Here is a 72089-nt window from a genome sequence, read left to right as displayed (position 1 = left end):
GCAGTTTTAATAACAGCTGTTGTTTTTTATGCTATAAACATTTTTTTTGTTAAAAAAAACTTTTAAATACATTTGCCCCTGTTATGGTGTTGGTCCAGGGCAAAACCAGCAATGATGCCTTAATATTCTGAAGTTTATAGATGACCAAAGAGATGGATGAAAATTTATACTCTTTGGGGCTCAGATTTAACTGACTATACAACTGCTAGAGAATCACTGGCACGTGTCTTCAAACCACTTATATTGTATATAAGGAATACAGACATCTCCTGATGTGAATCCTTGGTGCTAAGAGAGACTACAGTTGCGGTATAGTGAAGATACCAGAGGCAGGTCCCAGTGAGTAGAACTAAACAAAGGCAAAATCATCATGGGACTGCGCCAGAGCCATTAGCTTGCTGAACCCTGGGTTCCAGGCACTTAGCACTCCCATTCCGCATCCATTAACTGCAGTCGGTGGTATTGGTAAGGGGGGGGGGGCACCAGAACATTTAACTGCGACTGCACCATAAAAACATTAGGAGGGTAGGCATTCTCATAGACAGAGGATCATAGGGAGCCCAGCGCAGGGTTAAAGCTGGTGCTGAAAACAAGCAAACTATAGTTCTCTGCAGCTACAGTACAGTATGTATAGCACAGAAAAGATATGATGTACCCAGACGTTCCATTACAATGCGCCATACAACGGAGATCGGTCAGGGTACCCCCTGCAACAAATGTAAGGAAAGTACAAAGTTCCGAATGCTGCTGGACCGCTGAGGAGCCCAGTGCCACTCCCAGTACTCTCACGCACATTTACCTTCCAAGGAGGGATTTCCAGGCTGTGCTGCTGGAGTAAATCCCATGTTTTTGTTGTGAACTGGTTTCCCACCCTGGACATCCTGCTGGAGAGGCTGGCACAAGGCATCTGGCTACTGGAGTTTTCCCATTCGGAAAGTTTAAAAGTACAGCCGCTCCACCACCAGCTGTGAGCTCCACCTGAAACCCTAGCAGGGAGCGATCCTGATTGGTTACTAGGAAGCACGTGAGCGCCACTCTATATTAGGCAATACGATGTAACTAGTCCATAGGAGAAGACCAGGTGAAAGATTGAGGGATCAGCAGGTTCCTCAGCTGTCCGGCCAGAGAATCTCCCTAGAGATGAATTCCTACCTAGAATACACTTCTTGCGGGGATGTTTTAGCTTTTTCACCCAAGTTCTGCCGCAGCGACCAAAGAAACATGACCTTGCAGCCATACCCTGGCAGTGGAGCTGATCATCCCTTTATGCCAGTTGGAGGTGTGCCCGGATCCGTTGCCCACCAGGCTCCACACCAGTCCCCAGCACTTTATGCTCCCTGTAGCCTGGATGTCGCTTATGAGCCTTCTGACTACAGTTTCTTGCATAGCAGCACCGATTACGATTATTATGGATCGAATCACCTTGTGGAAGAGAGTGGGGGGCACACTCCCTATGGTAGTTCAGTATTTCCAGGGAATGGATCTTACATCATCAATGGGCAGCTGAGCTACAGGACTCTTGGAGAAGAAACTCAAATGGCCCAATGTAAGGAACCACTAGAAGTTTATCCTGGGGAAAACCTGCAGAGTATCTCCCCCTCGCCTGGCACTTACCCAAAACCTGCCTCCCCGGCATCTGACACTCATGTCAGCACGTTTGATTGGATGAAAGTTAAAAGGAACCCTCCTAAGAAAAGTAAGTTTTTATTAGCGCGAAATCAGAGCAAGTCTTTCCACAAGCTTAAAACTTCAGTATATCCCCCAATAGCACAACGATTGCAAAAGGGAGTATTTATTAATCAGACGTGCGCAACCGGCGAGGTCATATTGTAACACTTTGCATTTCCTTCTGGAATGCAGTAAGTTAAATTGTAACACTTTTATTTCTTTTCTAGAACCCTCTTAATTTATGTTGTTACATTTAGGGTTTTTTGTTTCCCAGGACCCCAGGTTGCTAATCTGTAGCACTTTGCTTTTATTTTTGGCACTTAAGGCTTTCTGGTGGTAACATTTTACTCCTCTCTCTGGAATCACGGTGTAGTTTCTCTTGTAATACAGAAGCATTAATCGTAAAACCTTAATCCTCTTTTTGTACCCAAACAAGTTAGACCTGTCTATAAATCTATGAATGTAAAACGTGACCAGGTAATTTGGCCGTTAGCTAGAATATCCATGCGTCATGGCGCAGCAGAAAAGCGCAGAAAATGTTTGAGGAGCTAACTATCCTGTATTTCTTTTCCTGCAGGCATACCACCTGAATATGGGGTTGCAAGTCCTCCCTGCACCGTGAGGACAAATTTCACCACCAAACAACTGACTGAACTCGAAAAAGAGTTTCACTTTAACAAGTATCTCACCAGAGCAAGACGAATCGAAATCGCAAACTCTCTCCAGCTTAACGATACTCAGGTTAAGATCTGGTTCCAAAACAGAAGAATGAAACAAAAGAAAAGGGAAAGGGAGGGGACTTTGTCCAATTCTCCCCCGTCAGGACCCGCGTCCAGTTTCTGCGTAAAACCTCCAGTCCAATCTGTAAATGAGACTACGACACTGTCGCCATCCAAGGACGCTTGACTACAGACTCTCAGCTAGAAACCAAATATATGGGATTGTCTCGTAACACAATGCATACTGCTGCACCCCAAGCAGCCATAAACTAAGGGGACTTTGCACTATAGTCCGTTACTTGCTATGTTACCTATTGAATGTAAAGTATGTATGTATGTATATACAGGCTTTAGCAGCTCAATCTTTATCTATGCATTGAATACAAATATAAGGTCTGGATTGTTTAAATAGAGAACAGCATGAAGGGTGGAGATTTACAAGTACTCTCACACATGTCTATATATATATTTCTGGTGAAGTATGTAGGATTACACATGCCACCATGCATGTGCAACAGAACAAAGCAGATCCTGTAGCCAGATACCCATACACTGTACATACTGTATAAATTCAATCAGAACTGACATTACCAAAGATGATAGGAGTTTGACATCTTCTCAGCTTTTTTGACTGAAGTTGCACTACTGGATTTTCTGTTGCTGTTGTTCCCTGTGCCTCAGGTCCATGCAGTTTCTCCTTCTGCAAACCTGACTGAACTCATTCTGGGATGTACATCAGGAAACTATTGCCTTAAGGCGAATTTTATACGATTTTACTGCTGTATATATTTATTTTTTATAAACTAATAAAAATAAAATTTACTATGTAAGAGCACGTATTTTAGTTATTTTTAATAAAAAGGTTAATACTGTATAGAAGCATAATTAACACCCCAACTAGAATTACCGAATACACGACGTGTATATACAGTTGAACCCCCATTTTACGTTTTTCAGGGGACCAGGATAAAATGGTGTAAAATCCAGGAAAATGTAAAATCAGGGAAATGTATTATGCTTAATATATAGGTGGAACCACAAAACAACAATGTAAAATCTACTATCTATCCATGATGTATCTGCCCATTGTAGGCATAGTCTACACAGTACAGTGAAACCTGCAGATTGCCAGACACTAAAGTCAGGAAAAGGAATAATGTTTCAATCTGACTTGTACAGTAGTATAGAGGGAAATGAGAAGGGCAATTAAACACACACACTGGCACATGTCAAAGTTCCAACAATGCCTTTGTACTATTATTGCCACTTTAATACATAGCAATACTGATAACGCATAAGATAGACATGTTCATTCACCATTTGGGTAGACTGTGGGAAGGAGGTCTGACATCAAAATAAAAGGGGAGATGTCCTTAAAATTCATACTCCTGCATTTAAAAAGCAAGTTCCACTTCAAAAGATTCTGGCTGGGACAATGACAAATTCTCACTTTCAAAGTGAGAATCACAAAGAGCCAATTGAATGAAGGGAACTCGTGGCTCTTCCTTTAGGTCATAATCAAAGGGTCACATGGGGCAACTGTATTACAAGGAAAGATCCACCAAGCTGCACAATTGGTACAGTATGAGGGGGTTTAGCTTTGAGAGGTTAATAGGGCTACTATAGTGGATATACTGGTGAAAATGGAGAATAAATGGCTGCATGATATCTGTCACAGTGCCTGTGTTATAAAATCCCATGTCACAAGTGATCAACCCTTCTGCTTATTTATATGTAAGTTTGTTGTCAATATTATTTTTGCATTTGTAGCCATCTGCTCCCAGTTATCTCATGCTAATGCCCCAGTCACTGCAACAACAGAAAATCAAAGGCTTGCACCTCTGTGATGACCTGGGGATGCACCCAGAGGCCTTTGATATTGCAATGTCCCTTCCCTGATAAGCATCAGCATCTACAACAAAAAAGAGTAAGTTTAGGAAACAAATTTTAACACCCAAAGACACAAATGGTTGAAATGTTTTGGCAATTTTGTAAAAGGTGACTTCAGAGGTTCCAAAGGAGAAGAGGCAGCTCCTGGGAACTGCTTACTGTATATTGTGATATTAAATGCCCATTGTGAAGATCAAATGTGGCACATGACAAAAGTGTATTTGTTAAAGGAAGACCCAGTGTACACATTCCCTTTTAAATGTTTATTTCTGTAAAAAGAGGAGTCCTCCTATCAGTGACATTTTGTGACAGCAGTATGGCAGCATTCCCATCCCACTCTGTGCAGGGGGCCTGGGTCAGCCTGAGTTCATACCAAGCCATGGCCCTAAGTCTACCTGTGTCCCAAATCTTCCCCAGCATTGCATTTCCCTCTGTAACCTTCCCAGATATTCCATAACATCATATTACACTTGGCACCAATGTGGGTGTGCCCATCTAATTAATCTTTGTAGACAATATTTCACAAACACAGATGCAGGAGCCTGATATAAACTGCCACAGATGTACCCATTTTTTCTTTGTCCCTCCTCTGGGAAAATATACAGCAACATCTGAGAGCATTTACTTCTCTTACAGGAAGATAATATTGTGTGTTTTTTGTTAACAATAAAGTTATATTTCCATCACATTAATGAGATTATTTTAATCTTATAAAGCTCCCATTAATGGTTTTATTTAAAAAGCATTTTTTTGTCAGATTTTTAGTCTGTATAATATGTGCCCAGTCTATTTTAAATGGGCAAACCATAGAAACCAATGAACATGTCACTTTTGGTGTTCTGCTATTTGAAAGCAAACACCTGAATAGCTGTTACGTTTTACTAGACCTGGCACAAAGGTTGCACATTTTATTACTAAGTCATAGTGTGCATGTAGCCTTAGTTCAAGACTTTATTTTTTTATATAGCGCCAGCAAGTTACACAGCACTTTACATAAATTTAGGTGTCTGCCATGTGGCTAATCTCTGAGAACTCATCTCTATGGTACTGCACCTTGAAACTGCTTCTGCTCCCATAATCATGGAATCAAGACATTCTCTGCATTCACTGTACATACATTTATTGAATTAGTGGCAGCAAATTTAGTGGTACTTTACTTTAATTATATTGCACAAGGGGACCTCCCCTCAACTGGGCTTATAGAATGAAATTGTAACAGTGGAAAGTTCAAGGTATATTTTGTACATTTAGGTACAACCTTTTGTGTTCTATCAATATTTTAGGATGACCAAGATTTTCCTTATATTGGCATATGAACAGATTAGATAGATAGGTAGATATATACTGTCCCAAGACAGTCAGAGGCCCAAGTTATATTGCATTTACATGTATTGTATTTTGATCTAGAGTCCCAAGAATGTGCTGCGTGTGTCACGAGTTATAGTTTCAGCAGTAAAGGAGCATATATACAGTAAGCTCTGTTACAAAGCACTACTCATTTATCATATCATATAGTGCAGTGCTGTCATATATATATATATATATATATATATATATATATAGATTTTAAGGCAATGTACCCATAGGATGTTAGCCTCCATTCCCTGGTGCAGCTGCTACCATCTGCACCATCACACACACAAAGTCACATGTAAAAATAGGGCACACTGAGCTGTACTGCTCTGTACCAGTGGGGACAGAAAAAAAGTGTTCAGAGATTGTAAGCTTTTGCGAATATTTTCTCAGTGCCCAGTTACTCCTGCAGCTATAATAGGAACAAAGGTTCTTACTCTTAAAGATTTTCAGATGAATTTTCCCATTCTGTCAACAATTTGTGAAAATCTTATTTCCCAAAAATGTTTGATTTTTTACTGTTTTAACTGTTTATGGGGGTGTGGCTCCCAAAGTCATCTGGGGGGAACTGTAACAGGGGGAGTAGTATACATTTTTAAAATCTATTATCTATAATAAATAGGATAAAATACTTGGCAAGTAATACACTATACTAGTCTATTCCATGATTTATAAAAATGTAATTTTTGCACAATGATTAGCATTGTAGTGCTGGGTTCATAGGCTTCATTCAACCAGACACAAGTTTCTCCCCATGTGGGACATTCACTTTGATTCGTAGTTGCGCTCAGGGGTAGCGTAAGGTTGCGAAGTTGCGCTAGCGTTAATTCGCCAAGCAAAGCGAAGTTACGCTAGCGATGGTTAATTTGCATACGGCGCCAAATTGAAGTTACAATGGAGGTATATGTAGCATCACTACACAAGCCTGGGAAACCTTCAAAACAGCAAATAAAATTTTTATTTTGCTCTACACATGTGCCCACTGTATAGTTAAGGTGCCATGAGTTAGGAAATGTAGGGGGGAAGGGAGGGAGCCCCAAAAATGTTTTTGATCGTTTTCAGCCTACCACCCATAATAAAGAAAAAACGCCAGCGTTTTTTGGGACTTAGAAAATTTTTTAACTTTTTTTGAAGCAATCCCTATCTACTCTATTGCGCTTCGCCTGGTCTGAGGTGGCGAAGGAAGTCTAGCGTAAAAGGTAGCGTTCAGAACAATGTGCGAGTTAGTGAATTTCCGTAGTTACGTCCATTGCGCAAATTCGCCAGGCGTAAGGGTGCGAAGTAACACTAGCGAAGTTACGCCAGCGTCCGTTAGTGAATCGGCGAGGTAACGAAAATGCCCAATGCTGGCGAATTCACTCTAGCGTTAGGCACTGCGGCGCTTAGTGAATTTACCCCCATGTCTTTATGGGCTTCCTCTAGGTACTCTGGTTTCTTCCTACACTCCAAAATAGTCAGGGAAGTTAATTGGCTTCTGATAAAATTGACCAAAGTGTGTGTGAATGTGATAGGGACATTATATTATTAGCTCCACTGGGGCAGGAAAAAAGGTGAATGATGTATAATCTCTATTAAATTCGCAGACTATGTTGTCACTATATAAATAATACTATTTTGAGAATACAAATCCTGGAGCAGGACTAAGAAGACATAAAATACAACAATTATCTTTCCCATATTGAATAGAATGCTCATTTATTTTATCCACAGACATGTACATATGGAACCTCAATGAACCTAGGGATTTGGAAAGTCAAGATCTCATTAACAGAGGGTAAAGGCACTGATAAAACCCTATTTCCTATTGGTTAGACAGACTCCTGGCTAATCAGAGCCCACTTGAACCTGGGCCTTGTGAGTTAGACATGGATAACATTATACACTCAAGTGGTGTGGTATGTGGGATGTTGCAAAGTGAAGGTTTTGTGATGAATGGCCATTGTGTCCAGCAGCCCAAAAGCAATGTGTGTAAGTGTGGGTGTAGCAACAAAACAGGATTGATGTAATGAGTGGCTTGGGAGATGTAACACTACAAAGCTAAATGTCAGAGTAAAGTAGCGTAGGTGGTAACAAAACATCCATGAAGAGACGTGGTGCTAAAATAGACTTCATGGTACAAAGGGAAATTAATTAACATCATAGAGAGCCAAAGGTTTGTTAAAATACTTGCATGCCTGAGGGGTCTCCAACTCAGCATAATCTGATTTCCTGTTCATATAGATGGTTGAAAAAAAAAAAAAAGGTAATTTCTGGTGAAAAAAATACGTGATATCAAAGAAGTTGCCCATGAGGAAGATAATTGCATCAAAGTGTCTGCAATGATGCCCATAGACATAAGAGATAGATAAATTACAATGGCCATAGTAAAGTACCTGTCATTAATACTAACCACTTAGAAATCCAGCGATCCATAGAAAATAGATTTTAAATTCTGCTGAAACAGAAAACCTTGGCCTTGTGAAAAATCTTGGCTCATAGGCATTTTGGATAACTGATCACATATCTGTATTCATATTTTTAAATAGGGCTACTAATTATATACAGCATAACACGCAGCTCTGTACATATTTTTTTCAGACAAAGACACTGTTACCCATAGAGTTTCCATCCTAGTTTTGAGGCTGGTGAAACAGGGAAATAAAGGGGCAAGTTTACTAAAGGGCAAAGTGACTAACACTGGTGAAAATTTGCCAGGGTGACTTCATTTCGGAAATTAGCCGATTTACTAACGGTCGTTGGTGTAACTTCGCTAGCGAAGGAGATAGACTCTAGTGGTACTTCGCTCCCTAACGCCAGACGAATTTGTGCTCTGGCGAATGGACGTAACTACGCAAATTCACTAAGATGCAGATTTTACTGAACGTTACCTCTTGCACCAGACTTGACTTCGCCACCTCAGACCAGGCGAAGTGCAATAGAGTAGATAGGAGTTCCTCAAAAAATAGTTGAAAATTTTATCAAGTCCCAAAAAACGCTAGCGTCTTTTCCTTTTTTCAGGGAGATAGGCTGGAAAAGAGCGTTACATTTTTTTGGGTAACCAGCTTCCCCCCATACTTTTTCTAACATATGGCACATAAACTATACACTGGGCTCATGTGTAGGGCAATATAACAACTCTATTTTATTTTATTAAGGTTTCCCGGGCTTGTGTAGTGTAATGTATTTGCTGCAACTTATACGTCCATTGAACTTTAACTTCCCGCCGTATACAAATTAAGCAACGCTAGCGCAACTTTGCTTTGCTTGGCGCAGCAACGCTAGCGCAACTTTGCCAGCGTTCATCGCCCTGGATGCAATTTTGGATTTTAGTGAATTATCGTTGTCCTGGCGAATTTATGCCTGGTGAAGTGTTGCGCTGAGAGCGAAGCCGTCGCTGACGAATTTTCAGAGGTTAGTAAATTTGCCCCATTGTGATTATTTACCCAGAACCACAAGAAGCCAACACAGAGTTGATCCTTGCAATTAGAGTCTAGTCACTTAAGTGCTGAGCTGCCTAGTATTAAATTGTATTATACAGTTATGGGGTCTGGCAAGTCTCCTTCCTGATCTCCAAGCTTGGCTTTGATCTTCATGATCATAGCTTTGTGTACCCTTTCAATTATAATCATGACCCCACACTTTGTAAAATATAAATATATCAGAAATCACAAAGAAGTTCCATGAAGCCCTTGAAAGATTAAACAGGTTATGGAATTCTAAGGTGATGTTAAATATCCTCATATTTTACAACAGGGGGAACATTAATTTTTAAAACACACACAACGTGAGTCATGTGACACAAATTAAATTACTAAGCATTGATTATAATTGACGACATCAATAAGCACCGTTTATAAGGACATATATTGCAGGCAAGTGATGCCTCTTGTGTATTATAAATATATAATACACAAAAGCCATGACTATCTTGTAAATTATATCCTTATAAACGGTGAGTTCTGATGTCATCAGTTATAAACGGTGAGTTCTGATGTCATTTCTGTCACATGACTACTGAAACTTGTGTATTATAATAAATAAAGTACCCCCAGTTGCAAAATATGAGGATATTAGAAGTTACCTCGGAGTTCCATGACCTGTATAAAAACACTCGGCCTTCGGCCTCGTGTTTTTATATGGTCATGAAACTCCTCGGTACTTATAATATCCTTATATTTTACAAAAGGGGGTACTTTATTCACTATATAATTTACAGGTCATTCTTGGCTCTGTGAATTACAGAAATATGCATTACTGGGCAGACTCAACCATTGAAAGTGTACCCATAACATATAAAAAGATTTCATGTATACCCAAAGTTTTATGTTTTTTCGGTATTCACATTTGTTGATTTGGTACTAAGGGAATAATTTTGTGACAATATGTAAAGTGTCACATAAAATATCCCATACATCCTTATTAGCTGCCAAGGCCTAAGCACAAAATAATTAAATGCTGCTTTCCATTGGCAAAGTTCATATTTGCGAGCAATTTGCCTCTCATTCAGCAAAGTATCCCATGAGAATGAAATTTTGCTGCTCATGGCCAAAGCCATTAATAATTTAATGCACTGACTAGGTATACATTCGCTGATGAGAACATCCATGAAGCAATTGGTGTGTAATGCATGTTTTCCTTTTGGGACTGTTATAAAATATTACTGACAATGTAAATAATACAGCAATTGCCTTGCTGGGATCATCCTACTCCAGAGATATATTTCAATATATTTTCCAAATTGGATAAGTATGGTAAAACCTACATTCTTTTAGTAAGTGTGCCTAGCATGGACAGAAAGATTTCACTGCTAAACTCAGGCACCCTTGCAGAAGTACAACTATGGGATCTGTTATCTGGAAACCTGTTATTCAGAAAGCTCTAAACTACAGGAAGACCATCTCCCATAGACTCCATTTTAATCAAATAATTGAAAATTTTAAAATTTCCCTGCAATAGAAAAACAGTACCATGTATTTGTTCCCAACTTAAATACAATTAATCCTTATTGGAGGCAAAACCATCCTATTAATTTTATTTAATGTTTATATGGTTTTTCAGTAGACTTAAAGGTCCCATACCTTTGTTACTACTTCGGAGAATATACTGTAGCTTTGTGGGTTCTGGCAAATGCCAGAGGGGCTGCTGTATAGTTCAATAGAAAGATACCATATAGTGGGCTGGTAGGGGGCTGTTTGGGCCTCTGTGTACTTGGAATGGCAGGGCCTATTTTGACTCCCAGTCCAGGCCTGATTATTACTAATATTAAATATGTGTGCTAATAATTAACACATAGACAATTCAATTGAATGATGGATAATGACATGTTTAAATCTCTAACTTTGCATTACTCTTGTTTTCAGTACAGCCATATTTCAAAACAAGTATAGAGAGGCTGAGTTATTAGACCCATATGTTGCTTGTAAGTACAGGTTATCCAGTATTCTTGGGACCTGGGCTTTTCTGGATAAGGGATCTTTCCGTAATTTGGATCTCCATACCTTTAGTCAGCTAAAAATCATTTAAACATTAAAAAAAAAACAAAAGGCTTGTTTTATCACCAATGAGGATAATTATTATCTTAGATATGTTATTATTACAGAGAGAAAGGAAATATGTTTTAAAATTTTGGAGACTACGGTTGATGACCTGCTTAAAATTCAGAGCTTTCTGGATAAGGGGTTTTTGAAAATCGGATCCTATACTTGTACCACATTTTCTAGATACTTCTACATTTCTTACTATGGGACTGCCAAAAGTGGAGTATGTGTGCATTGTATGTTCCATATCCTACAGTATATAAAAACAGGTCATGGAACTCCTCGATAACTTATAATATCCTTATATTTTACAAGTGGGGTTATTTTATTCACTATCTAAGAGTCGACTGAATAAATGTTGAGCTACAAAGAGGAGCTTGATTTGGTGCATCCCTACTGTGGAATCCACAATGAAAAGTTGCAAGTAACAAAAAAGGGGTATGGACTGATGTCTCTATAAGAATGCCAAGAACGCTGTGTGTGAGCGCAGATAGGCTGATGGGATTCAAATAAAAATCAGTGATCCCCAACCAGTGGCTCTTGAGCAACATGTTCCTCACTGACCCCTTGGATGTTGCTCCCAGTGGCCTCAAAGCAGGTGCTTATTTTTGAATTTTTGCCTTAAAGGCAAGGTTTAGTTGCATAAAAACCATGCCTACTGCCAAACAGAACCTCTAGTAGGCTGCACATCCACATAGGAGCTGCCAATACCCATTCACAGCCCTTATCTGGACATTTTGCATGCTTATGTTGCTCTCCAAAATTATTTTACACTTGAATGTGGCTTACAGGTAAAAAAGGTTGGGGACCTCTGAAATAAATGGAGCAGGGCCGCAGAGCAGATCTGCTTCTCTCAGCCTGCTACAATGTGTGACAAGAGGCTGTGTGCCCATAGCCTTAGATTTGTAAATCAAAGCTGATAAGCTCTCTTTGCGGTAGACAATTCAGTGACAAAGCAAATATTGCGTGTGATGGATTTGGAAAAGATGAAATGTCCTGACATATGATACCTGCTCTGCTAAGTGTGCTCCTAAAGATATAAGGAACCAGCCTCTGTGCTATCAATCACATAACATTGTTGCATTACAGATAACATCTCACCTAAAGGTCTACCTGAATGTGTAGCTTTAGGGAACAACAAATCAGCAAAAGCTTAAAATAGGATGGCCTTGTGTTACCCGGGAGTTGAAAGTACAACGTAATACAACAGTATACCTCTTCCTCTAATATTCAGACATTTCGTCAGTTTATTGTATGTAGGTGAAATATGTCTCCATTATTCTAGGTTTTGTGCTATCTGGGAATGCACAATAAATCAGCTGTATGAATTTATGGTCTACCATTCCAATAGATTCATTGTAAGCACTGTGCTTAGATGAATGGTTTATTGGGAGTACAGAGGTGGGCAGTCTGTATGGCTTTCCCAACACAAATTCATCATATTCAGTAAGTTACAGATTGATTGTTCTTTTTACTTTACATATACATTAGTATTGCCAGAGTTTTACATTTACAATACATGTTGTATAGCATGGATATGAATGCCCTGCAACTGGTGAGGCCCATATGATGACTATTTTAATATATGTCTGCAAACATGACCTCCTTCTTGCATGCTTTGCTGTAGGGCCTAAAGTTACCAAAGTATGTAAAAGCTCATTTGTGACAAGGGCGGCAGAAAAACTAGAACAAATGTTCAACAACTCAAGGTAAGCAGGCATAAGTTTCATGACATATTTACCCAATACAAGTTTTCTAGTACTATCTCGAATCTAGAACAGTGATGGAAATGTTCAGGTTCCTATTGCATGCTATTAGTAATCCTCAGAAGGAAAAGAAACATTAATACCTGAATTTTAAAAAAATGCCAAATATACCTGTAGAGTGTTTAAGGAGGAAGTGAATGGCAGGACACAACATAATGCAGACTTATGAACTATAATGGGACCAAAGGTGAAATAGAACACAAAACACCTGTTGTATAGAAAAAAAATATGTCACATGCATCACTTGCAGTGTAAGTGCCTACTTACTAAAAATCATCAGCAGGAATATCAAAACAAAACCTGAGGCTCAAGCATCAACAAACTTGATCTCCTCAGGCCTCCTATGCTACTAAGCAAGTGCCAAACTGAATTGGCATATGCTGTTTATTTATAATATTAAAGAATTATATTCACAAACAGAAGTGGAAAATAGGCATGTTTCAAAATGAATGCAGTTACTGTAAAAGCTCAACGATTTTCAGGACACAGCACTCGCTTGTCCTCAGGAGCCCATAATAAGTTGTCCCTCTATTGCAATATTATTAATGAAGGAAAAAAATGTTAAATATATATATAGCCCTAAGCCCCTAACATATTTGTTTCTTACAAAGGGACTCTGGTAGGAGTGCCCATACCAGAGTAGGCAGTTTATTGGACAGTGTATTGGACCCTTCAATCAGCCTACTTTACCAATATCTGCCCAGAAATCTTGTTGGACAAGGACCACATCAGTGGATAGATGCTGTCTTTTCCCATAAGGCCCCAATTATGTTCTGATCATTGGACAAATGATGCAGAATTTGGTCCAGAATTTTGATGGCTAAAACTGACTAAGATCAGCTCATTTAGCAAGCTTGCCAAATGATGTTAAAGCTTGCAACCAACTTAACTGTTGAACGAACTGAACAGGGCCAATTTCTCTTCTAGCTGGCCATTAATATACCTATTTGTACCCAGCTTGTTGTTGTTCAACTTACTGTAATTAGATCATAATAAATATGTTAATGCTTTTGAAAACACAGCGTGGTAAAAAAGTTTGTTTCTCTGTCAAATACATATTAAGGCTCTACATTCAACCTTTCTATTTAGATTTGATTTTCATAATAATCAATGATCAGACTGCCTTGTATATTGTGGACCATAACCGTCCTTAATATTTGGTACACTGATGCTCTTGTTTGTTAAAGTTTAAGTGAGAGGTAATACAAACCGGGTGGATTTCCCAGTCAGTTTCTCCTATTTAGCATATCTGTTTTTTTAAAATCAGATTTCTTCTACCTGGTATAACCTTGCATTGACACCTCATAAAAAATGTATGAAATTGCCAACACAGCATAAATATAAACTCAGTGATGCACTTTTAGGAAGCTTGATGAACAGTAATTTATGGGATCGTTTGGCAGCCTGATTGAAGATCCCTTTAAAGTACAGTATGGTTTTCTCAGGGATTATAGTCACAAAAAAGATAACAGGCCCCTATTATGATATGATAATTGGCCCAAGGCCAAACGATAGTGTCAAACCAATTAGGTCCAAAATGTTGATGGTAATGACCTTACCAATACGTGGTTCATGCAGTTCATAGCCACCTTAAAGGAGAACTAAAGCTTAACTAAAAAGTAGGCTAGAAATGATGCACACTATGTTTTGATTGTCTGAACCAGCTCAAGGCAACAACAGGCCTTTAGCACTAAAGTTTTCTGTCTCCAAAGATGCCCCAGTAGCTCCCCATCTTCTTTTCTGCGGATTCACTGCACATGCTCTGAGTGACTGTGCTTAGCGACTGACGCATAATATACTGTATATACAGAATAGAAATGCCACAATATGAGGCTGATTAGTAATCAATACAGATAATTACTATGTGGCAGCTCAGAAACCAATGCAACTAGCATCAGAATTGAATAATCAGCGCTGTAGCATTAGCTTATATTACAGGCCAACCTAATTTTCATCTTGATAATTTGTGACGACCCTTAAGCTTAGCAGCAGCTGCTCAGAGCACACTGAGCATGTGAGTGTCGCAGACACTTTCTAAGATGGTGACCCCCTGTAACAAGTTTGAAGTCCTGGATCATTGCTGCTATTGAGAAACTGAAACTTTAGGCTGGCGTAATAAGTTCAGTATGTAAAATATGGCATTTGTAACCATATTAATTTTTAGGGTTTAGTTCTCCGTTAAGCAGAATACCTAGACATCAGTTTAGAAAAAGGTTGTTACACAAGAAAGGTGCATGTAAGATCTGGACTGGAATTCAAAATAGGCGCTTGCATTCCAAGTACTCAGTGATCCAAACAGTGCCCCCCACAGCCAAATTAATAATGCCTGTCTATAGCATCTTACAGCAGGCTCTCTGGCATTTGCCAAAGATTGCAAGTCTGGGTCTTCATGTAACTATGTATAAAGGGAGAGGGGCATTCAGTGTATTGGACAAGAACCAAAGAAATAGTTATAAACAACAGAAGCAGACCTGCTCTCAAATTTATTATGGGTCATATATCTCTTTGTTGATACCAGTTTGAGCATTTTAGTCCATCAACAGCTGAATGACAATGCATTTAGTATCCTTGATTTTTTTTAGATGAACCTTAATAATGCATTCCCTAATATAAATTATGAGGGCACCATATAGCATAACAGCCATGTCGGACAAACATGGCAATTGTACAAGCAGCTGGAGGACTGCATATTAAAGATATACCTAATATTCTTGATGTTTTACTTGAGTGCAGATTAATTTTTTGATGCAATCTACTATCCATCTGTAGATTCTTCAGTTAAAGGAAGTATTTTAGTTATTTCAGCAGCAGGTCTTCGGGGTTTACAACTATACTATATAAATATAAGATTGAATGGGTATCATTCTTTATAATACATGAGTGGTGTGTTTACTGTATTATAACATTATTAGTATAGTCACGCTCCAATGATAAAGATAATATTGTACAGTAGAACTAATGAAAAGAATCAAGACATCACCTTGGCAGCTGCTGGCACAATGAACCTGGAGCCCTCCTAATCTTTGTCAACTTTTATCTAAAAAGCTGATATACATTTGCAGCACTGCTGGCTTGTAAATATTTGATAGTATAGATTAAATTAGGAGTCTGAAAGAGACAAATAAAGAATGTTGGGGCAGTGTAAATAACATTTTTTATTCATTTATTTAAAAAGTTTAGTCCAATGGCATAAGGATTTGTCCTATGGGAAAATCTTAGGGAATCCCAACCATGAAATAATCGTCATGTGAGCCATAGACTTCATACTTTCTGTTGACAATAATGCAGCTGTGCCCCTGGCAGTTAGATCATCGTAACCCTCCTTCAGTGATTCAGCAGCCCCCTGAGAAAATATAACATGCCAATAAAAAATATGTTCTCATAAAACATAGGGTGATTATATACTGATGCACTTTCCTTACACTAGTCAAACAAAGCAACCTTGCTAATTAGGCTTGAAATATTCTTATATTTTTTGTTTGTTGCTATAACAGCTTCAGCCAAATACACACTTGGCTATGAAGCAATTATTCCTATTAAGTTGCTGTTATGGAAGCATCAGACCATATACAGTATAATGTGGCCCATCTCATTGTCAGGAACAAAGTTATTGTAGTAATTTAAATCAGTGAGCCTGTGATTTGGGAATATATCAACATACGTGCACTTATGTATAATACATGTTTATAAACGTAATTAAATATTATATTGAAATTATATCAACCAAAAAAAGTACCCAGTTCATGTGACTAGTGCTTAGTGGCCTAGTATGTGTAATTCATTAATATATTTTGAGTAGAATGAAGCTCATATCCTGGACACAGGCCACAGAACTTTTCAATCATTTTGTCAGACAGAGAGATATGATCAGCAGCAATTCCAGGTGTACTTACTCAGCACGCATCAAGAGAGCTGACTTGCATCCTCTGAGAATGCAGTTCAAAATGCCCTTCCTCGCAACTAATTTTAAAGTAATGCTATGCCATCAAAAGACAGAACAGGCAGTCTTTAAACCATTAAAAAAATACAGCTTACTATTTAAAGCAAATCATGCAAAGCCTAGAGGACTACAAGTACAGTACCTCTCTAGGGCAGGCCTAGGGACCTACATCAGAAATTAAAATAAGTTTTGCATTAGAAATGAATAGTTTTTTCTCACAAAGCAGCTATTCTGATATTGCTAATATTTTTGCTGTTTATGACAAAACATTCTGACCACAGCACCCCAAACCCTTTCTTAAAATGTGCCATTTACATCACTTTAGGATTCTGAATAAGAAAAGCTTCAAAATTCTACCTTCTTCTGTTGTAGAAATCAAGAACTGCTGTTTGCTATACAGTATCAAACTGAAGATGTAAGGGCAATTACAGTATAATCCCTAGAATTAGGTTGTCGGTCATTTGAAAAACCAAGAACACGCCAAATAACTGCAATACATGCAACTGCTGCACTAGACTGTTTGGTTTTACATTTTATAGAAGCATCCCATTTTTTTCATAATTTGGTAACATTATCCTAGTGCCTAAAATGTCAGCTGTACTCAACATATTTACTGCAGAAGGGGGGGGGCTGGTAAGATCCCACTCCCTCTTTGCATCAAATCGGATGGCTAGTGCACAAAAACGAGCAAGGGCACAGAGCTCTTGGCTGTAGGCGACCCCCATTTGCGGCTGGTAGGTTGCCCTGGACCTCCAGGAGTCTGGTGACTCTGAATTATGCTCCTGGGCCTGTTCCTATGAATAAACAACAAGAACAAGCAACTGTATGGGATTGGGTGTATACATGTCCATGTGTAAGGGACCTTATGGAGTTAGTTTGCAAATTTACCTCCAATTTGTTGGCTCTGACAGAAAATGAATGTATTCATTTGAAATGTCATCCAAACTGCCATGTCACCTCCAGAAGGACCTGTCATACAGTCCTGACATAGTGCTTAACAAGTCCAGCCACCAGCAGGGTTTCTGTGGCAAGAGGATAAGAGAAGGTGAAATGAAAGAGGTATGAGAAATAAAAATGAGACAATAAAAGTAAACTAACAGGCTGTAAGGTATTGCTGAAAGGGTTTTATTTGGGACTAGGGTTACCACCTTTTCAGGAAAAAAATACCTGCCTTCCTATATATTTATCTTTTTTCCCTATTAATAACATTGGGATCAACCATCACTTTTACCAGCCAGGTGGCAACCCTGTTCGGGACACAATATCAATCTGTATTTCTATTAATTAGGGGTCCGATAGCTGTACTATAAACTTAGCTGCAACGATTTGAACAGGACTGCAGGCAGCACACGGTTCTTTAAGGGGTAGTTCACCTCTAAGTAAACGTTTAGGGGGAAATTCACTAAAGGGCGAAGTGACTAATGTTAGCGAAAATTCACCAGCGTTACGTCATTTCGGGTCTTCGCCAATTTACTAACGGCGCATGCGTAACTTCGCTAGCAAAGGAGATAGACTCTAGCGCTACTTAGACCAGGCGAAGTTTCACTCTGGCGAAAGAGCATTACTTCGCAAATTCACTAAGATGCGCCTTTTACTCAACATTACCTGTTCTGCCAGACTTGCCTTCACCAGCTCAGACCAGGCGAAGTGAAATGGAATGTATAGGGCTTCTTCAATTTTTAGCTGAAAAATTTTCTAAGTCCCAAAAAACACTGGCGTCTTTTACTTTTTCAGGGTGATAGGCTGCAAAAGTCCGTAAAATTTTTTTGGCTACCTGGGCTCCCCCATACATTTCCTAACATATGGCACATAATCTATACACTGGGCTCATGTGTAGGGCAATATAACAACTTTATTTTATCTTATTAAGGTTTCTTGGGCTTGTGTAGTGTAATGTATTTGATACAACATATACTTTCCGCCTTATGCAAATTAACCCACGCTGGCGCAACTTCGATTTGCAATCTGGTCACTAGGTCCCCATTACCCTAGAAACCATGCAGTGATTTCAATAAGAGCAATAAGAAGAGAATTTTTTTTTTTAGAGGGTCAGGGACCACCAATTGAAATCCAGAAAGAGTCAGAAGGAGGAGGTAAATAATTCAAAAACTATAACAAAAGAAGACCAATTGAAAAACTGATTCGAATAACGCATTCCCTCTGTTCTACGATGACTACTCACTACATTTTACTTATTTATTTTTATTGAGTTCAACTGCATACACAACACAGGAATTCATTTTCACAGTATATGTAACCAAAGAGTGCATTTTAAACAACTACCCTCCTGTTGTATGGTAAATAGTACAGGGGAATACCTATGCTGCCACAGTTTTATGGGATCTCTCTGTACAGACTATGAGCAAACTTAAGGGCTGTTCCTGCTGAATTGTGCTTAGTACAGGGGAATATACTGCCATAGCTTTATGGGATCTCTCTGTACAGACTATGAGCAAACTCCTGCTGAATTGTGCTTAGTACAGGGGAATACCTATGCTGCCATAGTTCTATGGGATCTCTCTGTACAGATTATGAGCAAAGCTAGGAGGCCGTTCCTGCTGAATTCTGCTTATTACATGGGAATACCTATGCTGCCATAGTTTTATGGGATCTTTCTGTACAGACTATAAGCAAACTTAGGGGACTGTTCCTGCTAAATTGTGCTGTGACCATGTCCACTATGGGAGAAATATAGAAATATTGTATATATAGATAGTTAAATATTTCTTTTAGCTACTCCTAAAGTACAAAACCCATCTAAAAAAAAAAAAAAGACACTGATGCAATTTAATTTATAAAACCGAAAAGTAATTTAGCAAAATAAACACAGTTGCCATTCCATGTATAATACCCCTAAAAGCAGAATTAACACAGTGGGAATTCCATGTATAAATAACCCAAAAATGCATAACAGAAGAATGGTACAAATGCAATTTTTGCTAGTTAGGAAAGGGTTACAATTCACACGGCAGTGAGTGTAATTAAGATGATTTGTAGCCTTATGGAGCCAGCATTTTTTCTGCACTGATAGTCTGGGGAGAGAATGAATCTGCAGCACCATCGTCTGCCATCCATAGTGCCTGTTAACTGAGTACAAACAAAGTATAATAGCGCCTTTCTCCCCTGCCTGCAATTGACTCCAGTCATCTGTCCCGTAGCTGAGGGCACATAACGAACGCTCCTTCTCCCAGTCCCACCTCTCCCCTCACACTCACTCAAACCCCTCTTAGTCTGCCACTATTGTAACTTACAAAGCCAGCGAACAGAAACAAAAAGAAAACTGACAGTCCTGGGGGCGGGCTTCAGATCACTTAGTCGCATCAGTGTCACATCAGGGAACATTGGTAAGGGAGAAAGAAAGCACTTCATCACCAGCGCCAAAATGTCGACAAGACAGCAGAACTCCACTGCTAAATATAAATGATTTATTCTTTGCAGCTGACTAAAACCGGCACCACACGCTTCTTTTTCACTGTAACACAAATGATCCACTGACAAGTCACCAACAGGAGTCGGCTGGAAATGGAATGGCAGACAGTGAACGCACAGTCGCTCTCGTCGCCATAACTACTGGCGGAAATCGTCCAGTCACATGGACGCGAACTTCCTGTTATCGTGCCCTTAACCTTGCATGTGGAACGGAGGGTTTGCATTTGGACGGCTTGGTTATTCCCACCGGTGCAATGTCTCTTGTTACCGATGCGTTTGTCTCACAGATTGCAGGTAACGGGGGACTACTGCTTGTTCCGCCTGCTTCATAGCCTGTGTGTATATGCGAGTGGTTTAGGCCGCCACTTTAACCAGCAAATGTATGTAATATAACCTCTCTTTATGCTGTTGTAGTCGCGCTGTCTCGTATATTAGTTGCTGAAAACGTCTTTTTATTTAATACAGATAGTGGTGTACCGAGTTACTTATGGGTCACACCAGGCTACGTCCAGCATAGTCGTCATTAGTTTGCTCTACATCACGTCTTGTTTCTCCACCAGATACTGAAACCAAGGGCTTCCATTCATTTCATGTCCTTTTACCCTTGTCCCTGTGCAGTTGCTGCTCCTCAGACAACTAAGCAGAGACTCTGGCCGTTTCAAGCCTTTAATAGGCAGGACAGCACAGTCACAGTTTAGTTTATTAACCTTTAAAGGAATTGTTCAGGGTAAAAATAAAAACTGGGTAAATAGATCGTATGTGCAAAATAAAAATGTTACTAATATGGTTAGCCACAAATGTAATGTATAAAGGCTGGAGTGACTGGATGTGTAACATAATAGCCAGAACACTACTTCCTGCTTTGAAGCTCTCTCGGTTTCCACCGATTGGTTAAGAGGCAGTAACCTGAGGGGGAGCCACATGGGTCATAATTGTTGCTTTTGAATCTGAGCTGCATGCTAAGGATCAATTGCAAACTCACTGAACAGTTATTTCTCATGTGTCCCCCCTTTGTGGAGAGGCCACCAAGGCCCGGGCCTAGGGCAGCAAGATTTTAGGGGCGGCATGCTGCCCAATCACACCCTCATTGGTTTAGAAACACTGGGGATGCGCAAGAGATAAAATAGTAGGGATGCACCGAATCCACTTTTTTGGATTTGGCTGAACCCCTGAATCCTTCGTGAAAAGATTCGACCGAATATTGAACAGAATCCAAACCCTAATCCTGGGGCTGTTGCAGGTTGATCAAGTTTGCTGTATGATGCAGTTTTCCACCCATTTATGAACATGAACAATTTTGGAAATTTCTTAAAGGAGTTCACCTTTCAAACACTTTTTCAGTTCAGTTGTTTTCAGATTGTTCACTAGGAATAAAGAATTGTTTCAATTGTTTTTTATTGTTTTTCCAAAATCTTAAGTTTTTAAATTTTAATGTTCCTGTCTCTGGTCTGGCAGTTTAGTAATTCAGACGCAAAAATACACACTTGCAACATTTACAACATTTCTGCAACATTTCTCAGCAGCATCTGTGGAGTAATAGCAACTTTTGTATCAATTCTAACAGCTTTTTTTTGTAAAACCCAAGGAGTCTACTCAGCATGGCCAACTATAAGAAATATAAAAAAAAATAAATGTATCAATTTAGAACAGTTACAGAGTCAGCGACCCCTTCCAGAGCTACTTTAGAAAGGCAAAACTTTACACTTCAATATTAGAAAAATGGTCACACATAGAAAGTAATTGTAAAAAGTCTATTTCTTTATTTCTGGTGAAATAAACCAACTGAACTGAATGACGTGTTTGAAGGTGAACTACCCATTTAAATGGGACCTTTCACCCTAAGAAATTATTCCAAATCCTTTCCTATTAGTGTTAGTAGAGCAAAATACATTTTATTTACACTATATAAATGATTTAATTACTGTTTCATTTAGTCTTGAAATTCACAATCACAGCTAGCAGACAGATATTTAAAGTTATTAAAGCAATTTTAGATGGTAAGTAGGGAGGAGGAATGTGAGGAAGGCTTCTTTTGTCTGGGTGAGAGGTCCCCTTTATATGCTGTATGTTCATAATAAAACTTTAATTCTGTTTTGCACCCAGTGGTCCTTTAATCCATCGTATAATCAGTTTGATGCACCCTTTAGCAGTGTCCCATGTGAAACTGGTGTGTGAATGCATTAACTGTCCCAAAAATACAGCATCCACGATTAGAATTGTTTTTTCCCCTACTTTAAAGTCTAGCTATACTCATGTTTAGTTGTCAATGCCCTTGGCACTGTAGTATGAATACTTGGCTCAGCACTTGTACAAAATTAGATGCCCAGTTGCACATGACTGTGGATAGCTCCATTAAGGTGGTGAGGGATTGAATAGTTATTATACAGATACAGGTAGTAAATTGGAATCTGTATAGCAGCTCTGAGTTCTGCTTTTAGCTTATCTGTAAATTTCTCAGGGTGCAGTTTTTGTTTTTTTTACTACCGATACAGCATCAAAATAAAACATAAATTGGAAGGGAAATAACAAGTCATCTTGTAACTTAAAATGACTAATCATTTGCTTTAGGCTGTTGGCACATGGGGTGCACAATGATGCATTTTGACGACTCCCCATTGACATGAGCTAAAAATGCCGTAGGAATACTGGTGTTTTAGAGCTCACTAGAACATTTCTTGGCTAAAAAGAACCAGCAATTTGGTATAATGGTTGGCACTGCTGCCTTGCAGTGCTGGGATCCTAGGTTTTATTCCAACAAGGGCTCTATCTGGTGTTTGTATGGTTCAATGCTCATGTGGGTTTCCACACTCCCAAAAACATGCAGGCAGGTAAACTGGCTCCTTATGAAATTTACCATAGTGTGTGTGTGAAATTTAGCTTAGATTGTAAGCTTCACTGGGGCAGTGACTAATGTGAAGGACGTGTAATAAAATGGTACCATGTAAATAAAAATAACCAGAACTGGTGCTGGCACCGTTTGAAATTAAAGTCAATTGGAGGGGATGATTTGAGTATTACTGGCTCAGCACGCTGATATAAAGGAATTGTTCAGTATAAAATAAAAACTGGGTATATAGGCTGTGCAAAATAAAAAATGTTTTCAATATAGTTAGCCAAAAATGTAATGTATAAAAGCTGGATGTGTAACATAATAGCTAGAACTGTTTGCAGCTCTCTTGGTTTCGACTGATTACCAGGCAGTAACCTATCAGTGACTCGAGGGAAGGCCACATGGATCATAACTGTTTGCTTTTGGATCTGACCTGCATGTTAAGGATAAATTGAAAACTCATTGTACAGTTATGTCCCATGTGGACCCCCTTCAAGTCACTGACTAACTCAGATTTAGAGAGCTAAAAAGCAGGAAGTAGCGTTCTGGCTATTATGTTAGACATCCAATCACTTCAGCCTTTATAGATTGCATTTTTGACAAACTAACTATATTAGAAACATTTCTTTATTTTGCACAGCCTATTTATTTACCCAGTTTTTATTTTTACACTGAACTGTTCATTTAAGCATGAAGTACTGACATGGATTGGTAGCACACTTTCAGGTCTCACCACCGAAGAGAATGCATTGTGTTATACAGTATGTTAATAAAGGGTTCTTCCTATCTGTTTGTTGCTGTTGATGTTCTGTCATGGACAAGTGAGTGCAAGCTTCAGCTGCCCTTACATCCCAGCACAGTTATTTTATATAAAGGCATCCTGAGGGCTGATTTATGATCATAGGTGTAAAATAGTGTAAGTGCACTTTTCAGTACTGATTTACAGTCTTTGTGGTCCGAACTGACTCATAATAGGCCCTGACATTTCAAGTGCAGAGCCCCCTGCATGCCCAAAGAATGGTCACTATGGCATGTCACAGCAGCCCCTCTGGCATTTTGCCAGAATCTAAAGTTTGCTAGTCAGAGGTTTGGCTGTTAATGATATAGAAGAAGTACTTTGTGAACAAGCTACACTTTTCCTTTGGCTAGCAATGCTTGTAGAACCAGTGAGTAAGTGCTAGTATTGCCCCCCAGCTGGCTTTCATTTTCAGAACTGTTAGGACTAAGGATCATGAACAGAGCAAATCCATGTACATAAAATACTTGTAATTCCTATTAAGTGTTGTACCATTTTATTCAGCATTATTCTGGGAAGGTGGCCTTTAAAAGACTTGGCATGTGTATAAAAGTAGATACTGTTAGTAACATGAGCTGGTGAAAATTCCAGTTCCAAGTTACCACGGCAACTGGTTTTTATGATTAGGCCTCTGTGAAACACATTTGTGATGGAGAGACCCATACCCAACATACAGTGCTATGTATCAACCTGCCTATGTTGTCTGTGAAATTTTAGAACAATTTGCAGTTGGCGTTCTTTTTTATGTTCTGTGGATTTTTCATTTATTTTTAAATATTTGAATCTTCTGCAACTCTCCAGTGTGTGATTTTGTCTTGCAGTATGGTTCCTAGGGTCATGGACCCCAGCAATCAGACAGTGGTGTGAATGGTTGGCAAGAAGGTAACTAGTATAAGGCAAGAACTAAAATGCAAGAATAAAGAAGACACAATTAGTTTACTTTGTGACTTGCAGAGACCCTTATCCTAAATTATAAATCACTCCTGTTGGTTTGGAGCAGAGTTGATTTGCTTGGAGCTCCCTGTGCAACCAATTGTGATGCCTCACGCAGCTGTTATTACAGACAGTAAGGTGTCTATTGTTTATCATATACTACTCTGTTCAATAAAATGCAACATATTAGCCATTTTTATCCCCCCCGCCTGATGTTTTCTGATTCTTAGTGCCATACTCAGTACAGTTTTGTATTTTTATGTATGATCCCTCCTCCTGGTATGTTCCATATTTATTTTTTACACGAGTAAGTAAAAAGTTAGGGGCATTTCCCGGGATAACACTTAGGCTGGGGAGAGGAGGGAGGGGGATCTATGTAGGGTAGGGGCGTAGCGTTTTTTTTATCTTTAGGGTTTGCTTCTCCTTTAAAGCATTTATCTTGGAACCATTCAGTTATTTTTGTGTCTTTTGTACAAAGTGCTACCTGAGGGTATTCGGAGTTGTAGTTGCAAAAGTTGTACGGTATGTCTGATTTCCGTGTGATGCAGAACATCATTTGCTGTATTACACCCCAACAGTTATGATAAAGAAGTAGTGGGATGGATGGCATGGGCAGCATCTGAAATGAAAAGCATTATCACATGCTTAAACTGCACTCTCTAAATCGCTTTATATTGCTGTTTATGATATTCATCTGGTTTTCAATGGAATGTTTTTACTAGGGATACACCGAATCCAGGATTCGGTTCGGGATTCAGCCTTTTTCAGCAGGATTCGGCCGTATGCCTGGCCAAACCCAATCCAAATCCTTATATTCATATGTAAATTAGGGGAAGGGAAAGGAAGTAAAAAAATATTTTCCACTTTTTTTCTTTCTTGCCCCCTAATTTGCATATGTAAGTTAGGAGTTGGTTCGGTATTCGGCCAAATCTTTCACAAAGGATTTGTGGGTTTGGCCAAATCCCAAATATTCGATTTGGTGCATCACTATTTTTTTCTGTGTCAAATGCAGTTGGATTCTTCGTTTTTTTTTTTAAAGGTGCAAAATAAATGTATTATACATGTTCATGGGCTGTAGAGTTTGTCCAGCTGATTAGAATGGGACTTTTCCAATTGTAGGGAATTCTCCAAGATATATTGCAGTTTAAATAGTACATTGCCTTTGGCATACTAATGCAATAGGAAACTTAGATTTTAGGCTCCACGGGGCAAGGACTGATGTGAAAAATGTAAATTCTCTGTAAAGCACTGCTTAATAAGTTGCTGTTTTATGAATAAATATAGTAATAATAAATAGGTATGCTGTATAACAAACATGCAATGAAAAATACTCTTGTCCTGTGACTGCCTTGTTGTGTGTGGGAGAAGTAGGACAGCACCCTCAGTTTGCTTTGCATTTGTGTTGCTAGTACAGTTATGAACCAAACAATTGAATTATTGCTTTCTGGCCACAATCCAGTCAGTTGAATCACCCGGGAATGAGAGTGTCTGTGGCCAGTTTGTTTTTTATATTATTACCCAGACTGTTAAATAACAGAGGCTTTACGTTTTAGACACTTACAAGTTCCCATATCGGCATTATATATTGCCTTTAGTTATCATTCATCTTCTTTACTAGATTGCCTTCTCAGATATGTTTGCCTTTCCAGGTATGTATTTTATTAGCAGCTTGGTTGTCTTTCTGATTAATTAGGAAAATATTAAGATGGAATGGATTCTGCTATAAAATTATCTTCTTGAGATTTTTCTCCAATTTGCACATTTAATCATCAATATATCTAACAAACATCATTACTTTGAAAATAGCTAAAGACTAATTTCCCAAGTCTTGTAAATCAATTTAATAAGGCCAAAAAATTGCAGCACAAGCTGTAAGTTATTAGAAAATACCTTCTTTTTAGGCAGGTGATGTTTGTAATAAATTTTCTATCTGTTAAATATCCAACAACATGAATATTACTATCAATCTGATAAATTGTCTCCATCTTAATAAAACAAATATTATCCGTAGGGGTTTTTCTTTACATAGCAGCTTTGTATTTCTGTCTGGCTTCGAGAAGGCTTGACAGATATTCAAATAATTCAGACCACAAAATATCTCTACTTGTTCTAGACGGTGTTCATTCTTAGTCAGTGGGTTGTAAGTCCTATTGTCTTGCTTTGTTGACCCGTAGCAGCTTAATGTTTTCAATCAATTGATTTTTGGTATGCCTTATAAAATTGATCTGCCTTTTCATAAAGGTGGATGAAATTGGCAGATGTTCAGGGAGCTTATAATTACCAACTTCGGTAATACTTCCCTTATTGATTTTAACTAATGGAAGGGACCTTATTTTAACTGCTTAGCTCCTCAGTTCCTGTATGCTTTAAGTGCCTATGCCAAACTGGTACATATTGCATAGTATATTATATTGTAATTAACAGATTTCACATTCCGCTCAAAGAACTATTGTTTAGAACTTTTAGAATAATGCATTTTTACCATTCACCTTAAGTTTAATTGGTTGTATTTGCTTATTTTTCATTATTGTTCCAGTGTACATAAAAATAGTTTCCCAGAATAAAATCTTTAATCATTAATCTGCTTTATAATGTCCCCCGGCTAGAATCACCCTCACTGAAAAGGTACAGGTAGCTTGTGCAGTGATATCCTGTTGGAGCTGTATTAATATACAGTAGAAGAATTGTAGCTGAAGATTATTCATTGTCCATTTCATAGACTGTGGACTGAAACTGGCCAGACCACTTTGAACAGATGTTAAACAGCATTCTGTTTGAATTGCAAATGATCCTGCCATAGCACTGGAATTTTATCTACTGATCAGATTTGATATTGTAACTGAGCATTATCATGTATGGCCACCTGCAGTGTTTAGAGATACACATTTCAGTTGGGCCTTTTACACCATTTACACTAACATTAGACATGAAACTTCTTTTTTACCCTTGAGATATATGCACAATATGGCTATTGCAGTGCCTTTCCTACATTTTAATATTCTGTGTTCTTATGCCAATAGGGCTGCTGTAAGATGCCATAGACATTTGGGCCAGAGTGGGGCTATTTGGGCCGTTGTGTCCATGAAATGCAAAGGCTTATTTGAAATCTCAATCTGGACCTAAAAACAACCACACAACAAGTGTGCTCCTAACTATTTCCAGAAACTTTAAAAAAGTATATGTAATTCCTGGTTCTGTACACATTCTGTGAAATGTTTAGGGTTAATGCCAATTTAAATTGTTTTATATCTGCTTGAAAATGATTACATTGTTGTCTTGACTAATATCCATGGTGAGCTCCCAAGCATTTTATATATCCAGACACGTGGAATTCTGACAGCAGACAACTGCTGCCTTATCATAGTCACTTGTACTGACAACTTGTTTCTGTTTCTCTAATGCATTTGTTGTTTGTTCATATATCAAATGCATATTGCAAAAAAGCCACAGTAAAAGGCCTCTTGTGAGAATTACACTGTAATATGAGGCGGAATAGGAAATATTGTTCCCATTATTATTACTACATTTGTAACAATCATACAGTGCAGTAAATGAAGTTGGCAGTATGTAAAATGCACTGCTGAATTTCTACTAATTAAATATATAGGATACAAGGATATGTGTTAAAGCTCCATGCTGTTTTATTTACCTGCACAACTGCCTAGAGGAGTCTACATGCCAACAATAAACCGAGTTCGACTTCATTACAGCATGAATGATAAGTTTATATGGAGTTATTAATCCATTAATCAACTTGATGGATTGGAAATATGACAGAGCTGAAACTCTGTGTAATTTCCATGCATACTCTTCTGCAAATGTTCTTCATACAAGCCAGAAATTGATGCTATACACTTAGCCATTGGCTTGTAACCAGTGCTGTGCTAGGTGGCTTCTCAAGTGTGGAGCCACATCATATTGCAGTATTTGGCTTTGTGTTCTTGGTGAGGCCATACTGATTTTGCTGCTTTTGAAGTGAAAATGTTAGGATGCTGTGAGACATTTGAAATCGAAGTTATTAAACGGCAGCTCATTTTCAAAATTACCTTTTAGTATGACCTCAACAATGCTATTCTGAGTTAATTTGCAGTGGGTCTTCAGTTTTTATTAGGGATGCATCGAATCCACTATTTTGGATTCGCCCGAACCCCTAAATCCTTCACAAAAGATTCGGCCAATTTCCGAATCCAAATTTGCATATGCAAATTAGGGGTGGTAAGGGGAAAACATTTTTTACTTCCTTGTTTTGTGACAAAATGTCACACGATTTTCCTCCCCGCCCCTAACTTTCATATGCAAATTAGGTTCGGATTTGGTTCGGCCGGGAAGAAGGATTCGACCGAATCCTGCTGAAAAAGGCTGAATTCCGAACCAAATCCTGGATTCGGTGCATCTGTAGTTTTTAATTTATTTTTTTAATGATATACCCTTTTGCTCAGCAGGTCTCCAATTTATAATTGAAGTAATTAAAGTGGCCAATAACCTTCAAATAGACTCTTTGTATGATTTTTAGCTATACAAGCCAACCGTTGCTTTGTGTTCCTGGGCTTTAAGATGTTATTTTGAGCAACATTGAGAAATTGGACAAGTGCTGTCTAAATTTCAATCATCAAAACAGAAAAAATTAAACCGACAAAGGTATAAAACTGCTTTACAGCAACAGGGCATAGTAACCAATCATGCATTAGTTTTGGTACTTGAACTGCTCTAGAGCAATCAGATTAAATGATTGATGGTTGCTGCAAGAAGTTTAGTCTCCCTATTCCTTCCATCTACATGTGAATGGACCATCTGCTAACCTTTAAGTGACAGGTACCACTGTCCTGGTGTTAAAGTCCACTTGTGAGAATCATTGGCTCAACAAGCAGATCATCGGAGTGCCCGAATCTAGCAATACCAAATTAACTGCTGGACTATCATTTGGAATGTGTCTTTGCAGGGAAATGCTGCAGGTATCACTTGCCATTGTCCCGAAAGAATGCGTTTGTGTGCACTGGGACTAGTCCCGTTGCCTGCCATTGTTGCCAGTGTTAAGCAGTCTTCATGTTTGAATGCTGATCAAAATACCTGAGGGCTTATTTGGGTCTGCAGGTTCAGTGAGCAAAGTTTTCAGTGCAATCACAGTTTTTTTTGCCCCAGAATTCCAGCGTCATTGTGGGCGCAAGGTGGCCCTGCACCTGTTGCTATATCAGTAAATTGGAGCAAGTTCATTTAGGTGCAAGTTCACTGTTCCCATTGATGCTGGGTGAAAATGGAATGCTGGAGCTACTGCCTGATCAATAGGTGGTAGTAACTCCAAGGTTCCCCTGCATAAATAGGTGCAGCACCCAAATCGGAACAGAAGGCAGGAAGGACTGGGCAGCACAGAGCACAAACATATCAGAGTGGAAGAAGCTCATTTTGATGCAAGAACCATTATTGAAAAGGGTGCCATGTGCACCTGCAGGGAAATTTGTGGGACGACTGCTCTTGCAGTATAAATTACCCCTCTGGCGTAGTATAGTCTTAAATGCATATTAAAAATTAACTTGCAGGCTATAACCTCATCAAATATTATTAGAAAGTTTTCTGTTTTTTTTAAATTAGCAATTGAGCTGTATGATGCCTTTTACAGGGTACAGTAAATACTCTAGAAGCATGTTATTTGGTGTATATGTGAAACTATACAAGAGCTGCCATATAGGTTGCCTTGATATAGACAGTCTGTATTTAGTTAATTTCGTTTTAGAAGGTTTTTTAAATGTTTTTAGTAGATGATGTATGAAGATGCAAATTACAGAAAAACCCTTACCTGAAAAAAACACCCAGGTCCGGATAATAGACCCAGTAAAAAATATTTTTAGCATCCGCTCTGAAAATAGTTGAAAAAAAACTGGCATTACAAAATCCATTGTATAGCTATGCACTTAATTCCTTTTCATAGGATCAAAAAAATAAATACAAATATGGGACCTAGTATCCAGAATGACTGAAACCTTTAACCTTAATACTACAGTAGATATAAAAAAAAACCTTAAAGGGCTTATGCTAGCTAAGTGAATGTCAATTACAAGATAGACTTAATCATAAAGTGAAAAAGAAAATCTGTCAGAAATAATTTAAGTTTTTTTTAAATAGGAAATGAGAAATTGCATGTTTTAGAGCTTTTGGATATCTGGTGTGTGTATATATTTTGTTTATGATGCTTTACAGAGATTGTATATCTTGTATATCATGCATATCAGCCCCTGCTCCAGCCAGTGGAGTTAACAATCTAAGGTCTCTATGAGGGTCACATCAAGGTTAATATATAAAAAAATCTAGTCATTTATGTCTGCTAAGAAAATTTTGCAACAATTAATACCCTTGGAGATAGTGGCATTTAAATGTTCTGCCCCTGTTCTGTAAACAGTTAACAACATCACAAGAGCTCTGCCTTTATTCTTCCCTCTCTTTATTTTCCACAGCTGTCGAACCTTGGCCTGGAAATGCTGCACTCTATCAGCCGATGAAAAGTGAGTATTACTAGTTTAGGTTCCCTTTAAATTCCCTTAAAATAACGAAGCGTTTAGAAGGAAGACTGATGATGGGTATCATTTCGAGCACAGGTCTGTAAAATCTTTACCAAATGCAGTCATTGTTATTGACTTGGCTCTATGGCTGCCGTTGGCAATATGAAGTGATACGGACACAGGTAAGGTTGGCATGGTTACGGCTGTAAAAAAGCTGAGCAAGCATATATTTGAAATATCATGGTTAATGGATGGGGGAAGGGGTAGATGGAGAAGGAGCTGCTGGAATACACAGACTGGAGTGGTCTGTGCTCCCTTTAGAAGCTCTTCATATATCATCAGATTACATTATTGCCCGCATTTGGGGATCCGCAGCCTGCTACAATTGTCAAAAGGCTGCAAAGTAATGAAGACTAATAGATGGCAAACCATCGTCTTTTAGGCATTGAATTTTTATTGCAGTGATCTTGTCATTTCTCCTTTGTCTGATGGCCTCGAACACACTATGCAATATCAGCTGCAACCTTCTTTTTTATGATGGAAAATTAAAATTCATATGTTCTCTGCATTTTTATATAGATGCCATGTTAGTGGAAACAGTTCCATGTAAAGTGAAAATGCTCTGTTTTTATTTGCAGGGATTGGGTAATACACCATTTTTTCTATTAAAAAAAAAACATTTTTTAAAGCACATTTGTGGATTGAATTTTCATTTTTGTTAGTTTGGGGACTGTTTAAACCTGTAAAACTTTCTATTTCCTGCTGCACACATTTTCTTTGCACATGTAAAACCAGTGCAGGGTGACCTACAACAGTTAAATGTTTTTATGTTGTGAATAGAAATAGGTGGTGTATATGTAAATGGAGAATTCATTTGTGTTTGAGTGGCTCCTTTATTAATGAATGGCACAGATGCTACTGTTTTCTTTTGGTCTGCAGACAGCTTTATTGGTGCAATTGTGCAAATAGCAGCTGCTTGCACGTTTTTAAGGAAAACCATGTTTTTTTTTTTCGTTTGTTTCCTATTAAAATAGTTTTTGCCAATCCTAGTACACCCAGGCTTCTCCGTTTCAGATGTTTACCGGTTCATTAGCCTAAATTTTATTACTGAATTGGTGACTTACACTATCATTGCTGTTGTATGACCAAACGCTAAAGTCTCAAATATTTACTCACAACAGTAGCAATCAAAAGCCATCCTTTCTGGAGCTTTCCAAATTGGCTGCTCTCCTACTACTCCTTAAAACTTTTTTTTTTTTACAAAAAATAATATATTTATATTGTGTGTTTTTTAAAAGTCAGAAGTGGTGGTACTAATGTGAAGGTTGTGGAAAGGCATACCAGTTCTATACTTTACAGTGGAGAATTGTAAATATTAATTTCTCCCTCTTAGCTGTGCGTTTGGTTTGCAGCAACAATAAAGACGTGGAGTAAGTACTAGTACTGTACCCCAAAATGCAATTTACTTTAATCTTGTTTAAAAGAGTTATGAAGCTAACATTCCTCAGTTGTAAGAGGGCAATGTTACAGGCAGACATCTGTCAGTGGAAGTTATTGGTTGGGAATGCTGAATTTGATGTTACAGCTGTTTATTAACTGGGTAGTTCACCTTTAACTTAACTTTATTGTGATGTAGACTGTGTTATTCTTTTTTTTTTGTGAGTTTTGAATTATTCAGCTTTTATCTCAGCAGCTATTTGGTTGCTAGGGTTCAGTAAATCCTAGCAATTAGGCAGTATTTTGAACAAGAGACTGCAATATGAATAGTAATGTAACTGAGAAGTAGTAAAAAGTAACAATACTTAATAACAATATATTTTTAGCCTCCGAGCAATAATTTTTTGATTGCTGTGGTGACCCCATTTGATAGCTGTAGCAGAAAAGCTATAATATATAATATAGGACCTTTCTAGAAAGACTTTTGAATTGTTAATGCCTATTCAATTTTTGTCTCTCTCAGGTGAACAGGTTTTGCTGTCTGATAATGCGTCATGTCTTGCTGTTCAGGTAATTATCTTTTTCGTAAAAATAAAACCTATAATTTTGTATTAAGTTAGTGTGACCAGTAATCCAAAATTGTAATTTTTTTTTAATCTTCTGTACACTTCTTTTTTTGTGTATGCAATATATTCTGTATACAAAATTTGTGTGTGCTTTAGTGTTGCCACCTTTTATCCCGGTATAGACCAGGCAGGGGGCGGGGCTGTGATGTGGAGCGGGCGGCTGTGATGCATAGGGGGCTTTGCCCGGATGCAGAGGGGGCAGACCATGATGTCAGGGGTGGTGCTACAACGCGGCGATTGGCCGATCGTAGTGTCAATCGTAGAGAATCCTGCCCGGTTTTCCTAATTTGGAAAACCGTGCAGGCAGTTTTGACCCAGGCAGCCCTTCAATTTACCGGGCTGTCTGGGTCAAAACCAGACAGGTGACAACCCTAGTGTGCCTGCACTAGTACACAGCTTAGGGCAGGGGCACATGGGCAGATTCGGGAGATTTAGTCGCCTGGCGACTAATCTCCTCTCCTTCAGGGCGACAATCTACCCGAACTGCCTTCACCCTGCCTTCCGCCTGCTAAAATGAAAAATCGGCTGTGCCAATGCCCTCGCGACGCTTTGATTTCTGAAGTTTCCTCATTTCGCCGTGAGTGCCATTGCGCTGGCGTCTTCTCATTATCGCAGGGGGAAGGCAGTTCAGGGAGATTGTCGCCCCGCAGAAGAGGCGATTAGTCTTCAGATGACTAAATCTCCTCGAATCTGCCTGTGTGCCCCTGCCCTTATGCTGAACATGTGGTCTCGCCTACAGCCACTTTGTTTTCAGCGACTTCTAATAGCTATAAACATATGTATGATGATCTTATCACAATAACTTGATTTTCTAATTAAGGGCTAGTTTATGATAGATGCTCAGATTTTAATAGTTTGGCCAATATTAGCCTTTGTCACTGACCATCTGTGCGTGTATGGCCTCATTTGGCGCTAGCGTTGAGATCAATGGTGTAAGATCACAGTAAGTCTGTTAAATATACCAATACTACTTAGCAGCAGGTGGATTGGGCATTTGCAGCCCTGGATGTGTGAATCTGCATTTTTCTAATCCAGAATGCCTATTCTTTAATTGGCAAACCCAAGGTAAAACCTTGAGAGCTCCGGCAACTTTAATGCCTAAGCATTCATATAGAGCTCATGGGAAGCCCATTAGCTTCATATTTCCCAATTCTTATGTCATTATTTTGTTGTCTGAATTCATTTTATTGTGAGGCTGTCCTTTAACTGAGACAGCAGTGAGAACAGATACAGTAAGGGTGCAAATTTTTAGGTATGATTGTGTTTTGTGGATAGTTCCAATCTAACAAACATTAATATTTTAAAGTTTCACTTAATAATAATATTTTAGACAATTACGGAGGGTTATTTATTAAGGATCGAGTTGTGTTTTGAAAATTCATGGTTTAGAGGTCATTTTGTTTGGTCAAGAATCACATTTTCGGGTTAAAAAAAAAGTTTTTTTCAGATTTTTTTTTTTTGAGATTTATTATATCTCGACCCTGGAAATACACCTTCTAAAAACTGTTGAGGTCATGTAGGAGGCAGAGGCCTCTTTAACCATTTGAAGAAGTTAATAGCCTTCATGATGTTCACGGTTTTTTTTTTTTTTTGGAGGGTTTTGCCCGAAAAAATTCAAGCGATTCGAGTTATTTTCCCACTGAAAACTTTATTCATTAATACGTTTTTTGCCCCCTAAAATTAGAAACCATTCAAATTCAGTTAATTTGAGGTATAAAAATCTCTTAAATTCAACCTTTGATAAATAACGCCCATAGACTATAAATCATACTTTTACATATTTTACAAGATGCCTTTGATTACTTATAGTATAAGTAGGTACAATGGGCTAGGAACTTAACCCTGTTTTAACTATAACAAACAAGGTAAAGTTGTCCTCACAACTAATTTTTAAAAACATTAAGCAGAGATGCAATGAAGTTGTGACCACAAAATTCACATAGAGAAATACAAGAGTCCTCTGCATTCAAGCCATTATCAATATATTAAGGACACTGAAATATTTTGTGCCTTAAGCTACTAAAATGCCTTACCCTTTAAACAGGGATTGTTTGTTCATATATTGCAATATACTTAAGCTGGCCAACTACGTCGGTCATCCACGGTATGGCCAGCCTACACTCAACTTGCATATGATTCATTAAGAATTCTATTGCTTCGTTATACCTTTAACAAAGGGACTACGTTTTACCTGCAACATATTCTGCTTTCAAAGTAAAACTCCCAAACATGGTAACCCTTTTATTGGCCACCACTGGGATCACCTGACTAGCTGGAAAGGGTGGGAGCTACAACATGGAGCGGGGGTGCAAATTCACATAGAGGTCCTCTGCACTCAACCCATTATCAATATATTAAGGACATTAAAACATTTTGTGCCTTAAGCTACAAAAAATGTTTTACCCTTTAAACAAAACAGGAATTTTTTGTCCATATATTGCAATATATTTAAACTGGCCAACCCTAACCCTGTTTTAATAAAGTAAAAGAAATTTCCTATGTACTGATAGAGAAAATTGTCTCCCATAATTATACCTTCTAGGACAGTGCTGTCCAACTTCTGTGGTACCGAGAGCCATGTAGCACACCAAAAAACCAAATGGTTGGTGCTCGTTGCAGGGATATCACTCATTACTCATATGTGAAAAAAGTTGTCATATTAAGACATACCCTTAAATCCATATGTCTCACCCTCCCCTGTGGATAACACAGCACCTTATGGGCTCCTAACAAAATTTTTCAAATGCTAACAAACCCCCAGAACAAATACCAGACCTATGTTCCACAAGCAGCGTATGGCACGCGCAGGCGGTATATGGCGCACACAGGCGGTGAATGGCCCATGCTGGCGGCATATGGCACACGCAAGGACCATAGGGCAGGCAAAGTATGGCACACGCAAGGTTTTTTTGGGGGTTTTTGGTGGTGTGAACAAGAGGTGTTACAAGTGTGAACAATGCAGGAGGGATTACATGTGTGAACAATACAGAGGGTTACAGTCTGAATTTGAGGTTTAAACAATGCAGGGGCCAGTTAATGTCAGTACTGATATCTTTTAAAGTTTACACATGGCATGTGGCCCGCGGGCCACCATTTGGACAGCCCTGTTCTAGGGTATATCAATATTCAGACACCAGAATCTCCTATATAGAATAAAGAAAGGAAGTGCTTCTATAGTGGGCATTAAGCACTAGACCATTTGCAAACTCTGTGCCCTTTTTTTTTTTTTCTTGAATAAGAACAGATCTAAAAATGCTCATTTTTCCAATACAGTAGATATGACAGTATAATAGAAGATGCATGCTTGCTAGGGTGGAGCTCCACCATAGCAATAGTAGCATCCATGTCCATATAGTCCAAAAGCTTGGAGTCCTAAAGCACACTTATTTTTTGTGCATGGCATGTAGTATTTGTATAATATGGATGTTTCTGCAAGAATGTGTAATCGTATGACTTCCATATTGCTTTTCTGTTACTACCTTATAAAAACTGTTCCCAAAAAGGCACGTGTCACTTGGTGATGCAGTAAGTACTAGTAAGTGGCCCCACAGAGCTCAGTATCATTGTGGGCATGTTTGCTAAAAGCGTTAAAAATAGATCAGGGCCATTTGCTGTTTATCTATATCCCCATGTATCTAGAGCCATACAGTTCAGTGGGACCAATTACAATATTTGATGCCTATCAGTGAAGCCCTGTGGTGTGTACATTAACTCTTTACACAGCAACCACACCACAGAATGCATGTAGTTGCACACCCTTAGTAAATCCATTTTTGTAAAATGAACATAGAAATGTACATCCTTTCAAATAATATTGTGTTTTGTACAGCTTTTATTCAGAGTAGTCCAAAACAGAAATGAATTGACATCCACATCATGTTTGCTGGAATAGTAGCAATAACATGGGCATGTGGCTGCTCTAGCAGCATTTATATTGTTGTGTAGACTTTCTTGCACAGTATCATTATACTGTCTCTTTAAAAAATACTTTGACTACATACTTCGGCAGTTTAAACCTACAGAGGATTAATGTTAGCCTATGGGGACCTTCCCCAGCACTTTTCTAACCTTTTTTTGATCGAAGAAAAATCCTTGAAATCGTTTGGTTCAAAGGATTTTATTGTTTGATTGAACAATTTTTACTTCGTTCGATCGAAGGATTTGCGCTAAATCCTTCAAATTCGATATTCGAATTTGAAGGATTTAAATTCGAGGGTTGAATTCGAGGGTTTATTAACCCTCGGTATTCGACCCTTGATTAATATACCCCCCATGTGGGAGTGTTCCATAAGCAATTCTGAGGCATTAATGTACAAAATAACTGGATATATGTTGTAAATACAGAGACAATCCTGAGTACCTAAAAACTACACTAAAACATCTAAAGTCATTCAAATGACTGCTAACATCAACGACAATACATGTTTTGATAAGCATGTAAATTATAGTGAGTAATGTACACAAGGTCACCCATTCCGATTAGAAGAAAAGTGGTTCTGCCTAAATATTCGGAAGGGAGCTGTGAAGATGTGGAATTCTCTCCCTAAATCAGTTGTACAGGCTGATACATTAGATAGCTTTAAGGGGTTGGATTGCTTTTTAGCAAGTGAGGGAATACAGGGTTATGTTATATAATACACTAGAGCCATGAGTATCCTGTAAATGATTTCCTTATAAACTGTGCTTAGTGATCACTTCTGTCATAACTCACTGAAAATTGTTTATTATAATGAATAAAGTACCCCCTGTTGAAAAATATGAGGATATTAGAAGTCACCTCGGAGTTCCATGACTTGAATAAAACCAGGCTTCTGATGAAGTGATGCTCAGTCATGAAAGCGTAAAGCTGGTTCCCCTGCCTGCTTATACTTTTTGTGTTTTAACATGGAGCAATAAAGATTTATTCATTTTATCCAAGTTTGGTTTCCCATATTCCTGATCGGCGATCTCATCCACACTATCAAGTTTGTTCTGAATTTGTATTCCGTGGCCAGAGCTTCGGCCTTGTACTTTAATCATTATAATAAACAATTTTTAGTGAGTCATGACAGAAATGACACCACTAAGCTTATTAATAATAATACATATAACGCATCAGTGTAATGTTCCTATAGGTGCACCATTCCTATAGCTTCACCCATTGCCTTATTTGACTTTGTCCAACAGTTGTCAAACTGCAGTTCCCAGCATCCTCTTCTGGAAGCTGTAGCAGAGCAGTAACTTTAGAGGTTTGCTTTTTATGTGCTTATAAGTGTCTTTAGGGTTACACTCATTTGTGGGATATCTCAACTGTAGCACAATGTTATTATGGTGATATAGTTGTCATCACAGGTGTTAAATTATAGTTATATTATGTATAACATATTTGAATCTATCCCTATTGTAAAACCTGGCATATGGTTATGTAATTTATTATGACCAAAATTAAATATATACACGGAAAGTTGCAAGCCTATCTCTCGCCAAACACATCCAAAAGCAAAAGTCTCTTCACAGACACCCAAATGCTGCAATACAATTTAACTTGTCAGCTGGACTTAATTTCAGTATATATTTTCTTTCTGAAAGTCTGTGCAGTTGCCTGATCTGTCACTGCTATGATAAATTAAACCGTGTGTATTGAAAATGCATGCTTTACTTTAATAAACTTTCCTTTGACAGCTGATAGTAGCCATGGTTAGATGTGGGTACTGTATTTATAGTAATATCAGAATCCAATAACCTCAGCTGATTTTCTTTTGTTTATGAAGTTCATTAAAATCAAGTTTCACACCATGGATACCACGGATTGTGCATATTTTTGATCTATAAAGATATCTGAGCTCTGACTGACAAGAGATATTAGTTTATAGTGCAGCTCACTTTGGAATACAAACCATGAGGCCTTATCATGAGCATTTGACTACATATTAAGGGAAGAATAAATACATATTTATGGAAAAAAACATTGCAGCAATTATTTTTAATTAATCCTATACTGCTCTTTTTGACATATTTTAGTTCAGCATGAGTCATCCTTCAATCACTGAATTCCACTTGCTTATTTATTTATCTATCAAGCTGTTTTATATAGTAAATCTGTTCTTTCAGAATGTCCATATCAGTATTCTGAAAGTATAATACAGATAAAGAAAATAATGTTATTTATCTGTTAAAATCAGGAAAACAAATGGCGAACAAAATGCGCCAACAGTTCTGTGTGCCAGAAGTGAAGTCAGTGCAGCATAACTTTGTATGGGAGGTATTTTTTATGTATTTTAATGGGTATGTTATAGAATGTCCTGTTTGTAGCAAAATTCTTATAGTTTTTGAGTTATTTGTCTTTCTCTTCTGCCTCTTTCCATTTTTCAAATGGACCACACTGACCACAGAAGCAAAACACCTAATTCTCTGTGTGGTTTAATTTTGTTATTGCTAATGCTAATTTTCTATTACTAATCCTTCTGTTCATATTACAGTCTCTCATTCAAACTGGTTGAATTTAAAGTTGAACTACCTCTTTAAAATGGCTGCAGCTGGCGCACAGTGTAGACCAATTTGGCCAAGTCCAACCTAACTTGCCTGATGTTTGCCCTGTTTTTTCAATTGTGTTCGGACATGTTAAATATGTGTGGCCGATGAACTCAAGAGCTATCCAAGGAGTTATTTGGACCTCAGTGTCCTATAGGAAGGTACAAATAAGGGCCGGATTTCCCCTGCGGGTTCCTGGAGGCTGGTGTCCTCCGTTGCCCCCTCCTTCCTTTGTTTATACTGGAACACTAGTGCCTAGTCCCTAGTGCTCTGAAAAAAGCACATTTTTTGCGCAGCTGGATGGTATGCCTCCCTATTCCCAGGCCTTTGTAGCCTTGCTGCAAACCAGGCCTGGTAACCATGATTACCATGGTTATATAATTGCTTGATAAATTGTACTGGGATGCAGTGAAGAAATAAAAGGTAAAGGGATACTAAAACCATTCTTTTTATTTATTTTCAAACAGTAGATTGTTCCATGTTTGCTAGAATTATAGAATGCAGATGAGGTTATATAACTTTAAAGAACTTTTAAAGCCTATATCTTCCCAACCCAGCCACATCATTTGTATTGCATATATCCCCTCCATTAGCCAGCGCCATCACGTTTTCCTAAAACAAATCACAGAATTTAAGTAACAATCATTGAGGGGTGCCAAATGCTAGGCCCCCCCCAGTGATTGTAATAGCTTACCTAATGCCCTGGGCCGATGCTCCTGTTAGTAGAAAGCTACGCCAATCTGGGGTATTTCTGCGAAAGTTTTTTGGCGCAATATTCTGTCTTCTTTTCTCCAGGCATGGGTATGCACATGCACACTAGAGTGAATTAAGCTGGCTTTTCACTTCTAAGTTTGGCTTTCAGTCTACTGAACATGCACCTGTCTGAACCAGAACAAAAAGGAGACAGAAGAATCCTAAAATGGTTACAATAATCTTCTGCAGAAATACCCTGGGCCAGTGCAGTTTTTAACAGGAGTACCAGAACAGGGTATCAGTTAAGAAATTTTAAATTACCGCGAGTGCCTAATATTTTGGCACCCCCCCATTGATTTAAACTTTAGTTCTCCTTTAATGTTATTAAAGTAAAAGAAATGTCTGACTGTTTTACTAAACTAAATCCTGTATCATCTTGTGAATAGTATTTTTTTAATAATTTGCAGATTGTCTTCATGATGTGTTTTCCCATCTTGGTAAACTTTGTAATTGTTTTTTTATTTATTAAATAAGAAAAGAAATTACAAAAGCAATTATTGTCTTAAAATAATTCAGTGTCATATTTGTCACGTAGGAGCAGAAAATCTCATTAACCTGGCACACATTTGTGTACTAATTGCATCTGTTTTGAATCCCAAGCTAAACTGTTATGAACTGTGCAAGCTGCCATCTTTCATGTGCTTCTCACATGAAATTAAATCTAAATGAATAGAATCTTCATTTATCTTCAGAACCTCCTTGTGTGAAAAGTGAATTGACTCTTCCTAAATTCTGTGACAATTACATTATAACCATTACTGAAGTGTTCTGCTGTGGCACATAATAAATTGTTTTCCAAACTTGCCATGGCTTACCAATAAATCGAATTTGCAGGTATGCATTTTTGTTGTTGTTGGTGGGAAATTGACCGAAATGCAATTAAGATGCCTCTTTGTGGTAAACTGTAGTTGTAGTGATTACTCTAAATATATTACAAGCTTTTGTGTTATGGGGTTGAAGCAAGTATTTATTTTTTTGCTGATAGCATGAATGGAAAGGCTCCTATGTTTTTAACACAGAACACGGCATTAAACCATTTTTTTTGTTTTTTTTAAACCCTGCTAGTAATTTTATGTTTTATTAGATATTAGTGACTTTCATAGCTATATGAATAATGTTGGGTGTGTAGGGACTGGGGTGGTTCACCTTTAAGTTAACTTAGTATGTTATAGAATGGTCATTTCTAAGCAACTTTTCAGCTGGTCTTCATTATTTATTTTTAATAGTTTTTATATTATTTGCCTTTTTCTTCCGACTCTTTCCGTAGGGTCACTGAAAAACAAATGTTCTGTAAGGCCACACATTTGTTATTGCTACTTTTTATCACTCCTCTTTCTATTGAGGTCCTAATATTCCAGTCTTTTATTCAAAGAAATGCATGGTTGCTAGGGTAATTTGGACCCTAGCAAGATATCTGCTGAAATTCCAAACTAAAGAATAAGGTATCTTTTTCTGTACAGCCTATGAACAAACCTTGGGTGGTTGATCCTGCTATAGCTATGACTGTATAATGTCAATAGCATCCCTGACATTACATGTCTCGCTTCATGTTGCATTATGCCCTCTTGGATGCTAAGCAATAACTCTCCTTCAGTGCAGTTTGGCACAATAGCAGGGCTAGGAAAATAATCTTGGAGATTGTGGATAGAGCATTCCAGAACAACTGTAGTCAAGACTGAAACTGCAAAAAAGGCATAATTCAGCTTTATAGGTTTAGCAAGAAGGACATTATTATACATTTATCTCTTAAAGTTTTCATTAGACAAATACAACAGGAAAATAATATATAATAAAGTTGCCCTTTTAACGTAACTTGTGAGTTCTCACTTCTTTTTTACGCTTATGTGAGACAAATTTTAATGAATTATTATTTATATAGCGCAGTTTACACAGTGCTTTACAGTTACGTAGACTTTGTAATCATGGCTTTAAACATACACATCTAGCTGTATATTTCTATTTCTGTTTGGCCATACAGTCAGTGTTCTGCCTTTTCAGGACTGTCTGGATCTATTATCCATGTTATGATTGCTGTAAGTTTGAGAAAGCCTTTAAATCAGATCCACAGACCTTGTACTGTAAATGCAGACACAGTGTCTCCTGAGCCATCAATAAAACCACACATGATACATATAAACTTACGACATAGACTAGACTTGAAATAAACTTATTTTAGTGTCTACTTACTCATGTCCTACTGATTGTTTAACCAAAGCAGTAAAACGGAGTGCTTAAGATAATGCCCAAATGTATCTATAATGTACCTTAAAAAGAGTTCAGCTAAAAGAGTTCAGCTAAAATGTTAATTTTGTAGAAATACTGTAAAATAGTAGTATGCTTGTTCCTTAATCCAATTCCTGTTTTCAGACTCTCCTTTTGCCAGATTTTTTTACATGTCTCTCTATTTGTGTGTTCTGTTTCTTGTCATAATTTCTTTTTAGATACATAATTATAAACCCATTACTGAAATGCAGAGCTGACTCCCAGATTTAACCTTGGTCCCATGGTTTGAAGTGTTTCTCACTCACGCACAGATACTCTGATGATTGGGATAAGTCAAAATGGTCTAAAACATTGTCTAACAGAGACCATGTATGACATAGTTGTAGGGAGTTCCAGATGATGAGTACAACAAGAGTAATATACAGTACGTAGAAAGGCTGTTGTAACAGCATAAATATTGGAATTCATATTTTTGACTAATCTATAGAGATGTCGCGAACTGTTCGCCGGCGAACTTGTTCGCGCGAACATCGGGTGTTCGCGCTCGCCGGAAGTTCGCGAACGTCGCGCGACGTTCGCCATTTTGGGTTCGCCATTGTTGGCGCTTTTTTTTGCCCTCTCACCCCAGACCAGCAGGTACATGGCAGCCAATCAGGAAGCTCTCCCCTGGACCACTCCCCTTCCCTATAAAAACCGAAGCCCTGCAGCGTTTTTTCACTCTGCCTGTGTGTGCTGAAGAGATAGTGTAGGGAGAGAGCTGCTGCCTGTTAGTGATTTCAGGGACAGTTGAAAGTTTGCTGGCTAGTAATCGTTTTGATACTGCTCTGTTATTGGAGGGACAGAAGTCTGCAGGGGTTTGAGGGACATTTTAGCTTAGGTAGCTTTGCTGGCTAGTAATCTACCTTCTACTGCAGTGCTCTGTATGTAGCTGCAGTGGGCAGCTGTCCTGCTTCTGATCTCATCTGCTGACTGCTGCCAATAACAGTAGTCCTTGTAAGGACTGCTTTTATTTATTTTTTTGTTGTTTTACTACTACTACTACTACTACTATAAGAGCCCAGTGCTATTAGTCTAGCAGTGTTGGGGAGTGGGACTGGTGTGCTAATCTGCTGCTCCTAGTAGTTCAGCAGCACCAACTTTAATTTTTTTTTTTAATATTCATTTTTTTTTTATTTTACTTTTTTTTATTTTACTACCGCTGTAGTAGTGTATAAGTTGACCTTTTAGGCATTATTTGCCCTGTAGGCATTATTTGCACAGTGTTTTCTTCAACCCGCCATCTAGCTGTGTGACCTTGTTCACATTCTGTCTAAATATCCATAATATTACCGTCTCCAGAAAAAACACCGGAGTGACTTTTTTCAAGCAGCCATAATATATTTTACGTAATCCGTATCCACCGCTGTAGTAGTGTATACGTTGACCTTGTAGGCATTATTTGCACAGTGTTTTCTTCAACCCGCCATCTAGCTGTGTGACCTTGTTCACATTCTGTCTAAATATCCATAATATTACCGTCTCCAGAAAAAACACCGGAGTGACTTTTTTTCAAGCAGCCATAATATATTTTACGTAATCCGTATCCACCGCTGTAGTAGTGTATACGTTGACCTTGTAGGCATTATTTGCACAGTGTTTTCTTCAACCCGCCATCTAGCTGTGTGACCTTGTTCACATTCTGTCTAAATATCCATAATATTACCGTCTCCAGAAAAACACCGGAGTGACTTTTTTCAAGCAGCCATAATATATTTTACGTAATCCGTATCCACCGCTGTAGTAGTGTATACGTTGACCTTGTAGGCATTATTTGCACACTGTTTTCTTCAACCCGCCATCTAGCTGTGTGTATTATCGTTTCCAGAAAAACCAACTGAGTTTTTGTTGTTGTTGTTGTTTTTTAAAAAATAATGCCAGGCAAAGGCAGGCCGCCACGCAGAGGCCGTGCTAGGGGCCGTGCTGCTATGCAATCCTGTGGCCCTAGCAAATTGCCCAGTTTTAAAAAGCCAATGACCCTGAACTCCCAAAATGCTGAAGAGGTAGTTGACTGGCTTACACAGCACACCCCATCCTCTACCGTTTCTAACTTTACCACAACATCCTCCTCATCCTCCACTGCTATGGCCACCCCACGTAACACTTCCTCCACCACCGGTGCCCCTTCTTCACTGGGGTCAGAGGAGTTATTTTCCCATGAGTTTCTTGAACTGAGTAATGCGCAACCATTATTGCCAGAAGAAGATGAAGGAGATGAGGACCTTACACCAGATTTAATTCTGGCAGAGAACACGACAGAGATGGACATAATGAGTGATGAGGAGGAGGTCCCCGCTGCTGCTTCCTTCTGTGATGTGTCAGAAGAAATTGATGCATCTGAGGAGAATGATGATGAGGAGATTGATGTTTTGTGGGTGCCTAGTAGAAGAGAGCAAGAGGAGGGTAGTTCAGATGGAGAGACGGAGAGTCAGAGAGGCAGTAGGAGAATAAGACTTAGAAGAAGCAGGGAGGACAGCCCGCAGGGATCAGTAGGGCAACAACATGTATCGGCACCTGTGTTCAGCCGGCCAACGCACCCGCCATTGCCGCCAATGCCGCCAACTTCTACTGTTACCGCCAGATCGCACACTTCCAAAAAGTCAGCAGTGTGGGATTTTTTTAATGTGTGTGCCTCTGACAAAAGCATTGTAATTTGCAATGAGTGCAGTCAGAAACTGAGCCTTGGTAAGCCCAACAGCCACATAGGTACAACTTCTATGCGAAGGCACATGAGCGGCAAGCACAAAGCACTTTGGGAGCAACACCTCAAAGGCAACAGGCAAACTAAAAGCCACACTCCTTCTGGTCCAGCATCTTACTGCTCTACCTCTGCTCTCCTTGACCCGTCTGAACCACCCTCCACTCCGCCTTCCACCTTGACCACCTGTTCCCATTCCCAGTCATCTGCCACCAGCCAAGTTTCTGTGAAGGCCATGTTTGAGCGTAAGAAGCCAATGTCTGACTGTCACCCCCTTGCCCGGCGTCTGACAGCTGGCTTGTCTGCACTCTTAGCCCGCCAGCTTTTACCATACCAGCTGGTGGACTCTGAGGCCTTCCGCAAATTTGTAGCAATTGGGACACCGCAGTGGAAGGTACCCAGCCGCAATTTTTTTTCTAAAAAGGGAATACCACACCTGTACCAACATGTGCAGAGCCAAGTTACCGCATCTCTGTCACTTAGTGTTGGGCCAAAGGTCCATATGACTACTGACGCATGGTCCTCCAAGCATGGTCAGGGCAGGTATGTCACCTACACTGCCCACTGGGTGAACTTGGTAATGGCTGGGAAGCAGGGAATGGGTAGCTCAACAACAACAGTGGAGTTGGTGTCACCGCCACGGATTGCACGCGGTTCTGCCACCACCTCTACTCCTCCATCGCTCTCTACCTCGTCTTCTTCTTCTTCTTCTTACTCTGCTGCTGGGTCCTCCTTCTCCTCCTCCACACCTGTGCACCCCCAGCTCCCCCTAGGCTATTCGACGTGCCAGGTACGCCGTTGTCACGCTGTCTTGGGGATGACGTGCCTGGAAAGCAAAAACCATACCGGATCTGTACTCCTGTCATCTCTGCAGTCACAGGCCGATCGGTGGCTGACCCCACACCAACTGCAGATCGGAAAAGTGGTGTGTGACAATGGAAGCAATCTGTTGGCAGCGTTGAGACTAGGCAATTTAACACATGTGCCCTGCATGGCACATGTGTTAAATTTAATAGTCCAACGTTTTGTCTCCAAGTACCCAGGATTCCAGGACGTTCTCACCCAGTCCAGAAAGGTGTCGGCCCATTTCAGACGTTCCTACACAGCCATGGCACGCCTTGCTGACATTCAGCAGCGCTACAACATGCCAGTCAGGCGTTTGATTTCTGACAGCCAGACTCGCTGGAATTCAACGCTCCTTATGTTGGAACGTCTGCTGCAACAACAAAGGGCCGTCAACGAGTACCTTTTTGAACTGGGTGGTAGGACTGGATCTGCACAGCTGGGGATTTTTTCCCCCGTTACTGGGTGCTTATGCGCGATGCCTGCAGGCTCATGCGACCTTTTGAAGAGGTGACAAATATGGTCAGTCGCACCGAAGGCACCATCAGCGACCTAATACCCTTCGCTTTATTCCTGGAGCGTGCCGTGCGACGAGTGACAGATGAGGCTGTAGACCAGCGTGACGAGGAGCTGGAAGCGCACGATTTCTGGTCGGAATCACCAGAACGAACCCAGGCACCTGCTGCAACGCAGGGAGAGGTGCCAGAAGTGGAGTCAGAGGAGGAAGGTGGCTTTGTGGAGGAGGAGGAGGAGGACCAACAGGAGCAGGCTTCCCAGGGGGCTAGTGGTGACCTTTTGGGGACCCCTGGTCTTGTACGTGGCTGGGGGGAGGAGACCGTGGATGATGCAGTCCTTGATAATGAGGAAGCGGAGATGGATAGCTCTGCATCCAACCTTGTGAGAATGGGGTCTTTCATGCTGTCATGCCTGTTGAAGGACCCCCGTATCAAGAGGCTTAAGGAGAAGGACCTGTACTGGGTCGCAACGCTACTAGACCCTCGGTACAAGCATAAAGTGTCAGAAATGTTACCAACATACCACAAGTCCGAAAAGATGCGGCATTTACAAACCAGCCTGCAAAACATGTTGTACAATGCTTTTAAGGGTGATGTCACTTCAGGAACTCATCAACATTCCAGGGGCAGAGGTGCCAGTAATCCTGCCACGAGCACACCTGCAAGGACAAAGCCCTTTGGCCAGTCTGTAACGTCAGACATGCAAATGTTTTTCTGTCCAAGGCAGCGCCACAACCCTTCTGGATCCACCCTCAAAGAACGCCTCGACCGGCAGGTAGCGGACTACCTGGCATTAACTGCAGATATCGACACTCTGAGGAGCGATGAACCCCTGGACTACTGGGTGCGCAGGCTTGATCTGTGGCCAGAGCTGTCACAATTTGCCATGAACCTCTTGTCTTGCCCAGCCTCAAGTGTGCTCTCAGAAAGGACCTTCAGTGCAGCAGGAGGGATTGTAACTGAGAAGAGAACTCGCCTAGGTCACAAAAGTGTCGATTACCTGACCTTTATTAAAATGAATGAGGGGTGTATCTCGGAGGGTTACTGCACGCCGGAAGACTTGTTCTGACTTCTATGCAGCTGTCCTTCTCTTCAAGCCTCATGACTCCACACACAGCTGTCCTTTAGCGTCCTCCTCCTCCCTCCGCCACCGTTACAAACTAGGGTGCAAACCCTACTGGTTTAATTTTTTCTGGCGTCTGTGCTTCAGTGGCTGCAACCAAAAAAACTGGGCAAACAATGTCTACAAGGTCAACGTATGGCAAAAAATGACTATTTTCAGCATTTATATGGCATATTTTTTCTGGCAACTGTGCTTCAGTGGCTGCGTCCAAAAAAATGCATATTTTCTGCATTTATATGGCATAATTTTTCTGGCCTCTGTGCTTCAGTGGCTGCAACCAAAAAAATGCATATTTTCAGCATTTATATGGCATAATTTTTCTGGCCTCTGTGCTTCAGTGGCTGCAACCAAAAAAATTTATATTTTCAGCATTTATATGGCATAATTTTTCTGGCCTCTGTGCTTCAGTGGCTGCAACCAAAAAAATGCATATTTTCAGCATTTATATGGCATAATTTTTCTGGCCTCTGTGCTTCAGTGGCTGCAACCAAAAAAATGCATATTTTCAGCATTTATATGGCATAATTTTTCTGGCAACTGTGCTTCAGTGGCTGCGACCAAAAAAATGACTATTTTCAGCATTTATATGGCATATTTTTTCTGGCCTCTGTGCTTCAGTGGCTGCGGCCAAAAAAACTGGGCAAACAATGCCTACAAGGTCAACGACGTTGACCTTGTAGGCATTGTTTGCCCAGTTTTTTTTTAGATGTTAAAGTTCGCCTTCCCATTGAAGTCTATGGGGCTCGCGTTTTTGCGCAAGTTCGCGAATATGTTCGCGAACTTTTTTTCCGACGTTCGCTACATCCCTACTAATCTAAGACATGTGATTCTGTGTGGTGTTAGTGTAACAGTCTCTGTTTTGGTCATGAAAATATTCCTGTAAGACTGCTAATTATTAAGGACAGGGGCTTAGGGAAGGGCTCTGTTGTCTGTTCTTTGGGTAAAGTAGGTTCTGGAAGCTTTGATTGATTTTTTTTTACCAGGAGATGTGTAATGAAAGAATAGACAATGCCTAGGATCCTGCTTTTGGAGGAAATCAGCATCAATACACCATATTGCTTCCCATTATTTATAATGTTGAATGAAGAAAAATGCTAGAACTTGCACTTTAAATCCTGAAAATACTTCCATGCGTGTCTTTTGGCTGAAAAGTACAAGCTCTGTCGTGCATTTTCCTTTTAAGCTATTGGGTGGAAATTGTGGTGTTGGTTGTTTCTCCAATAGCTGAAAAACACAAGTGTAAAATAGGCCCTATGTGCCATAGGCGTATTGCATATAACTGAAGAAACCGTTCTCTAGACATTCTAAAATGATGTCCTGGTAAATGCAGTTATGGTGGAAACTGTGTAAAGGGTCTCATATACGGCCCTGGATCAGCTCACACTGCCAGAACTGCTTCAACGAGCCTTCTATAATTGTATTTATTCTTTGTGTGATTGAAGCCATGTTATTTGTGGGAAATTTCACTAGCTCTTACAGTGATGAAGTGTTAAACTATGTTGAAATTTGGTGAATGGTCATTTGAATGGCATTAGACAGACGCTTTACTGTAGTTTTTAGGTAATCACTCAGGTTTGTCTCTGTATTTACAACATTTATCCAGTTATTTTGGGACACTCCCACACCATGTGAAAAGGGTGAAGGTGAGCACTATAGATGGACGTGTTTAAATTTTGAGAGCATGATGAAGAGTGACTATGTTCTTAATATCCCTTGCTTAGATGGGTCACTACATGCCATCTGACTGTAGGGCAGTAACCAAACTTCATGTCTCTTCCCATGTGAGTGCTGGTGTATGGCCAAATATCATGTAATTTATTTGACTGTTTTTTGGCAGGTTTATTGGACCCACGCCATTCTGGAGACAAATACTTATTACTATCATATTGTGAACTGTTTTTATCTGTCCTTTGAATATTTTATTGGTCTTTGGAGAAAGCCACTGTCCTGTATAGGAAATTTTACTCTTCAGATCAATACTTTCTCAGCATTCCTTTTGCTATTCATCCTCTGTAATTCTGTTGTCATTAAATTCCCCCAGACAGGTAGGATGTGCTAAATGATTCTTTATCCATGTAGCCATATTTATATCAGATGTCTTGTGTAAACCTGTCCATCTGAGGCTTATCTGGTGTTTTACATTTATGCTTATGGTACAAATTATAATGGTACAGAATCTTAGTAAACATGTTTAATGAGCCTCTACGTATTGTCTTTGTTTCTGCCATCAGCTAACAAATGTTTTATTTCTGTTTCCAATGTCTTTCAGGCCTTTCTAAAAATGTGCAATCTGCCAGTCCAGGTGGTTTGTAGGGCAAATGCAGAATATATGTCTCCATCTGGTAAGTACAGTTTTCATTTATGTTGCTGTGTCTAAAATTTGTTTTCAGGCTCCACAGCAACTTCAGCTGGGCATCCATACCATAAATATATAACCTGCTAGTTTTGCACCCTGATGTTATAATTTGTTATAATATAATGTTGCCTGAAAGGGCTATAAAAATGATAAATACAAATATATTATTTTCATCAGTGGGAACTGAATATTTCTTATGTCATTTGGAATGCAAAGGTATTTTTTTGCCACAGGTTTAAGTCACAGACAGGGCTGTTGAATATTAGAGGCCTGCAGGCTACTGCATGTTGTGTGAAAAAGTGGGAAAGTCACCTTCCCTAAGTAATACCTCAATTGATTCTGATATAATTGAAACAAATTGAAAATATCCCTTTTCAGTAAACAAATTGAAAATATCCCTGTTCAGTAAACATTGCACCACAGAACAGGATTGCAATAACATGCATCAATGAAAATATAAGCATCTTAGTGAGGTTAGGACATTGCTTCCCCCCCCCATCCAAGGGAAAATTTTACTAAAATATAAGGTTCTGCATCGTGAAAGATTGAACCCCACTAAAATGGAGACTGTGAGGTTCTTGCGGTGATAGGGGTGGTTCTTTAAAGTGCCTTTGATATTTGGTTTATGTTTTCATTGCAATTGGTTCTGTTTTTTATTTACTTCTTAAATTGTAAATGCTTTAATGCTCTGCTTGGCTACTATTTGGTTTAAACTTGCATGTTGTATCAATACTCCAATTGGCTACACTTTAATTAGTACACCTTCTACTTCAGAACTTGTTACGGTTGCCTTGCATGGCCAAATTTGATTGAGCAGTTCTGGCCATACTGCTTAGCCCTCTAGGCATGCAAAGCATCTTTTGGATGTTTTGCGATGCTATGTGATAGTATAGTATGTGTTGTCATGTCACTAAAGCACATTTTGTACCGCTGATAGTCATTAAAACAGTTGAATCCTCTTATGTTCCCTCTACTGTCAGGCAGTAAATAAGCATCAACTCAGGAAAAAATATACATATTTTATCTAACTGTGAAGGTGACTAAGAGCAGCACAATCCAGGCTTTTAATCCTAGTATACACCCTGCCACAGTTGTGAACATTAAATGCAAATCTCCAAGGTTTACAAGGAAAAAGCCAAAAAGCAGCTGCTTGCTCAGTGGGAATAAACACTTTTGCAGCAAGCTCTGCTTTTTGGGTTTTGCTAGTAAACCATGGAGATTTGCATACATATTTTATCTATAACTATCCCAAGATTTAGCACTGCTGAACTGTGCATTTCTACTCAGAATAAAAAAAGATGTTAGATATCTCTGCATAGCCTAAACATATCTAAAAATAATAACCACTGCTACTGCTATTGTAGGTGTCACAATAAAGAAAATATTGATCTCAGGGGGAAGCTGCTGAGCTGACTTTTCGCTAGGCATCAGTTTATAGAGAACCTAATGGAAACCTTGAACAAGAAAAGGGTGGCAAGCTTATTAAGGCTACTAGGGCCCAGTGCTTCAGATAGAATATTGGAAAGCAGTAACATTCAGAAGGCACTTTTTTGTTACTTATTTACTTACAGAACATGTACACCCAAATATAAGCTATAAAACACACAGCCACTCCTTTATTGTATTTAAATATACTGTATATATGTTAACAGCAGCATAAATGTTGTTGCTAGCATAGTTTCAGAAAGAATGTAAATAAAACACCCTGGTACCAATAACAATAAGAACTGTAAGGGGAATGTAAATCCAAAAATAGATTTTCCTAATGAAAGAAATTGTAACTCTAAGCATATTCCCAAATATACATTAATTGCAAGTTTTCAATGATTTTAATATAATAATCTGCCATTAAGTATCTGCCTGTTCCTTTCTATTCACTGCATGTTTAGTTCTGATTTTGAAATAATGTAGCAGAAGCCAGCTGATGAACAGCTGAGAAGAAGCATGCAAGGTTGACTTCTGCTACAATGTTTTTAAGAGACGGAACCAGCAGACATGGACATGTATGATGACCTGATGATCCTTACTGAAACCCTCGTACTTTGGATATTGTTCAGTTCATCTGCTGATGCACTATATTTCCCAGTTAATTGTTCATGGCCAATGCGGATGTGAAGAGGAACTGCTGCACTGGTTTTTCAGGCTGTAAGCCCAAAATAAACTTAAAGGAAACTATACCCCCAAAATGAATACTTGAGCAACAGATAGTTTATATAACATTAAGTGGCATATTAAATATATATTACAGTTTGATCAGATTCTTTAAGTAAATATTGCCCTTTTACATCTCTTGCCTTGAGCCACCATTTTGTGATGGTCTGTGTGCTGCCTCAGAGATCACCTGACCAGAATATTGCAACTCTTAGCTGTAACAGGAAGAAGTGTGGAAGCAAAAGACAGAACTCTGTCTAATTGGCTCATGTGACCTAACAAGTATAGTTTGTTTGGTATGTTTGTGTGCACTGTGTATCAAACAACCCCAGGGGGCTGCCCTTATCTTTTAAAATAGCAGTTTTCTATTTGTTTACCCAATGGCACATACTACTAAAAAGGTATATTATAAAATGGTTTATTTCCATGAAGCAAGGTTTTTACATATGAGCTGTTTTATGCAATATATTTTTATAGAGCCCTACATTGTTTGGGGGGTTTATTTTTCCTTTAACAATAGAAATGTGGTACACGGTTGGCCATTCATATGCCTGATTAGTATTGCCTGGGATCCTTCTGCCTCATTTTATATTAAAAATACACCACCTTTGTTAGGCATTAGGCTGAAACTTGTGAATTTCACTGGAATTTATACAGAGATATCATTAAGGGGCTGATTCACCAAGGGTCGAATATCGAGGGTTAATTAACCCTCGATATTCGACTGAGAATTAAAATCCTTCGACTTCGAATATCGAGGTCGAAGGATTTTAGCGCAAATAGTTCGATCGAAGGATTATTACTTCGATCGAACGATAAAATCCTTCGAATTGAACGATTCAAAGGATTTTAATCCAACGATCGAAGGAATATCCTTCGATCAAAAAAACTTAGGAAAGCCTATGGGGACCTTCCCCATAGGCTAACATTGAGTTCGTTAGCTTTTAGATGGCGAACTAGGGGGTCGAAGTTTTTTTTAAAGAGACAGTACTTCAACTATCGAATGGTCGAATAGTCGAACGATTTTTAGTTCGGCTCCTTCGATTCAAAGTCGTAGTCGATGATTGAAGTAGCCCAAAAAACACTTTGAAATTCGAAGTTTATTTACTTCGAATCCTTCACTCGAAGTTAATGAATCGGCCCCTAAGTGTTCGATCCAATATCAATAAGAGATTTTTGAAAGTAATATGGCCTAATTGCTAATTGGAGAGCATACCGCCAAGTCTTTCATTTTATACAGCATTTTTTTGTACATTGTTATTCTATGTATGCATAACTTTATATCGCTGTTAAGGAGCCACAGCGCTGTACAATACATAAAAGTAAAATATGTATAAAAAAACACAGGAAAGACAAATCACAAAATAAATATACACAGAATTCATATCAGGACAAAGCTTAAGTGCTATGTGGTAAAAGACATAGTGGGAAGGAGGTCCGTGCCCCGTAGAGCTTACAATCTAAGTGGTAACAATTGCAGTGGCTGTTATTGGACTTGTCCAACAGGTAAGACTTTCTTTTAAGTGTAATTGGCAAGTGTAGCACAACAAGAGTGCAAGACTTACTTTATTAATGGCACTCTATTCTTTGTCTCTTTGCACATGAACATTATCAGCTGTTCTGTCTGCCTTACCTTTTACTGATTTAAATACCTTTCCTTTAAGAACAACACATTTCACATTTTTTCATTTTCTCATCTTCTTACATATCGACAAGATATGATGTTGCTCTTTTATTGTAGTTTAGCCTGTATTTCTGGCTATAGGTTATTTAACAGTTGCATGTTTTGATACATTCATACATACATACCTCTTTACATACAACATCAGTACCTCTTCACACAAATGATGTTGTTTGAGAACTTTAATTCATGTAAAGTTCATAAATCAATCCCACACTCTCATGTCATCAGTGCCTGCTGGTGCTCATTATCCCCAAATTTGAGAGCAGATGCATTGCAGGAGACAAAGTCAAACCCACTTGTTTATAGAAAGAGATATTTAAAAGAAATTATTTAAATACTCAGATGTTTTTACAGAAGCAACCACTCCTACAGGCTACATGGGGCCAGGCCGCCTGCTCATTAACACTTTTCCTTATATGCTGTTCTGTAATTTTTATAACTAGAAACACCGGCAAGTAAAGCTTTCATTTCAGAGAGTTTTCTGCAGCAGAGAAGGCATAAAAAGGTTGCTATATTTGGCAAATGACAATATTGTTCTGCAGTAATATAGAATCCTAGCTCTACCATGCTTTTGGGTTTTACATGTTCATTTTTAAACAATGAATGCAATGTTTTCTTAAGTAGGTAGCAGTTCATTATACCCAAGCAGCCACTGTTAAAAGCATTCAAAAACGTCATGGTGAAATGCTTGCTTGTATGAGTTTAAATGTAACGGGCTTCAGTTATTATTAAGAGCGGGCATGGTGCTAGGTGCAAAAACAGCTACTGATTTTTATTTTTAAGGGTGTTATACGTAATGTGCTTCTACTGCAGGGCTTCATGTTAATATTACTGGCCTACAATACATATGCTTTTGTGCCTATTAACTTAAGGGGCAGTTCCTGTTGGCCAAGATGCTGTGGCAGCCAAGGCAAGCATGATCATCCCTGCACCTCCCTCATGGTCCAAACACACCATTTTCCTATCTTCTTGTCTGAGTTAGGGGCAGATACAAACCAGTAGGGTAAGGAAAGCAGAGGGTCTAATGATGAGCTACTCAAACAGTGTGCTGCTGTATATACCCCAATAAACCTATTTTCATCCCACCCCCACTACACAAAATAGTGCCATAGACAGGTGTTTCTATTGCTTACCCCAAGGCCTAACATTTTCAGTTAAGTACAGGGTTACCCTTGCCTGTTGTGCCCGCACACTGTTTTTTTGTACCAAGTGAATTGCTCACTAATGATGAGTGTGGCAGAGATTACCTATGTCTCATAACAATGATGCCTAGATGCAACTCAAGTCAAATTTATAAACCAAGGCAAACATCTGTATTGAGCATCCTTAGCAGTGAGTACATGTTGGGTGATTTTGTAGTTATGACCATTCCAATTTAAGACCAGGTGCCTGTGATATTGCTGCCATTGTACTTTTAGTTCCTAATGTGCTTGCATGTATTCTTTTGTAATTTCCCCTTACTTTAAACCCCCCCCCTCCCTCCACCAATGGCTATTGGCTGATCTGGAACTTTGTGTTGCCTAAATAAATAAATTATATATATATATATATATATATATATATATATATATATATATATATATATATATATATATATTTATTTATTTAGTTCATTTGAGCAATGTAGATTTTTTTTATTGGCCGGGAAAAGGGTTAAAAAATTAAAATATTGTATCAATGCGGATTTTCTCATTTATAATATTTATGGTAACGCAGAATACTCATAAATACCTTATTTAATCTCATTAATATTTGTGCTTAATGCATCATTTACAAGAAATAAGGGTTCCTCCAATTATTTATTCTCTGTATGGAAGAAATCAGCTGTGTATGAGCTGCTACCATATAAATGCTTTTTATCACCACTGCTAACAACTTTAAATGATAAAACTATTGGAATATAGACTTATGCAACAGAGAAAAAGCTAGGTCTAAACCTAAGAACCAGCCTGGGACTAAAATATGCATGTTTGCAATAACTGTCCATGTACATACTATTTCCCTTAAGGAGAAGAATGTAGGGGAGGTCTCGGATGCTGAATATGGATGCCAGAATATGAAAAGATCTGTCTGCTTGCTTAACATGGTGGTACGTCTGAATGAAACCTTCAAAAAGCCCTTCGTTTCTTTTGTAATACACTTTAGAGTATGGATGCAGATGAGGCCTTTGTTGGTGCAGTGCACCTCATCCATTACCCTTAGGCTGACTGTGAGCAAGAGAAGATGGAATCTGTTGAAAGGGCCCATGACAGAACCTGCTGTTAGCCTGAACTCTGGCTGAACCGGGTCGAACAGCAGGTTTCCTGCCTGTGCTTCAGGGGAACATTTGGTGGAGATACCTCCAGAACTTCTGTATCTGAAAATAGAGAACTGCTGTGTATTTTTCTTCTGATTTCAGGAATATTAGTTAAAAAAAAAAAAGATTGAGAATTTTGTTTGAAATCATTTAGCTTGTAAATATTTTTTCAGTATTAATGTAGTTGGGTCTGTACCTAGATTTTCCAATGATAGGAAAATACTTCACATTTTTTTAACACTTTTTTTTCCAGAATTCTTTTGGGAAGTTTTATAGATGCTTTACTTTTAATAATTTAATAATAATTTATTAATAATAATTTCCTGTGCCATGTCTTTCTGTTCATAATATATTGGATATGGACAGACTGGTTAGTCCTGTAATGTGTTAAAAAAAGTAACTTTACAAAACCTGTCACCATTTTTAGGGTGTATGTAGCTGAAAAAAACATGTTTTTAAAGGAAACCAGATAATTAAAGGAAACTAAAGAATTTAAACTTTTTAGCCAAACTTCACCCACCCCCAATTTTGAATGTAAATAATCATTGCATATTATGATTTAAGTGAAACTGGCAGACTGCAGGGGGCCAGTAGGGTAGTCGTGGCCTGGGTCAGTTGATTCCCTGCTGGGTATCAAAGCAGCATGTCCTTTTGGGATCACAGAAGTACATTTGTGTTAAGGGTGTTGCTGCCATAATAGCAGGGTATGGAACTCAGACAGGAGCAAACAAAGTAAGGGCCAGACTATCAAAACTATCCCGTAACAGGGATTAAAGTACCTGTTTTAAATGTTTTTGTTCCCCTGTTGGTTTCCTGGCTCCTTACCACTTTGACCTCTGCAGCCCCTGTACAACCAAAGAAATCTCACTACACACTCCTGTTTCATTTTCCTTCTTCTCTCTTTTTTATCAAAGAAAATAGATTTTAAAATTTCAAATTTAGTGGATTATATGCTTCTGGCACATTATGGTGGCATAGCAAAACCTACTGATCTCTGTCTTTTTGTAAGTCTGTAATATAAATTAAATCATAAAATATATCAGTTATTATAGAGAATTTTGATGTGTATATGTTTAATGTGGCCTAATAGTCTCTCTCTTTATTCCAAAGGAAAAGTTCCTTTTATCCATGTTGGGAATCAAGTCATATCAGAGCTTGGGCCAATAGTTCAGTTTGTCAAAGCCAAGGTAAGGAAATGTGTGAGTGTGCCTGAAATCTTTCATATTTTCTTAGTGTCTGTAACATTTTCCTATGCACGCACAAGTTTGTTACTATGAAAATTAGTGCTGTTTCCAAGCTGTGTATATAGGATACTGGAGGTTCCAAGAGCTCTCATTCATAAACAGCTGATGGGTCAGACAATGATATTGTATAATGTAAATGGCCACCAACAAAATCAGTTTTTTCCCGTGTGCAGTTAGCTGGCATATGACTAGTTGTATAATGTCCCTGTGAAATGGCAGTTTTTTCCGACAAGTGTTGGCTGAAGACTTTCTTGTGATGGTTGAATAACTTGAGAACATCAGCTTTCAAATAAACTCCTCTGTTGGAGATACCCTAAACACAGTGAGTGAGGGATCACCATAGTATTTGAAAAGACCTTGAGAAAATCTCCCATCTGGACCCAAGGAATTTGTATCTTCTAACCAGTCTACTATATCTTACCAACCTGTATGACAGATTATTTAAAGTTAAACTATACAATGTAGGTCTCTATAAAAATATATTGCAACAACTAATTTTACTCATGTAAAACCCTGCTTCATGTAAATAAATCATTTTCATAATATATTTCTTTAGTAGTATGTGCCACTGGGTAATCATAAATATAAAACTGCCATTTAAAAAAAAAAAGGACAGCCCCCTGGGATCGTCTCAATCGCTGTGCACACAAACAAACTATACTTGTTAGGTCACACGAGCCAATTAACAAACAGAGTTCTGTCTTCTTCCTGTTACAGTTAGCGCTGTAGTATTTCTGGTCAGGTGATCTCTGAGGCAGCACACAGACCATCCCAAAATGGTGGTTCAAAGCAAGAGATGTAAAAGGGCAAAATTTCCTTAAATATATATTCCAGTTTCATAAGGTTCTTTAAAGTGGACCTGTCACTCAGACACAAAAATCTGTATAATAAAAGTCCTTTTCAAATTAAACATTAAATCCAATTTCTATTATTTATTAAAGCATTCATAGCTGTTGTAAGCTCTTTTAAAAATCACAGCTGTCAATCAAATATTGTCTGCCCCTCCTCTATGCCATGGGCATAGAGGCGGGGCAGACAATTACTTTCACTTTCCATTCAGCACTTCCTAGATGTCACTGCTCTCCACATATTCCCCTGTTATCTTTATCATTTAAATGTATAGCCAGGGCATGGGGATGGACATCAGGTCCCCCATTCTGGTGCACAAACAAGATTCTGAGATGATGCAAGGCTTGCTTTAATAACAGTGTGCACAAAATGGCGCCTGCCTGCTTGCTTTAATTATGAATTCCCAGACTGAAGGAAACAAGATTCAAACAATTTATATAGTGTAATTAAAGCTCATTTTGCTTGACTAATGTGATAAAATAGGATTTTGAATAATTTTTTTGGGTGACGGGTCCCCTTTAATATGCCACTTAATTTGATATAAACTATCTGTTGCTCAAGTATTCATTTTGGGGGTGTAGTTTTCCTTTAATTTAAAAAATATGTGAACATAAATATGGAACCTAAAGCCAGTTTGGATAAATATTGTAACAAGATCTTATTTTATTTATTAATGAGCAAGAATATCTGCATTATGAATTTTTGCAGCTGATACTGAATTATGTATGCTACTAAATGTAGATGAAGATCTTTTCTCGAGATCTGGATAAAGTAAAGAATTTGGCAAGTTCAAAATAAATGAAAGCAGGGTTCATCATTTTGTTTAGGATCATAGTAATAAGAGGTCAGAATATTCTGATGGAAAAGGATATAATGGACACTAAACAAATCTGGTCAGTGCCACAGAGCAGCTGCACAATCTTCTGAAACATTTGTGTACATAAAAAGGCTATTAATGCAAGAAATTAAAATAAAAATTGTTATACATTGGGAACTAACTATAATGAGGTATGGTTGATATTTCAACTATTGTTAGGTTTAATTATCACATCACTTTTATGCTGGGTATTTGTTCTATTTAGGCTCTGCTTGTAAACGGTAATTGTTTGATAACTATCACTTGACACAAATAATGTCACCTTATGAGACTTGCTGTGTGATGGGTCAGGGCATTAACGTGCAGTGAAGTTTATATGACTATTAAAAAGAGGTCAGAGCCACACAATAAAACGTTGGCATATTCATGACCCTCTCTGTTTGTTTTCTTACTTTCCTAGGGTCATTCCCTTAGTGATGGGTTGGATGAAGTCCAGAGAGCCGAGATGAAAGCATACATGGAATTGGTCAATAATATGCTCCTGACAGCAGAGGTACAGTATATTTTGTCTTAATAAAGCACAAGGCTTCTTTCTTAAAATTAAATAAGGCCAATAGGCCCTTAAAGTTAAACTAAGTGCTGAATCTCTAAAATGATATCTTGGGTTCCTAAAAGCATGGCACTGAAACCTGTCTACTGCATGTGTTTAAAGACATGTGGAATATCAATACACTTATCTCTGTTTGCTTACTTTTGCTTGTTTAAGGTCACATGAGTGACAAGTTCTAAAGCAGTTAATCGATTGGCTTTAACCCCCACCTTGTTTCCTATTGAGGGCAACTCATATCTTATCTGTGACAATTATTGAACTGATTGTATTATCATTTTTGAAACCCATTACAAGTTTGCTTAAAAGGAAAATAAGGAATTATATATACACACTATTATTATTCATATATATATATATATATATATATATATATATATATATATATATATAAATATATATATATATATAAATATATATATATATATATATATATATATATATATATATATATATATATATATATATATATATATATATAATTAGCCATTATCTTTGCTCACATTAAACATTTTTAATGGGGGCAGGGCATAAAGCAGCAGTGGTTGTCATATCTTTTCAGTTCAAGCTTTCCTGGCTGGTCTAACCCTTAGTGAGGGGCCCCTTAGCTCGCAGCAAGGTTATGATTGTATGATGAATTTACAGCAAGGTTATGATTGTATGATGAATTTACACATAGTTCAAACAATCGAAACAACTGCAAATAACTTTGTACTGCTAGATCCAGCTCTATGTGATCTTCAAGCTAACCTTACAGTAGATACTAGAGCAAATAAGAATGTTTCTCAAATCTTAGCTCAATTGGCCTATAGGGTAGTGCCACATGGGGCTGATTCTCAGACTTTCTATAGATGTAGCCAAGAATCAGCCAATCCACAGCCCTCCTCTCATTTTTGTGTCTGTACAGACACTGTCGGTCTGGTGCAGACACACAGAGAATATTACATGTGTTTCATCTTCAGAATCCACTTTATGTGTCTGATACAGTGCCTGAGAGCACAGACACACGAATGAATAGAGGCCCATGGATTGGCTGAATCAGCCCTGTGTGTGCCCCCCCCTCCAATGGGGCCAGTACCATGGGAGTCATTGGAGCTGTTGGTCTAAGGCTAATGTCACGCTTAACTATGTGTTTTAGAGGCTGTTCACCTTTAAGCTAACTTTTAGTAGCATGTAGATAGTGATATTCTGGAACAGTTTGCAGTTGGTTTTCGATTTTTATTATTTGTCATTTTTAAGCTTTTTATTCAGCATCTCTTCAGTTTGCAATTTTAGCAATCTGGTTGCTAGGGTCCAAATTATCCTAGCAACCATACATTGATTGGAATAAGAGACTGGAATATGAATAGGAGAGGACCTGAAGGAGTAATGAAAACTAAAAGTTATGTTAAAGGTGAACCACCCTTTAAGTTCACAAGCACTGAATCATCCTGAGTGCAACTCTACCAACTGTGATCCAGTTGGTTCTTTGGAAAGTCTATTGAAACTATCCTCTGAGGGCCTTTATATAAGGTTCTGTAATCCTTTTTGATCATACACTAAACAGAAGAGCTAAACCAAACCAGGTTTCCTCATATATCTGTTCAAAGCAGGGTTTTCAAACTGTGAATTCCATACTTGAGAGTAGCTGATGTGTCCCCTTAATGTAGACTTGATTAAATAATAGATTTTCTAAATATGTTTAAAAAAATGGAACTGCAATTGTATAATTATACTCTTTTCTAAGCTATAAAGTGTTAAAAGTCTGCAGGCAAATCAGACAGCTCTGTTGTCCCCCCCCATGCCATATGTTTGTATGATGACTGTCCTGAATAAACTATCTAGGTAACATGCCTAATTGATCCTAAAAACATAAAATGATTAAGGGCTCTTCCCACAATTTCATATTAGAGCTACCTCCTTGTATTATTGTTGTTGAAAACTGTAAAAATTCTTATTTGGTATCTCAGAAGAGAATGTAGCATTTTATCGTGGCTCGAAGTAATCCTTCAGTTTGTAAACCAAAATATTGATAAAAGCAGATTTACTTTTAGACTCCAGAGTGGGTCACGGTGCACACATAATAATGGTTTATCTTTCTGTTTGTATACTTGGCAAAACGGACATTATCTTTTTATTTTCTTGCAGTTATATATTCAGTGGTGTGATGAAGCTACACTAGAGGAGGTGAGTAGCTCAGAACCATTTGTCTTGGTTAAATTTTAATGAGAAAACACTTTTGCTCACAAATGTAGGTCCCTCCTCATAAATGAAACATAGAGGTTGATACCATTAGTTGAGACAGGCTTATCCACATTGTTTCTGCTAGCACATACATTTCATAATATGTTTGGAAATATGCTGTTGACCATTTTTTACATGTTTTGCCAGAAGTAATGGTATGCACTAATATTTCTATCTGCTAGCTATTCATGAGAAAGGAATATTTTTATAAAAGGAGATCAAATATGCTTTGTAGTCTTTTGGTAATGATTTACCGGTGGTCCTAATCACTGTGGCTTCTGGCTTCACAGATTACTCAGCCTCGGTACAGCTATCCCTACTCTTGGCCACTCAACTACTTTCTGGTCTTCCAAAGAAAATGGGAGATAAAACGAAAGATGAAGGCCATTGGTTGGGCTACAAAGACCCTGGAACAGGTCAGTAAACACAGATTGGTAGACTGGAGAGAGGCAGATTTTTAAAACGTGACTCTGCAAAAGGTATCTGGCTGACGATGCTGGGAGTTTTGTGAAAGATTTCCTTGTCATAATAATTTGCTATCACAGCATAAACGCATTAAAGACTTATGGCACACATGTTGGTATGATTGACACAGTAGTATTCAAACCGCTTTTACTTTTTGCAGCTGTATGCTATTATCATAAGGACAATGGTACACAACATAGCTATAATCATCTAATCTGCAGTGGCCTTGGCAGTGTAGTTATCATTTCCCTATGGATGGGTATTTTCAAGCATATTGCCACTTGTCTGTGAGCTAGAAATCACAGCTGTTGCAAAACATTAAGTTGCCCTTCATGGGAATGCTGCTTAGTTTTTAGCTACAAGGTTAGGATAATACAATTACCAAGTCACAGTGCTATTATGTTGAATAAGGGGGATACTGCCCTTTTAAGACCAATTAATAGTGTTATTTGTTGCAGACTAATCTCAACTCTCTGGCTATAGACTGTTAGTGGTATCCCAACAGCCAAGGTGGTGGGAAATGGGACTTTTCCATCTATAGTTTGGTGACCTTGTTTTTGTATCATTTTACTATTAGAGTTCCACTGGGAAAATTCATTCAGAGTAGGTAATTGTATTTCTCTTAATATATGTCTCTGTTTCCTTGCAGTCATATAGATTGAGCTGGTATCTGTCTTCTAAGATTAGCAGCATGGAGATATTTGTGCATTCTAGTAGTGTATATGGCACGGAACATTAAGCTGGCCACATACTATTAAATTTGCTCATTTGGTGAGGTCGCCAAACAAGTGAATGTTTCCCCAGATATGCCCACCTAAGATGGGAGTTATCGGTTTCAGTCTGGTAGGCCCATCAGAGGGTCCCATACTTGGGCAGATAAGCTGCAGAATTGGTCTGAAGGACCCAAATCAGCACCTAAATACATCATTGTATGGCAACCTTTACACTGCTCCAGCTTGATCGCTGTCTATAATGGCATTTACTGACAAATAGGAGCTGTTATGTTGCATATGTCAACTGTGATACATCCAATGAGTTATTGTTATAAACTGCAATTATAAAAGTACTGTTTACTAGAGGAACTGTTTTTGAAGTCTGAGGAGGAATGTCAGTAGCTAGTAGCTTCTCCTTCCAACCTTTTCTATATTGAAGCCTTTAAAGGGGTGGTTCACCTATATGTTTCCCGATTGTATGATTTTGACAGTTCTATTCTGAGACAAGTTGCAATTAGTCTATTTCCAGGTTGGAATTTCAGTAACTATTTCTTAGCTAGGGTCTAATTTACTCCATTTACAACTAGGCAGTAGTTTGAATACGAGACTGAATGAATGATTAATAGAAGTCCTAAATAGAAAAAGTAACTTTAAAATTGCAGCTTCCCAGAGCAATAGTGTTATGCTGTCGAAATCAGGGAATAGCATTTATAAGTTGGAAAGAGGCAGAAGAAGGCAATATTTCAAATATATAAATAATGAAAAGAAGACAATAGAAATGATGCTAAAAGAGGCAATTCTATACTGAAAGTTAACATAACTACCCCATAACAATACATTTTCCCTATTATGGATAACATTGTTTCCGTGTAGTGCAGGGATGTTTGGTTTGTTCGAACCCTCTCCTTCTTCTCTGTGAGATTTGTGAATTATTCTGCTCTTACAGTTCAAAACACCCTGTTGAAACACTTATGATTAAATTGATCCTAGTATGTGCCTGTGCGGTTGTGTGCCTAGGTTAGGAAAAATAAATTGTAGCCTCCATTGGGGCAGGGAAGGATGTGAATGATTAAACATTCTTGGTAGAGCTCTGAATAATATGTCATCGCTATATAATTAAAGCATTATAATAATTCAAGTGTAGCCTGTAGCATCTTCTATGGCTTCCACTAACTAATCATTAGGAATCCAAAAAGATTGGTCATGATGTTGTTGTATGCTTATCACAGACTGGCTTCAAAGACAGCAATCTTGGATAAGGGTGACAGATATTGTTTTATTTTTGCAGAAGTATTTTATATTCAGAAGTATTTGCATACATGCAGATCAGTATTACTACTGAGCTACTGGTTAATCTTGCATTAGGCTCGTAAGTGCTGTGTGCACAGTAATCCATTCAAGGCTTTTAACAGTAGTCCTGCTGTTTACATTTAGGTATATAAGGGGCGTATGCTCAGGCAGCATTTTTCATTTGGCAAAGATGCACCAGAATGTGATTGTGCCACCTGTTATTGGGCGATGTGCTGTTTTCTGTACCCCCTCACACAAAAATAATGGATGCTGGGATAGGAAGTTTAAAACCAATGAAAGAAGGCTGAAAAACTATGTGTTCACCATCAACATTATGCTTTAAACATTTAACATAGCAGGTCAATTTAGTATATCTTATGGCGTTCTTTTGTTTAAAACTATTACTGAACTACATAGATATTATTGAAAAGCATTATAATATAACCCTTTTTTCAATCAGGTATTTGAAGATGTTGATCAGTGCTGCCAGGCCCTCTCTCAAAGATTAGGCACACAGTCCTATTTCTTCAACAAACAGTAAGTCTTCCATGCTGCTTCTATTAAGCTAAACACAGCAATACAGCTAGGTTTTCACAAATAACCTTTTAAATTAATTATAATTAGGGATGCACAAATCGAGTATTAGGTGACTTTTCATCTCACAAACAAGGAAACCAAAAATGTTTAAACCGTGACCACAGCACATGGTCCCCCTCCTTTCCCTAACTTACATATGCAAATTCACTTTCGGATTTGGTTCTGTATTCGGCAGAATCTTTCACAAAGGATTCAAGAATTGGCCGAATCCTAAAATAGTGGATTCGTTGCAACCCAAATATAGCGGGCCTGTGATAATGTTTTTCTAATTTAAATATCAGTATCAATCTGACTTTTTTTTAGCAGTTTTAGATTACTTGAGCATTATTGTTTTTTAAAATAATGTTATATTATTCCTTTATAGTACATCTAGCTTTGCGCATAAAAAGAATGTTTCCGGCACAGTAAGGGCTCTTACACACGGGCGTTCCGACCTGCGCTCCCCTGCGTTCCGTTTTTTGGCGTTCAGCCGCAGGGGAGCGCAGGAATAGACGCAAGTCATTATTTGAAATGGGGCTGTACTCACTCAGGCGCGTGTAGGCGCCGAACGCAGGAAAAATGCAGCATGTTGCGTCTGAACCTGCGTTCGGCGCCTACACGCGCCTGAGTGAGTACAGCCCCATTTCAAATAATGACTTGCGTCTATTCCTGCGCTCCCCTGCGGCTGAACGCCAAAAAACGGAACGCAGGGGAGCGCAGGTCATAACGCCCGTGTGTAAGAGCCCTAACTCAGTCATTTTGAGCTTAATATTGACCATGTTGTGCATAAAGCAGAGAGAAATTTCCCAAGGTCACAATGGAATCAAACACAGGCTTACCATCTAACTGGCAAAATACAAATGATAAAAAATATTATCATAGAAATATCTTCTATATTTTGAGGTTAGTCAGGTAAACAAGTGTTCATAGTTTGTTCTCGTTTTAGCTCCTTAGAGCCTTGGACAAGTTACTATGTCCTCCTTATTAAACTGTAAATGCTACAGATAGCAATGCTGCAATTTTATTGGTCGAATACACACAGAAGATATCTGGTAAATAAACCACTGTGCATAAAAATTGTGGCACTGTGGTTAACACTGCTACTTTGCAGCACTAATATTATGAGCTGGATTCCAACCTGGACAATGCCAGCAAGGAGACTGTATAATTTCTTGGTGTCTGCATGGGTTTCCTCTGGGTTCTTCTCTCACACTTCAAAAATATGCAGTAATATGCATAAAGGCAGATTAATGGGGTTATGATAAAATTGCCTCTATTGCAGTATCTGTATGCTTGAACTTAGATTGTAAAGATATCTGGGATAATAAGATCCGATTTTGTATAGGCTGGCCCATGTGACGCCAACTTAAAGGTAAGCTGTGAGAATTGCTATTTTCTGCCCTACCCAAGTCTAAGGGGCATATTTATTATGATGTGTGAAATGAAATTTGCAGAAAAAGGTGTAAAAAGCTGTGTAAAATAAATGGCGAATGTATCATGGTGTGTGTCGGTAATTTTACGCCATGTGACCGCTGTTATCTTACATTGTTTCTGGTGGAAGTCATATTAAAGGAAAACTATACCCCCAAAATGAATACTTATCAAATTGAATGACATATTAAAGAATCTTACCAAACTGGAATATATATTTACATAAATATTGCCCTTTAACATCTCTTGCCTCTATACTACAACACTAACTGTAACAGGAAGAAGTGAGGAAGCAAAAGACACAACTCTGTCTGTTAATTGGCTCATGTGACCTTACATGTGGTTTGTATGTGTGCACAGTGAATCTTACGATCTCAGGGGGCGGCCCTTATTTTTTAAAATGGCAATTTTCTATTTATGATTACCCAATGGCACATACTACTAAAAAAGTATATTATTATGATAATGGTTCATTTACATGAAGCAGGGTTTTACACATGAGCTGTTTTACTCAGTATCTCTTAATAGAGACCTACATTGTTTGGGGGGTATAGTTTTCCTTTAAGAAAAAAATGTGTAAAAACGTTATACCGTTTTTTAAATGGTGAAGCCTGGCGATATGTGGTTTATCCCGCTGTTTTTTACACAGCATAATAAACATGCTCCTAAAGGAGGATTTGAATTCAAAAAGTCAACAACCACTGTCATCAGTGCAGCCCCAGAGCATTAATTCACAGCAACCAATCGGCAATTGGCATGTATCTGCCAATGTTTTGTTTACATAGTGAAAGTTACCTCTTTGGTGCAAATTTGTCACTAGATTAACAATTTCTTCCTTCTTTAATGCTATTCCATTTTTCATTTTGCACACCGCTGCTCTCCATTGCAAGGCCGTGATGTACAAAACTCTTGTGTGTCAGGGGCCTTCATCACATCAGTTGCATTTTTTTCCTTTGTAGTGTTATAGTTTGGGCTTATACTGGAAATTCTAAACTAATTTGCTCTGCTTTAATATAAAAAAAGAAAATAATCTTTCTTAGTGAATTATTGTGTCCTGTAAATATGCATTTTAAAGCCCCGGTGGTTTGACAGCTGCAGCAAATGGGTGACAAGGTCAAAGCATTCATGGCTGTCAGGTGGAAGTGCTGCTTTTCACTGCACCACTGTTCCTCTTTGATTTTCCTGTGATGTTTATTACCATTTGTTTAGGCATTAACACAACAGAAATGGATCCAAGTGTCACCACTATACAGTTCCTATTCCCACCAGCACAGGAATTCCAGACAAATGAAAAGCCCAGAAGGGATGTCTTTAAGTGTTTGAAGTGCACTAGTGTTTTTTACCCCAAGAACACGTTTTGTTATGCGCAAGACCTGCAGGGAACTTCAAGAAAAACCTGCAGTTCTTGTAACTTCTTTCAAACTGGGAGGGTACTAAAGAGTGTCATTGGCAGCAGGGAAATAAGAGTAGCATTGCAATAGCCATAGTTAGGTGTAAAAATATACATTTAAAAAAATCTGAATGTTTAACAGATATGCCAAAGTAACTGTTATAATTGTTTTTGAAGTGTCCGCACATTTCTTAGCTCGGTGGCATTTGGAAAGACAATAAAAACCCAGAGTTAATGTGCAGATATAGCTTTCTAAGAATGGGAAGATCACTACTCTGTAACTTTGAGTTGAACAGTACAAACCTGACATTCAGTGCATTAATTAAGAACTAACATGGAGAGGGAAAAAATAGATAAGTGTAGAAAGAGAGAAATTCAGAATAGATGTAACTGGAAGCTGACAAAGATGGTGTTAATGTAGTCATGCATAGTCCTAAATTGGCTGCCGGCTCCACACCAAGACAGCGGTCTACTGTCCCATGTATAAGGCCCAAACAATCGACTGCCCGACCAGTATAGGGACTGAAAATCCAATGTAGTGAGGACTAACTACACTGGGCCCTTCATGAAGTCCTCTCCTGATGGATCAGCATAGGATCTTTTGTTATTCCGGATGTTGGCTTGGCTTGTTAGACTGATAAATCTAAAGTGTAAGCCAACTTTTTGACTGCTAGGGTGTTCGGTGAGGTCCAGTATGGCAGCTCCCACACATTATAAATCAAGTAAGCAGATAACTAAGGCATCCTGTGGCAAATATACTGTGTCAATATTCAATTAAAAATTAATGTATTGCCTATTGTCTTAGAAGCAAATATCACTATTGACTTTTTTTTATGTCTTTAGTCAGATTCACAACATTTTGGGGGAAGGCCCCTTGAATTAAAGATCATAAAAAGTGCAGAACTGTCCTTCAGTTTGAGCAAATTGAAAATGATCTCCGGTATCAGGAACACTGTGACCTATATATAAGGGAACAATTCTGCAGTCAAAAGAAGGGGTCCGGTAAAGGAGCCGGGGGGGGGGGTGACCCTGAAGTAACTGAGTTAACACCAAGTGAAGCTGGCATTGTAGGAGTTAATTGTAAAGATGTATTTCTGAATGTATATTATGTGCTTTATCCTCATTAAATGAAGCCACAGATGGTTTTAACTTGAACACTGTGCTGTTCTGTTTCTTGTCCAACTCCTGTAGACCCACTGAGCTGGATGCTCTGGTATTTGGACATCTGTTCACAATACTTACTACGCAGCTGACGAATGATGAGCTTCAAGAAAAAGTGAAGAACTATAGCAATCTGATTGCCTTTTGCAGAAGGATTGAACAACACTATTTTGAAGATCATGATGGCTCCATAAGTTCCTCTATAAAACTATCAAAGGGGCCCACACTTCCATAGCAGCTCCTCATTGTAACCTTTTGCTGGAAGCCTGGAACCTCAGAATAACAATCAAATTAATAGTTTGGTAAAATTCCCTGTATGTAAATTAAAAAAATCCCATCCCTGTCCTCATACGATGTTCTCAGTTTCACACAAAAGACCCACATCTGCATTGTAATAAAAGTAAGACAACTGTATGGAGACTACATTTCCTTGTCTTTGATGTTGTCCAGGGCCCCTGACTAAGCCTTGTACAGATGTAATAAACAGAGACTTCAGAGCTTCACATTGAAAGAACAAAGCAGAGGTCATTTGCATTGCACATTGAGGATTATCATGCTAGTTACATGAAGCAGCAAGTCAGAGTCCAACTACTGTTCTTTTGCTTTTAACAAGCGCACACTCTGAAAATCTGTGTGTTAACAAGGTGATTAGTCCCTGTAACCCATTAGCATTCCAAAGATGTTACTCCTTAAAGTCAAATGTCCCTGCACAGTTAAGGCCATAGGGTAAAAAAGCTTTTCTTTTATTCAGACTGTTTTCAGATCCATGTTAAGCCAAAGGTGCATGTAAAATTGTTCTGCTGGCATATTTCATCTGGTAGAGAAACTAGAAGATGTATGAGCATTTCTCTACCAGTTGACATATGCTGGTGGCAGAATGTTGTGTGATTTCCTGTGGGTGGCAAAACACCCAAAATTGCCTTGCCATAAACTTCCATAGGAATCCCTTTTACCCTCCGTGTCAGTGCACCCATGGGCAGGTGATCACTTGAAATCTCTCAGGTGGCCAGACAATTGAATTCAACTCTTATCATATTGCTAAGGCTAGGCATATGTCGTGCATACAATAAACAGAGTGGAAGACAATGGCAAAAAAAAAAAAAAAGAGAGCGCCACTAGCCCTTATGCAACAGCACAGCAGTCCTTATACACATGTAAGACATGAAACGCATACAGACAACACAGACTATTTACCTCTTTGCCTTCAGTCCCTTATCTGTACCTTTTATCAGTGTGTCTCCTCAAACAGAACCATTTGCTGTAGTTTATTTTGTTTTAAGCCGAATAAATGCAAACCTCAACATGCTGCAATGCGCATGAATGTTCAGACAGATTCACAATTGTACTTTAAATAAAACTGAGCACTTATTTCTTTTTTTGCTGGTATTTGGTACTATTTGCCTTAGTAATTAGATCACATTCCTGGGTGCATAATAAACCGTGCTAACGTCATTTACTTGGAAGTCTAACCATACCACATAAGTCACCGGTGTCTTACCTTTTGACCTAGGCAGTAAAGGGCTCAAGAGCAGACAGTGTTTCCTATTATTGTTACAATTTGCCCGCTATCCAAACAGTGAAAGAGTGATAGATGAATACGTTGGTTTTGCCAGATGTTAAGTAATTTCGAGGTGTGTGTTTGCCTAAGGCATCACCTGTTATGACTGCTCATTCCATATGCTTGTCTATATAGTCTCACAAACACAGGCTCCACTTTATCCTGTTTAAATGCCACACAATATAACTGAATCTGTGAAGGCCAAATTCACAGATTGGAGCAGCACTTTTTATTTCATTTATATATTTTACATTATGGTCAGATGTTACCTCTGTAAAAGAGCCTCTATAAGGAGTGTTTGCATTTAATATCACCGTTGTAATTGAATTTCTATTGGTCCACCATGCCAGCTATGTGTAATATATTAGTAAGAACTTGATGATAATCAGAATTGTGCTTTATAAAACAATGTAGACTATACTTGTACCACATTCAGTCATTCACTCTGTACTGGAAAAAATATATAAATTTGCTAAAATGATGTATGGTTATATTTTTTTGCATATAATATAAAGGGGCTTGCATCATCCCTTTATAAAATGAGATGCAGAGGGGAATCACTGCTTGCATACTGGGACTCCACTGATTGTAACGTCTGTTACTACCCATTCAGCAAATGCTCAAATGAGTATAAATAACATGAAATTATAACAATATAATAACTTTAGTCCCACCCAATGTACACCCAAAAATAAAAATGTGCCGAATGAAAAAAAATGTTTGCAACTTTTTTCAATTAATTAATTTTTTAATATACTGTAGTTGCAACTGAAAGCAGCATTTGTCTTCTCTTACATTGTTTTAAGAAAAGCAGCAGTGCAGAAAAAAGGGGCAGATCTATGTTGCTTTCAAAAGCAATTACATTATCAAAAAAGCAATTACATTATGGGAATATGTTATGTTAATATTGAAAAGTTGCATGAATATCCTGTAATTTATATCCTTATAATACACAAAAGCCATGAATATCTTGTAAATTATATCCTTATAAACGGTGAGTTCTGATGTCATTTCTGTCACATGACTCACTGAAATTTGTGTATTATAATAAAGTAACAAAAAATCCGCAAATAGATGGCACTTCTGGACAATTTATTGTAGCGAACTGCGGTAAAAAGCGTTTCAGGAATAGATTCCTTAATCATAGGCATATGCCTAAACCTATGATTAAGGAATCTAATCC

The 72089-nt window shown here is 38.5% G+C and overlaps 2 protein-coding genes and 1 long non-coding RNA gene across 3 annotated transcripts; 2 read left to right on the top strand and 1 right to left on the bottom strand.

Annotated features, from left to right (window-relative positions):
• The first annotated feature begins 455 nt into the window (after positions 1-455).
• hoxd1.L (homeobox D1 L homeolog) lies at positions 456-3217 on the top strand. Its single transcript, XM_018235932.2, has 2 exons — positions 456-1696; positions 2246-3217. The coding sequence occupies exons 1-2, from the start codon at positions 1141-1143 to the stop codon at positions 2572-2574; spliced, it is 885 nt and encodes a 294-aa protein (XP_018091421.1). The 5' UTR covers positions 456-1140; the 3' UTR covers positions 2575-3217.
• A 12832-nt stretch (positions 3218-16049) lies between these two features.
• LOC108701380 lies at positions 16050-20232 on the bottom strand. The gene is made up of 3 exons (XR_001933161.2): positions 20104-20232; positions 17741-17874; positions 16050-16255 (listed from the first exon to the last, which is right to left on the bottom strand). It is a non-coding gene; the product is annotated as an uncharacterized LOC108701380 (long non-coding RNA).
• Positions 20233-20465: 233 nt separating this feature from the next.
• Positions 20466-70453, top strand: mtx2.L (metaxin 2 L homeolog; the record flags this gene model as incomplete). Its single annotated transcript, NM_001091003.1, is given in 10 exon segments — positions 20466-20575; positions 31287-31334; positions 33292-33338; positions 50365-50437; positions 57693-57769; positions 59953-60045; positions 62227-62265; positions 62613-62738; positions 65251-65327; positions 69379-70453. Coding segments are annotated over 10 exon segments (825 nt in total). The 3' UTR covers positions 69584-70453.
• Between the last annotated feature and the right edge of the window lie 1636 nt (positions 70454-72089).

The sequence above is a fragment of the Xenopus laevis genome, chromosome 9_10L (assembly GCF_017654675.1).
Source record: "Xenopus laevis strain J_2021 chromosome 9_10L, Xenopus_laevis_v10.1, whole genome shotgun sequence".
NCBI classification, from domain to species: domain Eukaryota; kingdom Metazoa; phylum Chordata; class Amphibia; order Anura; family Pipidae; genus Xenopus; species Xenopus laevis.
This window is presented reverse-complemented; position numbering and strand designations above follow the sequence as displayed.

What these genes read in the sequence shown, in the direction of transcription:
- hoxd1.L (XM_018235932.2), top strand. Translation starts at nt 1,141, where the DNA reads ATGAATTCCTACCTAGAATACACTTCTTGCGGGGATGTTTTAGCTTTT. An exon ending in AAGGAACCCTCCTAAGAAAA is followed by an intron (nt 1,697 to 2,245) that starts GTAAGTTTTTAT and finishes CTTTTCCTGCAG; the next exon opens with GCATACCACCTGAATATGGG.